Source organism: Coenobita brevimanus, chromosome 93 (assembly GCF_032717465.1).
Source record: "Coenobita brevimanus isolate Jiangsu-jjx chromosome 93, ASM3271746v2, whole genome shotgun sequence".
In the NCBI taxonomy this organism is placed as follows: domain Eukaryota; kingdom Metazoa; phylum Arthropoda; class Malacostraca; order Decapoda; family Coenobitidae; genus Coenobita; species Coenobita brevimanus.
Genome location: NC_137046.1, coordinates 2,326,345 through 2,391,024, shown reverse-complemented (window position 1 = coordinate 2,391,024; position 64,680 = coordinate 2,326,345). Strand labels below are relative to the sequence as shown.

The window sequence follows — 64,680 nt, the reverse complement described above, 5'->3', positions numbered from 1 at the left end:
CTTATGTTAAATCCCTTGCTAAAAATGCTTCTAAAAAACTGGGACTTATGTACAGAGTTAGTGAGTTCTTCACTGACGAGCAGATGGCCACAATATACAAAAGTCATGTGCATTCTCAGATCGAATACTGTTCACCACTGTGGAGTGGATGTGGAGCGGTTGCATTGAGGCAGTTGGACAAAAATTCAAAATAAGGCCATTAGATTAATCAATAATCCTGCCATAACGCAGGACCTTTCCTCCGTTATCAGTACGTAGAGATGTTGCTTCTTTAGCACTATTTTATCTGTATTTTTACCGTAAATGCTCTAACGAACTGGCTTCAATTGTGCTTTCCCTTCACATTTTCTCCCGAAATACTTCCGGGCAGCTGGGAAAGCGCCCATGAACTCACACTTTCTCCCCACAATTTCAGAACCTTCTGTTTATCAAAATTCATTTATCCCCAGAACTACTGCTCTCTTGGAATTCACTTCCTGAGAGGTTGCTTCCCACAAACATTTAATTCTCTCGATTCTAAATCCAATTATTATAAGTATTTTATGTAAATGGAGGATGCCTTTAGGCACATGGACTTATTTTTTTTTCCTTTCTTTTTCCTTCCTCCATTCATTATATATATAAAAAAAAAAAAAAAAATCGGTAAAGTCTGATTTAGTGAAATTCAAATTCTTACACTGTAATTCCCCTGCCTCAGCAGGGATTTGAACCTGGTTCCGGAAGGGCTGCAGGTCACCTCTCTACCGATTGAACCACCGCCTCCCCCAAACTTAACCTTAAACCTTTACCTAATAGAACTCTAATCTGAGCCTACCCAACCCAACCTTAACAGTCTATCCTAAACTCGTGGAAAACCCGAACTAAGCTAACCTAACCTAACAACCTAAAATAGCCAAACCTAACTTTACCTAACTTAATCTGACAATGTAAAAAAGGCCTCTGGAAATCTTATCAGGCTTGTCGTTAGTTTGTATGGGTGAAGCCTAGTTAGAGGGATGAGGGAATTTGTTAGGTTCATAAGTGCTTGGGGTCTATAGCTTCTAGTATAGCCCAGTCAGATCTAGCCTAGACCAGCGCAATGCAACTTCACCTATTCTAACTTTATAGGCTTTATACAGTATGCTTTATGGGACAGATACACATGGAATGATAGTTGTATGGTTAATATGGCAATAGAACAGGTCGCTTTGAGAGTGAGGTTCAGTTGCCGTCAAAACTTCTTTCGCCTCTCCTACTTCTCTCTCCATGGACTTAAAAAATCAGTGTGGTTAATCTGATGCAAATGACGCTGATGGCACTGATCTGGTGGCCATATGGAATCGTCAGTGTTGATTGTTGCTGATTCACTACACTGATTATCAAAGTTCAAGGAGAGAACAGCAGGAGGAGTGTATAGGACTTTGGGAGAAGACATAGTGGATCTTTGTAATGTCCAACTGTACCCAGTGATACACGCACAAGGGCAGACATTCTCGTCGGTTATGGAAGGCTCCCTAGCACCTCTTCTTTAGCGATTTATTTTTGGATTTTGCTGGTTAACATCCTTTTCTTTTGTTTTTCATCCGGAGTATGGCGATATTAGAAGGATTTATTTAGCACAGACGAGGACAGTAAGGTGTGTAATAAGCAAAATAAATAGATTAGGATGAGGTGTTAGAGAGTTTCCCTTACTCCGATGAGAATGCTGGCCAAGGTGGTTATAAGTTTCTGACCTAAGCTGGACACGGAAGACTGTGGGGGAGTGCATATCAGGCTTATCAGTGTACATTGTTAAAGATTAGGCCTCATTAAAGGAAAGGTCTGGGAGGAGGCCACTGCTGTGCTAAGTAACATTGACGATAGAAATATAATAAATGTTAAGGTTTCTCTCACTCTTATATAATTACTGGAAACTGTCTAATTGGCTAGGTTGAGACGGGTGGATGCCGATGATCAACTGTTGCGATACTCTGTTCATTATAACTTGTCCTAATTTTCTCTCTCTCTCTCTCTCTCTCTCTCTCATTTGTCTGTGTATCTCTCTGTTTACTTACCTGTCATTTTCCGTTTGTCTATCTGTTTACATGTCCATCGATCTGTATCTCTCTATCAGTCAGTCTGTTTCTCTTCCCCATTAATTAGTCAGGTTAAGTTCTGGTGTCTGTCTGTACTCATATACCTACCTACCTATTTCTCTCTTTGTCTGTCTGTCTATATGCTTACGTATATCTGGTTACATATTATCTGTCTATCTACCTATCTTACCTATTAGTCTGTATGTCTGTCTCTTTAATCAGTCTCTCCATCCTGTCTATCTGTCCATCCATCCAACCAGCTATCTTCCTCAGTCTCTCCATATATAAAAAAGTAAGGTTTGGATATCAAGCACGCAATACACTTTATTTATAAAAAACTTTATTTACATTAAAAAATTCATAAGCGGGGGGCGTGGGTCAGCAGTCATTTTCTATGTACAGAATAGATGAACACAATGAGGGGGGACTTGATATGTAGAATTCATTACATATGTCCATAAAAAGCATTACATAATCAAGGATGTTACACAATCCTCGTGGTAATGTGCACAGTCACGGACAGAAATACTGATACACTTTTTACTCGAACACTTAGCCACTTGAGGGGCTTTGGGCTGCAAGGAAGTTGAACATGTCGTCATATATAATTTCCGTATTAGTCAAAGCATAAAAGTAAATATCGTGTGAAAATAGTTTTGGCTTAATTAAGTCCTTGGAGTAGCTAATGCCATGCTTCAATTTAGTCGTAAATAAGGAAAAATACTAAACAATATCTCAAGCGCTTTGTGAGGAGGTGGACGGTCTTCCGATATTGTCAGCTTTCCTTATTTACGGCTAGAATCGAAGCATAACATTTGTTCAGCAAATACTTGATGTTTTGCTAAACTTATTTTCTCACACTGCTTTTCCATTTTTAACGCGATTTGTGTTACTATTATGAAAATTATTTGTGTCGATATTATTAACTGACTTGTAGCCCCAAACCCTATCTATCTATTGCCAGACGCCTTAATCCCTTACGGGGTGGCCACAAACAAATCGCCTCCACGTCGCCCTGTCCCCCGACATTTCACTGCCCTGCTCCCAACTCACCCCCCCCAAACTCGCAAGTGATTAATTATGAAATGCTTACAAAGTGTTCTGAAAAGATTACACTCATGGGTTTCAGATTTCATTGTTCACTCGTTAGTTATCCTTTGAAAGTGGAACGATATTTTTGACCGTGACTGTACAAATGTAGTCTTGCGTTGTCTTCTTCATAATTCTGACCATTCCATCAATCAGAACTTCCCATTACAGGTCTTACACAGGTACTGCTGAATCATATACAAATCAAAGGCATGTCTCTTTCTCAGTCATACAAAAGCATATTATACTATACATGTTCTATTCAATCAGTCATACACGTACACATACATTTTATAATTTTGTACATGTGCAGCCTTCCGTAATTATCGCTTCTTCAACCTTCACAGAGACTCCACTGGAAACACAAAACTTGTATGCCTATCCATGTCAAAATTCAACACATGTATGTCTAACCATGTCAGAATACACCAGATATAAACCTATCCATGTCATTTACTGTCAGCCACACGCATATACACTCTGTAAATTGTATAAATCATTTTCCGTCACCGTAATCATCACCATCATCACTCCAACACTCAATACTTACACATACTGGTAGGTCCAACACTCCAACACTCAATACTTACACATACTGGTAGGTCCTATACAGTAGGCGATACAAACGCGTATGAAAATCGTGTTATGCCCGTTTTTTGTCATACATTCATTCATTTAAACAAGCCATAGACCAGGACGATGCAAATGTAATCCTTTCAAACCATCATCATCATCGTCGTCATCATCAACAGACCTGCATCATGGACCTCACAAACGCGTCTATTACATCAATGGAATCATGCCCGTTATTCTGTCATGCATAGTAGTACACACAATACACTTCCCGTGAAGGCTTGTTACCTTGTGGACTCAAAAGGCCGCCAAGCACGTATTTCTTAACTTATATTTATTTTTTCTTCATTATGGCACGTTGTTATTACCTTATACACTATATGGCACGTTCATGTTCTCATGTTATCTTATATTGCTGCTGTCGTCAGTTACTGCATATATATCTGAAGTGCTAGCAGTTATCAGTATCCGTGTAAATGAAGTTTGCAGTGGAATGTCCAAGGAAGAGGTTGAGTGTGTCATCCTCTTCAGCAAAGGCTGAGGCAAGATGTTCGAGTTCCTCCTTGAAAGGCTCATCCCCTAGCAGGCTTTCTAGTTCCACGGCCGTCGTTAGAACGCTGTCACAATCTGACACCGACCCACACACAGAAAAGTCACTGGAGGCCATTGAAAAGACCGGAGAACTGTCACCTACAGGAACTGAAGTGGGTATTGTGGAGGTGGAGCCAGAGAGGGGACTGGGGGGCGCCAACCCCTCGCTCAGGAAGTCAGAGTCGCAGCACGAGGAATCACTAAAATGTCGAATACTTCTTGGGAACTCCAACAACTCGTCAGTCCTCACCAGGGGGATGTCCAGGTCCCGTAGGATGCTTGTAGTGTGAAGCACGTCAGTGGGAGTGCTTTGAGGGAGGGATGTGCAGGGTGTGGTTTGTATCTGACGTGGCGTGAAGGGTATGGCGCCCATCAGGGGCTCGAGTATACTGTGACTTGGGACGGAAGGTGGGCCACATGGGGTGAGGGCCAGGAGGGGCTGGTGGGGCTGTGGGTCTGTGCTTAAGGGCAGAGAATTGGGCTCCAGACGGGGTAGCTTGGCCTCCCGGGGCCCCAGGTAGCTGCTCTCCATCCGTGGCCGCTTCACCGTCATGGACGTCATCAGCGGTTTGTTGTCTGCATATCTGCCAAGTCTGTCTGGTGGAGTCTGTAGAGCCACGTTTCTGAGAGTGATGTACGCCCCATTACTTGTGGCAATGCTGGCCGTCTTGCACACTTTCCTCTTGCTTTTGGACTTGCTGGGTCGTTTGGTTGTCGTCACCAGCTTCCCACCTACTGTGTTTTCCTTTTTCGTATATTTCGCCTTTGTGACGAGAGTAGAGGGACACTTTGTCTGCTTAATGACCTTTTTAGATGCTTTGATATTTACACTACACTTACTGTTTTTATTTGCACTACTGACCTGCTCTTTGTTGGTTCTTATGATATGTCTGACACAATGCTCTGGTTTGGCTATGTGCGCATTCTCCAGGCACCAAAGTTCCTTCACGTCCTCTATATCCATGGCTCCAAAGCTGCAGTCATCGTTCAGTACTCCGGCGAGAGCATTTATATAATTAACAGCCAGCCTCAGCACCGTGATCTTCGTCAGCTTCTCTGCGTCAGCCCCAGAGAGGTCCGGAATGGCTCTCTGCAGCATGATGAAAGCATCGTTAATCTCCTTCATTCTGTTTCTCTCTCGGGCGTTGGCTGTCTTGCGCCGGTATTTGCTCAACGGAGGCGGCTTCTGTTTCTCCTTGGGCTCTCTACAACGTGCTTTGGCTCTGTTTTTTTCCGACTCTATTCTCTTTATGATCGATTTAGTCCTCAAGGCGTACTTGCCCCCGGTCTTAGCATCCATATTCAGTTCTATGTGAATTTTTCCAGTTCAGAACAACACAGTATAGCGTCATACTGTAATCAGGCAACCTATGGGCAACACTATTTGTTTCGTGATCTCTCTAATTAAATGTAAATTAAAAAAAAAAAAAAAAAAAAAAACTTCCCGGGTGTCATCTGGTGCCTTCCTGGTGGTTACACACGAAAACACAGAGAGTGAGAGTGAGAGGAGGAAGAGGGAGCAGCGTGGGCTCTCGACGATGTAATGTTTGCTTTCGGTTGTTTGTCTAAGCTATCGGCTCGACCATCCCTCTCACCTCTTCCTTCTCTTCCTTTTTCAGTTTCTCTTCCTCCTCTTCCTTTTTCACTTTCTCTTCCTCCTCTTCCTTTTTCACTCTCTGTTCCTCCTCTTCTACCCCTCGGGAACAGACTTTCGGCCCTGAGCACTGACAAATCGCTGCCAAGATATATGTTCCTCACGTGTTTATTTGTTAATATTTTTGTAGGGTGTAAGTTTACCAGGTTGTTCTCAGGTCATCACACTTCAGAACACTATTTTTCTTTTTTCATACTTTTCTCTGCATTTCTTTACGCTGTTACAATATTTTTCACGCTTTTTTCGTGGACGACACTTATGCTTAAAGACTCCATAAGTCACGCCAATGTATGTGACAAGAGTGATTTACGTAGAGTCTCCAGGAGTGTCCATTTTGAGATAATTTATGAAAGTATATTGAGTTATAGTTGATGCCTAACCTTCGCCTTACACAAAATAATTTTCCGACACACACAGAGCCAAGAAATATACAGTGAAATTACCTTAACAGTCTGAGGCCTCGATGTGTAGGTATGTGTGGGTTTTGTGCGGTGTAAACTTTTATAGATTTGTATTTAAAGTGGACTTGTAGATAAAACTGTAGACTGTGGACTTGGTTTTGTGGCTGGAGGTGTGTGTATATTTGTCAGATGTCTAGTTAAAATGATTTATGGAATTCTGTTAAAAGTAGAGTTGTGGCAGAAGTGGATTTTTAAAAACGTCTCGGAACACTGGACCTGTTTTGGAAACTAATGGCTGGAGGTTTTGTGTGTGTTGCTACTGTCTGAAAGTAGATATATGGATAAGTGTTTAAAAATGAGCTTTCGGATTGTTATTCCTGTTTTTCTAAGTTTATTAAGGATTAATGTGTGACAGTATGGTTTTTATATTGATCCTTGGATTGCTGATGGAGGTGGATTAAAGTAAGGAATTTGTGTTGGAATGGTTTTTGTTAAAGTGGATTCTTGGGTTTATGTTGGGGGTGGTTCTGTGTTGAAAGTTGTGTGTCAGGTTCTAAAGGAAGTGATGTGATGTTCTTGTGCTGGAAATGGTTTTATTTCACAATGGAGTCGAGGATTTCTGTTGAGGGTGACTTTATCTCTGTGGTTAAGAGAGAGGGGGGGGGGTTGTGTGGGTGGGTGTTTACGAGGTGACTCTCTGTCGTGTTGTGAGGTTAAGTTAGATTAGTTAAGGTTGGGTTAGGCTAGGTTAAGAGTATTGGAGATAATTTTAATTCACAGTTGTGTATATGATTTCTATTGTAGATGGAATTATATCAGTGGTGGTCAAGAGTTGGTGTGTGGGCTTACTAGGTGACTCAGTGTTGTTAGGTTAGGTTAGGTTAAGAGTGTTGGAAGTTAAAAGTAGATGGGTTTATGTTTGGGGTGAAGAGGGGGAGACAGATGGTGTGTGTATGTGTAGGCCTACTAGGTGGCTGGGAGTGGTGGGTGGCTGGGTGTACAGGGTGGCTGGGTGTAGTGTTCCCAGGTGTCCGTGTTTAACTCCTTAGGCTTCTGTTAGGGCCTCTGAGACGTGGGTGTTTAGCATGTGGGAGCAATTACACTGATACTCGTGTTATGGGCCTGGCCAGCCTGTAACAAGACCCCCCTACACTTGAGATACCCCTCGTGAAATATCTTGTAATGACGCTCTTTAGGCATGCATTTATTCCCTCTCGTTAACCCCTGGAGATGGAGCGATTACAAGCCTCCCCGTAACATGTACCTCCCTCCCGTTGGTCTGTAATGAATAGGCTTGCTTATGGACCCCTAAAAGTACATGACATACGGATAATCTAAGCACAGTACTTCTATAAATGGCTCTGTTATAGTTGCTTATAAGTACATTACATAAACTCTACAACAGTTCACCAATATACCTTAAAGTACGTGATGAATGAGTGTTCTTAAGGCCACTTGAAGTTATAGTACACCAGTATAATCACGGTACATGAACTTTCCCTAAAAAGTACAGTGTAGCACCATACATAAACGTAACCTTTAAAAAATCAGTCTTAAAAGGTAGTTCCATAAAGCTTGTTACCATAATAGGACACAGCTGTATATCTACGTGTCCCAACACACTGATGTCAATTAGCTGAGCCTCTTTCTCTTCCTCCGTATCCCCGTGAAATCCGATTATGACGGAACCCCACTGAGCACAATCTTCATGCTCCTTCCTCGGCAACCCTGCTTCTCCCACGGGGTGTTCTTTTTCGCAGGATGTACGAGGTTGGTGGTAACAGGGGTGAGCGGGATAGGATGAAGGACTTATCGGGGCTTATCAGTGCCTGGGTAGCGACTCAGTTGGGATAAAGGAGCCACCCCGCTAGGCCACGACAAAGCCTGTGGTGTGTCGTGTGTATATGAGGGAGAGAGAGAGAGAGAGAGCAAGAGAGAAAGAGGTGAAGTTGAGATGGAGAGTTTGTAGAGAGCCTCTTAATACCGTCTGTTCGTGGTAAGATATAGATCACCAGGTGCAGGGGTTATGGCATGAAGTTATGGGATGTTTCAGAGCAGGTAAACTAGCCCTTTGATGGAGGGGGACGTGGGTGGTGCTGTGAGTGATGATGGAGTTGCAAGATTTGTTATGTCTTCGTAGGTGTCTTGTGCTACAGACGAATTGGGGAGTTGAAGGGCATGGGATGTGGTTGCAGGTTCTTTCCTTTCCTTTCAGTTACACGGGTATGCGATTTCTATAAGGCTTGTATTTTTCACTGTTATTCACTAGAGCTTGTTTGTTAAAGGTTCAGTTGGTGTATGACTCAACGTGAAGGGACGAACAGGAAATCTATAGTAAGTGTTATCAGTGGATTTTTTTTAGTCTGTCTTTTACATTAGCACTCAGTCTAGTTTGCTTGTGATGTGCCTAATACCTATATGACTTAGGATAAAAGCACGTTAATGTCCAGTAGCTGTATAACAAGGGAAGGCACGAAAATGTTTAGCAGCTGTATGAGAAGGCACGTAAGTGTTTAGCATCTGTATGATATGAGAAGGCACGTAAATGTCTAGTAGCTGTATGAGATGGCACGTAATTGTCTGCTTGTGTGACTTAGATTAATAGCACGAAGAGAGAGTCTCAAGCACAATTCATGCCCAAGAATGTTTAGGAAGACTTGGTCCTGTGAGGCTGGTCTGCGCGCAATGGGGGGACGTGGGGGAGGGATGGAGGTGGAGCATTAGTCGGGTGGGGCCAAGGCTACACCACCCAGGAGCCCCGCTGTGAGGGTACTGCCCTCCACGCGCTGATGACACTCCCTCACACAGTCACACGGATCCTTACCACCTCCACCAACAACAGTACACGGGCGCGTTTTTACATTCGTATGGATCTTACGCTGTTTCGTGATTTAGCCAGCACGCATCTTAGTTCTTATTTCCCCTTTGAGTGTTACTTATTTGCCAATTCTGTCTCAGTTATTCTTTATTTTAGAGCTATTTTTATCTTAGCTCTATCGTATATCTCACTTGTATATTTTAGCCAGTTTCTGGTTTTTGTAATGGTGACCACACTTTTCCACTCGTATTTGTCTCTTGCTGTCACTTATCCTCTTGTTACGGAATCCAAATCTCTTTTACACTGATAAACTTTTGGATTTATCTGGCCTGTTAGTAACTGCGGCTGGATTCTACTGTCCTTATGAAAACTGTGATTCCCTTTCTCTTTTCTTCCACTTTTTCAGTCTCGATTCTACTCCACTTGAATATGATATTTTACGCAGTAGCGATTCTCAGCTTGTTACACTTGTTTTTAAAGCTGATAAATTCTGAGGAACTTGATTTGATAGATATAGGCAACTTGATTCTGTTGTCTTTAAAGCTATTTGATTCTGTGAGGGGTAGGGTGACTGTAATTTTCAGTTTGATTCTCTTGCCTTCAGAGCTATATCACTGTGAAGCGTAGAGTGGTTGCAAATTACAGTTGTCGGGGCGGGTAGTTAAGTAGCTGTTTCTAGTTCGATACTCTTCTTTAAAGCTATATAATTTTCCCATTAGTTTTGTTCAGAGTTCTTTAATTCTTGCTGGACGTGAACTTGTTGCAGTAATTAAGGCGATTTTGTCTTTAAAGTTATAGATATTTTTCAGCCGTGTGTTGTCCTTAAAGCTGTGTGTATTCCAGTGATCTTGTCATCCTTAAAGCTGATATGTTTTCCAGCTTGATCCTCTTCTCTCTAAAGGTATTCGATTCTGTTGGACGGGGACTGGTAGCATCCCTTCCGTCACAGATACGGAGTGTGGTGGTCGGGGTGGAGGTGGAGGAAGGGGGAAGGGAGACAGAGGGAGAGAAGGGGGGTGGGAGGAGGGTAGGGGGGGTTGAAGGAGAGAGGAGGGTAGTAGGAGGACTGAGGAAGGGGGAAGGAGGAGAGTAGGGGGCAGTGGTCGTGCCTGAACCTGCCCGTGGGATCTGTTGCAATGGTCTCCCTCTTTAACGACCCGCAGCACAACAACGACGCACCACAAGACCTTGAGAGAGAGAGAGAGAAAGAGAGAGAGAGAGTAGGGGTAGTGGTGGAAGCGGAGCCTGTTTCCTTGTTCACCTGATAAAGCAGTTAATAATAAAAGCGAAGTCGAATATTAAGCACGTTTATAATTCTTTTATCTAGTCATTTATAGCTCAAAAGATAAAGAATTCAGTTATCAAAGCGAGTTGGACGTCAACTCATTTATCACTCACTTATCACTCATTTGTCACTCGTTCTTCACTCGATAAAGCACTCACTCTTCAGGTAAACTGGGATATTAACCGGATCTGGAGTTCGATTGATAAAGCACTTCTTTATCCCCTCATTTATCGCTTACTGAATATATCTCTTAGTTATCAGAATGCAGTATGTATAAACCAAGATTAGACCCACGTTTCCTTGTCCAATTTACCTCATTTAGCCATCAAAATAAGTGGAATTTTAGACTATTATTGGCTTTTGTTTTCAGGGTATGTGTAGAGAAAGAAACTGACAACTCTTGGTTCACTTGATATGGCACTTAGTTATCAAATTAAGTGGATCATTAAACGTACACTTTATTATAGAGGATTTGAGCTGGACCAGACCCACTTATCACAGTCCACTTGATAATGCACTTAGTTATCAAATGAAGTGGAGCATTAAAGACTTATTGCTCACTGGATCAAGTTCTTCGTTATCAGATGATGTGAAGCGAGAGATCAGAGGCGCTTATTTCTTATCTGATAGTGTCCACGAGTTTGATAGCACAGTCTTACCTATATAAAAAATTGAGATCGACAGAATATTTGTTAAAGCTTCTAAGTGGTTGTATTATCCTTTCCAGTTCAGTTGTCGTTCCTGAAGTGGTCGTTGTGACTTAGGGGTCGTATTAGATGCAGCTGAGTTGTTAAGTGAAGAGGTAGGTAGCTGGTCGTGATGGTATGAAGTGCGGTGTGAGGTGAAGCCAAGTCGTTGTGGTCGTAGTATGAAGAGGCTTTGGGTACTGGTGGTCGTGATGAGGTGGGGTGTCGTCTTGGGTACAGCTGGGTCTACGTGGGATGCAGCTGAGTCGTTGTTGTCGTCCTGTCGTGCGAGGAGGTAGGTGCAGCTGGTCGTGGTAGCTTGAGTAGTCGTGAGAGGCAGGTGAAGTCGGTGATGGGTACAGCTGGTCATAGATCGTTGCTTAAGGGGGTCGTGGAAGACGTGCAGCTGAGTCGTCTTGTCGTGGACGGAGGTAGATGCAGCTGCCTTGACTGGAATATAACGGAAGGAGGAGCAGTTAACTTGCCGATGAGTACACCTGGTCGTGGAGACTTTAAATGACTTATAACTGGTCGTAGTAGGTTGTGAGGTCGTAGGAGGTCGTGCAGCTGAGTCGTCTTATCGTTCTGGCTTGGTTGGGGCGTGGCTGATGCGACGAGACGAGACGAGAGAGTGTGAGAGAGGGTGGCTTCTGGCTCAGCTCCAAGATACTGAGACAAACTGGCACCTGAAAGGAGAGCATAGAAGAGCATCAGACACACGGCGAAGGTGAAAAAGAGAGAGAGAGAGAGAGAGTGTGTGTGTGTGTATGTGTGTGTGTGTGTGTAGTAGTAGTTGTAGTATGTGGTGTGGTCGTGTAAAAAGTGAGAGTTGTGATGACGGAGATTTTGATAATGATCTCTTACAGGTAATAGATATACAAACTGTAACAAGTGATAGGTAGAAAGAAAGCTGGACAGACATAAGAAGCGACAGATCACTTATTGCATCTGCTAATTCTAATCAGTAGTGTAATATACTTATGGCAACTGGAGAACAATATGGCAATCAGTAACCTGGTCACGTCATAGCCCTAAGCACGGACCCACGGCACAGACACCAGCATCAAAATAGTGCCCATATTACTAATATGTCCAAATACTCGTAAGAACACTTTCTGTATAGGTTTTCCCTAATATTTCAACTTCCCCTCCACCCCCCCACACACAAAAAATCACGGCATTTTTATTTATTTTTTTTTTATTTTTTTTTTTTTTTCAATTTTTTTCTTCCTTCAGAATATTAGTCGAACTACGAAAAAACCTGATTCCATATTTCCTTTTTTTTTTTTTTTTTTTTTTTTTTTTTTAAGCCAACTTCTTTTCTAATTTACTTTGCAGTTTTCTTCCACTTTTCAGACTGATACAAAAAGTAGGATAAAACTATGGGCAGTCATAAAACATTCAGTTCCAGAAGGTCATATTTATTTTAATCATGCTGGTCTACAGTATCTCCTAACGATTTGTTCAGGTTAAAGGTGGACTTTATGGACTGGTGGGGTCGGGGGTCAGGTACATCCCTCATTAACCCCATCACAAACAGACCGATTCCCCAAACTGAAAACTGTCGTCCTGTAGCAGCCACCCAAGAATGACGTCCTCATTGTGAAGGGACTGAGATTCAAATAATCACTTGGGCAGCTCCAATAATTTCTTTTGTTTTCTAGTTTCCTTTTCCTGTAAATATCCATGAACGTTTTTTTTACCCTTTTTCTCAGCAGCATCAAAATATTGCCCAAGGTACGTACAAAAATAGAGTCCATATATTCACAAGGTCAGTATTTTCCTATATTTTTTTCTAATGAATGTCACTATGAATATATACTTTCCGTCAATACTAGATTTTTTTCTTAATTTTGCCTCACCACCATCAAAATACTGAATATAATACGGAAAAACCTAAGGCCCATTTATTCATACGGTCTGTAATTTCCGACTTATTTCTACCATATACCATTTGCTACAGAAAATTTTCATTATAGTTATTGTTCAGAACATTTTCCTCACCTTTTCCTGACTGCATTTGGTGATTTGTGGCAGGGGAGGAGCCTTATGTTTTGCCTTCCTTTTACTGATATAAAAAATAGGTACATAGTTTGACCCTACCCTATAGTACACAGCCTCATAAGGATCAATAGGACTGTCCCTGTTTTTCATTTCGTATACTTTCACTTTTTCTGACAGTAGACAGCATAGTCATAACTACCCAACACACAATCCCGGTTCAGTACATTTGATTGTGTTCGCCAACCTTTTCTCACTCACAAGCAGATAACGTAGATACGTTACACCCTGGAAAATCCAAACAGAATTCATGAGGTATGTTTCTGGTCTCTTTTGTTTTAACTCCTTCAACCCGAGAATGACATTATTATTACAGTCTGGCCTCATCCACACGATTTATTTTCAGCTTAGGAAAGAACGTACAGAAAAACTTACTGAAGGTCATATCTAACCTATTTTGTTTGCAGAGTCTGACCTAAACTGAATATAATTATTTGGAGACAGCAGAGATGAAAGTACGTTGCCGTAATGAACGGGTGAATATCTTTTCTCACATGTGAGATAGACACCAACTCCTTATCCTGCTACTCACAACTCAGTCTCAAAAGGATCATGTAGGTCTGCTTTTGTCTGCTTTCCATTGTACTATCGGGGTCAGAAGTTCGCCTGTTATTGCACCGAATCAGCTTCACACTTGCAGCATGTCAGTCACTTTCCTCTTCCATGCATCATAACTGTGAGTCATCTATAGACAGAGATATACCAAGCTTCTCTCACCTCAGGAATATTAAATTTTCTCACTTTAGAAATATGAACCAGAAAAAAGAGGTGAGAAATTGAAGTGAAATATTAAGCAAACTTTCCTCCCCAACCGTGTTACCTCGTACTGGGATTCATACAGTCACAGAGATAATACAAACTGCATAAGCACGTGTATTTTTGTAGCTAATATTGGTAACGTACAGGTTTACTCTATTCACACGTAACAGAATTTTTTTTTTTTTTTTCTGTTATTGCTATTACTGGCCGTCATGAGGCCTCAATATTTGGTAAACCGGAAGGATAGTTCTTTTTGTTGATGATATTGATGGCCTACAATCAAAAAAAGTATTTTCACGTTTAAGATAGTTCTTAGTGTCCATTTATTGTTACTAACAGCCTAATATTACGAAATATATGGCATATGCAGAATTGTTTTCATTATCATGCTGATGACTTACTTTTTATCCATGAAACCACATACTCCACATGCTACTTGGTTTTCACACATCAGTAACGTCACTCAGTGTTCAACTGTAACAAATACATGGCACACTTAACAGTTGAAGTGCTCACAGACGATAAAGGTCTTTAAAAGTTCCATTTCCATCACTAGGAATCATTGTCGTCATCAGCATCATTATCCTGTTCCTAGTATCATAGGTTAGGGGGGTGAGAATTATTATACACAGTATTTGGCACGGTGAACGGACAGGCAATGTTGCTGTAGACAGATGACACACATGTCCGTATTGATGGAGTACAGTACGATATAATTATGCACTTGATATATCTTCAAGTCAGGCTCTGTTGATGATAATGGCAAGTGAAGGTATAGACGCTGCACTATCTTAAACACAATCAACTTGTTTCCAATGATGTCATTGTGAGGCATTCTCAGAGGTGAAATGTAGCTGCGGTGGAGTGTGCTACAGCTATGAGAAGGTGTGGTGGTGGTGTGGAGGTGGTTCAGTAGGGTGTGCTGTAGTGTGTTGAAGGTATGGTGGGATGTGGTGGAGTGTGCGTGACTGCATGGTTGAGTGCAGTATACTGTGTGGGAGGTGTGGTGGGATGTGGAAGTTCAGGTGAGGAGCAACATGCCCTTTCCTTCCACCTCCAGCAACAAGTGGAGTGGGTCTTGGAAAGATAAGGGGGGAAGGTCATAGAACACATCCAAGGGGTCGTCCAAAAAAGTGGGGGTGTTGGAGAGCAGGTCGTTCAGGTCAGCGGGGGAGTCTAGGGACGGGAGGCAGGGTGAGGCAGGCTGAGGCAGGAAGGGTGAAGCTGGGTGAGACAGGTTTTGTGAGGTAGGGTGAGGGTCAGCATCGAGAACCTCACTGAGAGCCCTGATATAGTCCACAGCCAGGCGCAGTGTTGTGATCTTGGTCATGATGGACGGGGTGCTGGCTGCCTCCACCTCCACAGCCTCGGGAAGCACCTGTCGCAGAGTATCGAAGGCCTTGTTGATCTCCATCAAGCGGTGTCGCTCCCTGGCATTGGCTGTCTTTCTGCGGTATTTTGACAGCGGCACTGATCGCGATTTTGCCATAGCTACCCCTGGGGTCTTGGCCACCTCCTGCTGCAGCCTCTTCACCATCCTGCGAGGCCGCAACCTATATTTCTCCCCCTCCCGCGTCGCACCTTCGTCTACACTCTCGCACCGCACCATCATGCAGGGTCACTCCATACACCAATATCGAAATCACCACACCACTCCACTAATCACATCTCCAGTTTTTAGTGACTGGAGTTTGTTGCCTAGATCAGTACTTATTGCACCGTCGAAGTCACCAGTTTTAATCTCTTAGATAAGTTTTTATTGCAATGTCCAAGACATTTGGGACTGTTACCCTTGGATAATTTCTTACAGTATTATTATAGGGAGCTGGGAAAGAGTCTCACAGGAAAATATTTGCCTATGCATGCTCGTGTCATTCATACGCATGGAAATTGGGCATGAGAAGAGCCAAGGAGTCGCATGCTGGTGCCTCACCCCTAATAGGCGAGGAATTAGATGAGAGTGGTAGGGTGAGATGAGGAATGCTTGTGTCCCGAATGCCGCTGGCAGGTTAACCCTTCTCTCCTGCCACTTCATCCTCCGATGGAAATATGTTCCCAAATTAGGAAGATTCTCTTCTGCTTCTTCTAACGACAGCTCCTCGGAAAAACCTCACTTCCTGCATGTACCTCAACCCCACACAGGTATTCTAATAGCAGTTGTGAGGTTTGGTCAGGTGGTTTTTGCGGTAGAGGAGATGGGGAACTGTGGCACGTGAACTCCGACGCAAGAGACAGAGCGGTACACACCCTCTTTGGCCAGCCGCCCGAGCAACACTGAGGACCAGTTCACCTGTTGCCCCCTCCAGGCCAGGATCCACCCACACCGGGTCAGCCAGCCAGGCAGTGGTTGTGTGTGTGTGTGTGTGAGAGAGAGAGAGAGAGAGAGAGAGAGAGAGAGAGAGAGAGAGAGAGAGAGAGAGAGAGAGAGACTGAAACCTAGTTACACTCTTGTAGGCGCTTACTAGTTCAGTATGATGAATACATTATATTGTGAAATGTCATCAGACAAAAACAGTATGGATTAGTCTGTAAAATTACTGATATGCATTGTAATGTGTCAGGACAACAGAGGCAGCGAGTTTAGTATGCAACACAACTGCTGTCAAAGAGCTGTGCAAGCGTACATTAATATTTAGGTGAGATGGGACTGTTGCAAAGCAATAACTGGGATGCCACAGCATAATTCATATCTTTTATTGATCAGTGGTTCTGTATAATGAATTTTCGTATGTATGATGATCAGCAAGAGTGCTGTGCAGTTGGAATGTATTATGATATACAGGCAGGCATACTGCATAGAAAGGTCAGTTTGATGTCAGCTGTGAGAGTCAGTAACTCTGAACCAAAATCCCTCAGCAGTTTTCAGAAGGAAGTACAGTAATTGTATCTTGCCAGTCTGTCTTAGGAACGTACGAGATGGTGAAACACAGTAGCCTTTGTACATTATGTACAGTGTTTCTTTTTTTATTAGTAAAGTGAGGTATAGCTCACCTTTAAGGAAAACTAATGTACTGCTTTAACCTTTCTTTTGCAATAGACCAATGTTTTCCATACGACTTAGTAAAATTATTAGATTAAAAGTGAATGGAAGAAGTATCACGCCAGAAGAACTGACTTTCACAGGGATATAAAATGAAATTGCTAGATACATCAAGGCAAGAACATTGGACACTGAGTGAGTGAGTTGAGAAAGTGGCTATGGAGGACTCGCGTGACGTCGCTGTGCAGACTGGGCTTATTTTAGTCTCCTGACTGACTGACCTGGTGTGAGTGGATCCCGGCCCCCTCCAGACCTCCACACGTGCCCTCTCGCCACAGAGTTTCAGAGCTTAAATCGTCGCGTTCTGTTGCAGTTTTGTTCATTCCCGTATCACAATCTACTGCCAGATACCCAGTCCCAGAGTTCATCTTGTCTGGCCGAGTGTACAGTGCCTCCAAGCGTTACTGCCACTATCACCCAGCTCTTCTTCTCTCCCAACACTCTAAACACCCTTTTATATTTTTCTTTTTCGTTGTCTTTTTTTTTTTTCTTTTATCTGCCTACCTTCTGTCCTCCCATCTTCACTCCTTCCAGTAAATCCCACACACACGCTCTGGAACCCTTGTGCGCCTGAGAATACACACACACACACACACACACACACACACACACACACACACACACACACACACACACACACACACACACACACACACACACACACACACACACATCAAATCCATATCATGCAGGTGTATCCCATCCCCTTTGGCATTTCCACGATACAATCTCCTGTAAATCGCAATGGATATCTGGATGTAAATGTATAATGAATAAATTATGACTCTCAGACCAATCTGCGGACAGTCAGAGTAGGCCGGGTTGTGGCTGTGGCTTTGGGTGGGTTGTGGTAGTGTGGTTGGGCGGGGAGGGAGGGGATCAAGTAGGAGGGGCAGGGCGGGGCTAGCATGGGCGGAGATGTACGGGGTAGGGTTGGGTGTGGTTGGGCGGGGCGGGGTTGATGCGCACCAGCTGATGTTAAGGATAAGAGGAGCAGAGGGAAGTCGAGGTTTAAATGATGGATGACAGGAGAAGGTAGAAGAATCATAGTAACTTTCTTATCTGTGGACCCAGCCTAACAATGGACTTCAGAGAAAAGTGGATTTCCAAGGCTCGTTGTCCTGAAGTCGGAACAAACTGCTTAGCCTATTGAATCCTGCAAAAATTGCGCGCGTGCGCACGCACGCGCGCACACACACACACACACACACACACACACACACACACACACACACACACACACGCACGCACGCACGCACGCACGCACACGCACACACACACACACACACACACACACACACACACACACACACACACACCGCTCGCTTGTGCAGTGGTAACGTTCTCGCTTGCCAACTGGTGGACGGGAGTTCGCGCCTCGCTCAGGTTGCGAAAAGTTTCACTGACGAAGTGGGTGGTTACTGTCCCCCTTGAGCAAGGGGACGGGTGTGTGCGTGTGTGAAGGTCACAGCCTTGCCCTTGGATCGGACTACATGAGCTCTCAGCTCCCTTCCGGGAGGGTAAAAGCTGACGATCACGACCATCAAGTGATCCCGACCGACCCGGTGAATTACACACAGCATACAGGTAGATAGGTATGGAAATAAACGAAGATATATACCGTATAGTCATAAATGCTGTGTGCAGTAACTTCTAGCCAAGGTCTAATAAATAATAGCCTCTTTCAATTCTGACAAATGCAGTTTCTTATCATGTGCATGGCCACTGTCGCAAAGTACTTCCCCTTTCATGGCACACTTCTCCGATACGCGCAGGGTGATCGAGAGTGTGTGCCTGTGTTGTGTACTAATGTAGTGCATTGGCCTCGGACGGTTGCCCTTGTACAATTTTTGGACGCCTGGTGATCAAGTGATTTTAGGTACTCCAGCGAGAGACATAGGAAGCATGAGAAGGACAGAGAATGAAGGGAGAGGGAGAGGAAGGGAATGGGGGAAAGAAATGTTGGAAAGACAGAAGAGGGAGAGGGAAGGAAAGATAGGACAGAGGGAGAGATAGAGCATAATGAAGGAAGGAGGAAGGATGACAATATAAAAGGAAGGAAAAGACAGGGACAGACAGCGTACCGTATTTAGTGTGGACGACAGATCAGAGCAGAGTTTGCCCAGTGGGTGGAGGAGACCAGGACTGGGTGGAGACCTTGCAGGTGGATGAGCGTGAGGGTCGTGGTCCGTGGTCGGTGTGGCTTTAGAAATTCCGTAGCACATATTCCTAAGTGATTTATTTTCTACAGTACATTTCAGTTTCCTCTTGTACGAGTTCGATGCAAACCTTGTCGATATTATGGCAGTGTTATAAAAAGAAAATGTTAAGGTGATAAAGAATAAGTCGCTATGGAACAAGTGCAACGAAGCCTCCTATGCCACCTTAAATTAGACTCTGAGTGAGGAGAGGACGGGTAGATGGAGGAAAATGACAATCGGGTGAAGGGATACAGTAAGAAGGATTTAAAGACTGAAAACGTACAGAGCTATACCGTATATTCAGAAGGAAGTTAAACAAAAAGAAAGCTAAAATATAGATCACTTTGTTATGAGATGACTGGACACAGTGGAAAATGTCTACTATGCTACTTAACCAAGATTTTCGCCCTTTTCCAGCTTATTTCCTGCAGCTGAAAAGCAGAAAAATGACAGTGTTACTGCTCTACGTCCTCCCGACTGCACTTCTTCGTGACCAGCCATATATTTTAGTGTTAGTCAATTGCTACAACTCAGCGTTCAAGATGGAGGGATGGTAATTTTCGGTCAGATGAGAGTAAAAAGAGTATAACCTACCATCCAAGCCTTTATTTCCTGCAAGGAGCATAGTGGGTCGGGCCTAGGCTACTTACCAGTTTCTCTTCCTTGAGTGACATTACGGTATATCTGTAGGTAACTCCAGTCTCACCTTAATTGTAAACCTGTGTACTACATGCGTTTGGAGTGACTTTGTTACAAGAAAATTCCCTTTTGACAGTTTTATTTGGCTCAGAAGAGACTTTTCGAAGTGGAGAGGTTAGATGTGGCCTTGGAAGTGGAGAGGTTAGATGTGGCCTTGGAAGTGGAGAGGTTAGATGTGGCCTTGGAAGTGGAGAGGTTAGACGTGGCCTTGGAAGTGGAGAGGTTAGATGTGGCCTTGGAAGTGGAGAGGTTAGATGTGGCCTTGGAAGTGGAGAGGTTAGATGTGGCCTTGGAAGTGGAGAGGTTAGATTTGGCCTTGGAAGTGGAGAGGTTAGGTGTGGCCTTGGAAGTGGAGAGGTTAGATGAAGTGGAGAGGTTAGATATGGCCTTGGAAGTGGAGAGGTTAGATATGGCCTTGGAAGTGGAGAGGTTAGATATGGCCTTGGAAGTGGAGAGGTTAGATATGGCCTTGGAAGTGGAGAGGTTAGATATGGCCTTGGAAGTGGAGAGGTTAGATATGGCCTTGGAAGTGGAGAGGTTAGATATGGCCTTGGAAGTGGAGAGGTTAGATATAGCCTTGGAAGTGGAGAGGTTAGATATGGCCTTGGAAGTGCAGAGGTTAGATTCAAGGGGCATAGAAGGATCTCTAAGGGTAAGGGGGTTGGTTAAGGTTAAGTCTAAACCCTCCAGCTCGAAATGACTCTCCTGTGCTGAGTAAAATCGTCTAAAAGTAGGTGGAATATAATGAAAAATACGCCACACACACACACACACACACACACACACACACACACACACACACACACGAGAGAGAGAGAGAGAGAGAGAGAGAGAGAGAGAGAGAGAGAGAGAGAGAGAGAGAGAGAAGGGAGGGGGGAGGGTTAGGAGGGAAGAAGGTAAGGAAGGTCATGCCCCAGTATTGATACAGACAACAGAGGGTGGTGGCTGCAGTGCTCAGTCATCCTTCTCAGATTTCTTCCCTACAGTCACATCACGTCTTTTCTGTTTTCATTCCTGTTGCCTCCAAACGAGTTCTTTCAGTTTAAGGGTGACTTTTGGAGCTAGAGAGCATTATTTTAAATAACAGAACAGACGAAGGAAAAACAAATGAAGAACAAAATAATCCGTACATCAGATTACAGGTGTCCTCCATTCATTAAAAAATCTGTAACAGTTGGACTTGAACAACCGCAATTTCAAGTTTGCGGGAAATCACTCTCGGGAAGTGAGTTCCAAAGAGATGCAGTTCGGGCAATAAAAGAATTCCGATTGGCAGAAGTTCTGCAATATGGCTGTGTGACAGTCCAGTCATGAGTGCTACCATATGTCCGTGTAGCGCGAGGGAAGGCATGGAGAGGTGGCACAATGGATGTAACATTGTCTGAGTATTTGCCATAAAAGTATCGGTAAAATAACGCAAGGGAGGCAACATTCCTTCTTACCTGTAAGGGAGGTAGTTCATTCTTAATTGTAGGGTTATTAATAATTCTAACAGCATTGTTCCGAATTTTGTCTAGTTGTTTTAGTGCAACCTCACCACATCCATTCCATAAGGGTGAGCAACATTCCAGCTGAGAGCGCGCATGACTTGTAAATTATAGCTAACTGCTCGTCAGTGTAGAAGTTACGGACTTTGTACAATAATCCAAGTTTCTTTGAAGTGGCCTCAGCAAGTGATCAGACATGAGAGGTCCAGCTGAAGGCTCTGTTAAGTGGAACACCGAGAATCACAATATGTTTAGAGACAGGAATATTAGTACACATTGCATCTATCTATTTATCTATTTGTTTATTTGCCTGGCAACGTTATATCTGTTTGCCTATGTGTCTGTTTATTTGTATATGTCTACATTCATCTTTATCTCTACTATGTATCGGCCTTTATTGCCTTCATGACCCTTTCAATATAAAGGGTGTGTCCTAAACAGAATAAAAAGTTTGATGCTGGCTAGAACAGAATTTAAAAGACACCACTTGTTTGAAAGGAGCCAGACACTTGACACACTACGCGTTCACCATGGAGAGGGACGCCTTCTACTGGTGGCACTAATATAACCAGGCTGGTCCACTTCCATCCTATGCAAACGTTTCTTAGCTTCCTCCCTGTCCCCTGAAAGGAGGATGGTGAGCTGCAGGAGGAGGGCAACTTAAGTCTTTGGTCCACCGGGAGTTACTTTCAGGTGAGTCTGAGGCTACAACAATAGCAACAACCTTATCCTGCTGTCCTATTCCATGGCAACTAGTAAGAGGAAAAGGGAGGGAGAGGACAATGTGGCAGGATGATGTGAAAGATATCGTTAATTTTAGAGTATGCTTATTGTGTCCAAATTATGAGGGAACCATGAAATCCAGCGAATAATGTGTCCCTGAACGTTGACTCGGAATAGGGCATGGATGAATGGGAACTTATTTCCAAAGCAGCTGATATTTTCTTCCCATTTTGTTCAGTACATTTGTGACGCCCTGATGTTTTTGTTTAGGTGTGAGCATTCAGGAGGCCGGAAGGCATGTACGGTACAGAACAGAGAAAACTGGAATAAACTGGTTGTTGGTGGATGAGTGACTGTCAGTGATTAGTAACACAGGTGAAGCGTGAAGCGACTAAGATAAACTGTATATCAAGGGAGCCTGGTTGTAGATGATTTAACAAACCGTTGTGTACGATCTCTGAGGCACAGAACAAGAGTGAATGAAGTTTAGTTGTTCAGTTTTCGAGTACAAACTAGCTAAAGCCAATAATAAGGAGCACAATGTAGCCTATCTATATCTATCCATCTACCTCCCTATCTATCAGTCTATCTGTCGATCCATCTACCTCTATCTGTATACATAGATATAAATGCACACACACACACACACACACACACACACACACACACATATATATATATATATATATATATAATGTCACAATGTGTATGTTTGTCCTCACTACGCGACCGAAGGTTTTTGCTTTGGAAAGCTAAATTGTGTACAGTAGTAAAGGTCCACCAGGACCAGGCAAAGTGGTACCCCAGGGGGCAGCCCCAACCGGGAAGGAGAGAGGCTAGAGACGCCCAGTACCATCCCTGGCGGGAAGGATGGAAGAAGTGTGCAGAGTAGGAGTGTGGCCGCAACAACACCATCACCACAACTGTTTACACTCAAAATAAAGTGGCTGGACCACAGTGTGTGTGTTACACCTCAGTGTATGGACTGGCCTGGAGAGGTTGTCGAATTACACATTAGTGCTTCATCACTCACATTCCACCTCGACACTTTTCTTGCAGTTCTAATGATTCCAAAATACAGTCCAGTGTTTGGACGACAACAAGCTGCACCTGGCGTCACGTCTTAAAGGGCTTAGGGCTGAAATCGACACCATCACTACCCATACATAGACCAGGGTTTTCTTTTTTCCCTAGTGTTGATTTTTCTTTAACTTCTTGTGTTTTCTGACTCGCGCTTACCCCCATTATATTTGCGTTGCCAGGTGGTTTAGTGATTAAAAGACACCTGTCAGTGACCAAATACTCGAAGCATCATGAAATTTACGAGACGGAAGGCCATGTTACTGACACGATGGAATTGACAATGTGGTTACAGTCCTCGTTATAGTCCATACTAAAAAAAAAAGAAAGAAAAAAAGGAACATATCTCCCACTGTCAGCCATTCACTTAAACTGCGTGTCGGCTGTAATTCATTCATTCATTCACCCTTCCTCTCATCTCTCCACCCTCCTCTCCACTCCTCCAACATATCCTCTCTCCACTCACATACTTCCAAACCCTTCTCTTCATACCTTTAATTCCCACACTCTTATTCTACATAGCCTCTCTCTCTCTCTCTCTCTCTCTCTCTCTCTCTCTCTCCTATGCACGGGTATCACGATGGTGTTGTCTTTTAAGATGCCACGGTTATTCAGTCAGACCAAGTTGCTATGTTTCTTGTTTATTCCCTACATTTATAACAAACTCATATAAACTGTTTAACAGCGAGGTAAAAGACTGTGATTACTTTTATATTTAAAGCCTTTCGTCATTTCTTTTGAAATTCCGATTCACCGTGAGAACTGCAGACTTCAGAATGGGATAATACACTTCATGCACAAAGCAACCAGATGAATAGAAATCAGTTTAATTTGGAGTGAAAAATTATGTAGGTCCGTATGGTGTAGGGGCAGGTGAGGAAAGAGACGAAAACGATTATCTATCTATCTATTGCCAGAAGCCTTAATCCCATACGGGGTGGCCACAAACAAATCGCCTCCACGATTAAAGAACTGATAAGCCAAAGCATGCGCAGCCGATAAATGATGCAGAAAGAGATAACATATGAAAAAAAGATAAACATTGAACTCCAAAGATAGATTATAAGCGGTTTCTTCTTGTATAACACCATTCTATCTATCTATCTATTGCCAGACGCCTCAATCCCGTTCGGGGTGGCCACAAACAAAACGCCTCCACGTTGCCCTGTCCCCCGCCATTTCACTGCCCTGCTCCCAACTCACACCCCCCTCTCTCATATACCTCTCCACCCCATCCCTCCATCTCATCCTCGGCCTCCCCCTCCCTCTTCCCCCCTCCACCTCACTCACATACACTCTCTTCGTCAGTCTTTCACCCTCCATCCTCTCCACATGGCCAAACCACCTCAGTGTGTTCCTCCTAACGCTTCCTATCACATCCACATCCACACCACAACGCTCCTTTATATCCTTATTCGTCAGCCTGTCTCTCCATGTGACTCCACAGGCTCCTCTTAAATAACTCATTTCCACTGCTCTCTCTCTTGACTTGTGTCTTTCCAACAACGTCCAAGCTTCACTTCCATACGTTAGAGTTGGTATCACAATACTGTCATGTAGTAACTTTTTCACTTCCATGCTCACTTCCCTGTTTCTTATCACAGCTTTCAAAGAACCAGCAACCTTTCTTCCCTGCTGTACCCTTTCAAGCACTTCACCTTCCAAACCTCCATCCTTACTCATCACACTACCCAAGTACTTAAACGTACTCACATTTTCCAATTCCTCACCATCCAACCTCGCTGTACATTCACTGACTTCACCTCTCTCAAAGACCATCACTTTACTCTTCCCTACATTCACCTTTAGATTCCGTTTCTTACACACTCTCCCAAACTCATCCACCAAGCCTTGCAGCTCCCCTTTCGTCTTCACTCAACAACACAGTATCATCTGCAAACAACAGTACAGGGAGTTTCCAAACACTCTCCTCTCTCACCAGGGCCACTCCAACATCCACTACCTTGTACCTCTTTTATTACCCCATCCATGTACAGATTGAACAACCATGGAGACATGACACATCTCTGTTTCAACCTAGCCTTCAAAGAGAAAAATTCACTTAGTTCACCATCCACACGCACTGCAGCCTTAGCACCATCATACATACTCTTCACAGCATTCAACAACTTCCCATCTACTCCAAATATTCTTAATACTTTCCACAATCCTTGTCTATCCACCCTGTCATATGCTTTCTCCAAATCCATGAAAGCCGCATACAACTTCTTTCCCTTCTCTAGAAACTTTTCCACTAAAGATCTAAGAATGAATATTCGATCTACACAACCTCTTCCCTTCCTAAAGTCTCCCTGTTCTTTTCCAACTAATTCCTCTGTTCTTTCTCTAACTCTGTCAGTAAGTATCCTACCATACACTTTTCCTATTATACTAAGAAGACAAATGCCCCTATGATTACCACACACTTCTTTTTCCCCTATTCCTTTGTACAAGGGAATAATTATACCTGACTTCCAATCCTCCGGGACTCTACCTTCCTCCCAGGCCAATCTACACATCTTCCACACCACTTGATTTGTTCTTTTGTCTTTCGTCACATCTATTTCGTCTTGATTTGGAACCTGGTAACTTGAAACATCGGAAAACAAAGACGGGAAGATATGTAAGGAAGGGAGACTTTGAGCTCATTTACGATGACACTATATCACGTTCAGGGATGCTATTTTGCCTATTAGATGCTGGCTTCTAAATCTCCTTCAAAGACTGATACTGTTGCAGGCGTGACGGATGTTGCCTACGCCCATTCTTGCAGATATTTTTCCTAACACATTTAGCCATCTTTGCACAATAAGCACCCTCCACAACGTTCCATACCTAAGTGGCCTTGAAATGTGCTTAATAATAATGTCTTGATAACGTACCGTGCATAGAATAAAAACCACGTAAGAAAATAAAGTTGTGTCTCATTTTCCCAGGCCACCGTCGGGCTCCACAGCAAGGCTGCCAACTGCTCCGGGAAGTAAGTGCGTCGGTAAATATTTATTATACATGGATATTATAAACGTATCTTCAGTAATGTATAAATGGAACTATGTATTTATAATTTTTGGATTACTGGAGGGCCAGTGGGTGGTGGTTGCGGCGCTCTTGATGTCATTAGTAAAAGCGTGGTTGTGAATTGTGATTAAGCACAGACAGGCCCGGCAACACTAAGCAGGCAAGCACCAGCCTCAGTTATGAGATTCTGTTTGGTTGGGTAGGGTTATGCTATAGTACTGTATACCACAGTTACCACATTTGGAGCGTTGAATTGCGTGTTTTGTTGACTCGGCGCTCGCTACAGTGAAAACACAAACTCCCAGTGAAACTCTTGACATGAAAAGTGTAGTGATACACTGTGTTGGTGAAGAAAAAACATCGACTTAAAAGTATAATGAATGAAAGGCCTGTCCTGGTTTTGGACTGAAACATGTCTGATCCCTTATGACATTATATCGTGCTAATGGTAATGGGAGTGTAACGAAGCTACAGTATAGTAGTGATAGGTTGTGACGTCCTGCTGAACTCATAGTATAGTGTGACGTAACCAGTGATGGAGTGACGTCATTCCAGACTCATGGTACTGGTGTAACGCAGCCAGTGATGATATGACGCCTTACCGAACTCATGGTAGTACTTGTGTGACGTAGTGATGGAGTGTGACGTAACCAGTGATGGCATATGACGTCACACCGTACTCATGGTAAGGCTTCTGTGACGAAACCAGTGATGGAATGTGACGTCATACCGTTCTCATGGTATTATGTGTGACGAAACCAGTGACGTGGGCAGGCTGTTGCTTGTGCAAATTAGTTTATATTTTTATTTATAGGTGAAAATGAGAGCAGAGAACTTACAGTAGTTTTTTTTTTTTTTTTTTCCCACAGTAAACTATAAACACATCATCTTACTGATAGTTTCAAAAATTTGCTGAAATGCCTAATTTTGAAGGTATCAGTTATAAAACCTCATCAGATTTACACGCACACACACACACACACACACACACACACACACACACACACACACACACACACACACACACCGCATCAGTTGGCCACTTGCTGTATTACGCTTTGAGGTCGATTAGCCCCTAGGTCAGTCATCCACCAGTTGTTTGTCCGTATTAACCTAAGCTCATCAAACCCACCCTAGCTTGACCAAACCTAACCTAATATAGCCTAACTGTTTGGAATAACCCGGGAATGAATGAGTTTTCGACCTGTTCCACCTGTAAGATGCCGGTGGCAGGAAACAAACATTTCGTTCCGAGTCTCACGTAAGGTATGTTTTTTCTTGGGAATTTGGGTGTGTGAAAGTAACTATACATTTATGGTACTTAATCCATCTAATACATTGTTCACTTGTTCGTTATTCAGTTAATAGTTTACAACACAGCTAACCACTAAAGTCTGATTTTTATTTTTTTTTTTTACCAAAGCCTTTCTTGATTTTGTCTTGGTGAGTTCTTAAGGCTGGATGCAGTGGTAGTGTGCCCTTTGCGGCGGTTAGACTTAGTGTTTTACATCATCCCTTCCCCCTCCCTCGTCTTGTTTACTTCCGTTTTCGTCCACCATATTCTCTACCCAACTCTCTCTCTCTCTCTCTCTCTCTCTCTCTCTCTCTCTTGACGTTACCATGCGTCGATATCCTCCTCCTCCTCCACCTCCTCCATTTTTTTTCTTTTGTTTTTCTTCGTGGTCGTCGTCGTTGTTTCTTCTTGTGTGTGTGTGTGTGTGTGTGTGAGAGAGAGAGAGAGAGAGAGAGAGAGAGAGAGAGAGAGAGAGAGAGAGAAAGAGAGAGAGAGAGAGAGAGAGAGAGAGAGAGAGAGAGAGAGACCTAATGGGAAATATTCAATCATTTGCTAATATAAATAAAAACTTACTCGTATATACGCCCACTTTACTCTTAAATCAGCGGCGTTACATTGGTGGTGTATTAAGTTAGCAGCCATTATGTTCCCTAGTGGTGAGCGCTGCCTGTGTCCACCGTCTGATGTACTGAGAAGGCAATAACACCTGTTGCGAGCTTATAGTCTTGGAGGAATTGCGTGTGTAGGTCCGTGTGTATACTTGTAGCCTTTGTAGTGTGTGTGTGTGGGGGGGGGGTTAGGCTAATACGTGCGTTTGTGCAACTCATATGTAGACGCTACTAATTACATCTGTTTATCTGTGTTAAAAAATATTATCTAATTTTTTTTACCCCCATCACTTAATCATTCATATTTTCTTTGCTTATACGCAGCAGAAAATAATTCTGATGAATATTTAGTTAGGAATGCACTATCATTTAATCTCGAGCCTCTCATCCTCAGCTTACTCTCGCCTGACCTAATATAAGCTAGCATTTCCTAACTTAACCTAGCTTAACTTAGCGTAATCCAAGCAGCACAGTCTATCCTAAACTATCATGATTTAATTAAACTTCTTCTAACCTAACCTAATCATCTGTACAATACTAATACAAATTTTCTCTAAACTTAACCTATGTTAATCCACTCTATCCTAATCCAGCCCAGCACAGCGGCGATTAACCAAACCTAGCATAACTGAGTCTAATATAAGCCAGTCTGACCTAGCTTAAACAACCCAGCCCATCCTCAGTTTTCCAGTTAAATCACATCTAGCTTAACCTTTGACCTTGAGTAGAAAATGATGATTAAGATTGTTGATAGTGATTGTTTCTCTCTCTCTCTCTCTCTCTCTCTCTCTCTCACACACACACACACACACACACACACACACACACACACACACGCTCGCTGGTGCAGTGGTAACGCTCTCTCTTGCCAACTGGTGGACGGGAGTTCGCGCCTCGCTCAGGTTGCGAAAAGTTTCACTGACGAAGTGGGTGGTTACTGTCCCCCTTGAGCAAGGGGACGGGTGTGTGCGTGTGTGAAGGTCACAGCCTTGCCCTTAGATCGGACTATATGAGCTCTCAGCTCCCTTCCGGGAGGGTAAAAGCTGACGATCACGACCATCAGGTGATCCTGACCGACCCGGTGAATTACACACACACACACACACACACACACACACACACACACACACACACACACACATTATTATTATTAGTAGTAGCAGTAGTAATTATTATTATTATTATTATTATTATTATAATTTTTATTATCATCATCATCATCATCAATCATCCATCATCCATCAATCATCATCCATCAGTCACCATCCATCATCATTATCCGGACCTCCTTTCCCACCCTAGGGCAGGGTGAGGGGTACCAATGTCCAGACAGCCCAAATTTGCCCAGTCCAATATGCCACGCTTCCATTCACTCATCATTCAAGCCCCCGGAATCCTGACTATCGGATACGCCAAAAACATTCACCTCTTTCTGTAGCTTCACATAAACGTATCCGATAGAGTCAATCCGGACGCTGCCACTTTAAAATGGGGTGCCAAATCCCAGATCCTCCACTCCTCCTCACAACATTCACCCAGCCAGCTCGATCTCATGTCAGTTCCCTAGCCTCACCGACTTCCAAACCTCTTTTCCTCACACGCTCATCCACCATTTCTCTCCACCATCTCCTTGGCCTACCTCGCCTTTTCTCTCCTTCAGAGTTGCTCAGATATACCTTTTTCACCACTCTACAGTGTTGTTATCCATTCTCTCCATATGGCCATATCATCTCAGTACACTCTCTTCGATTCTGGTGTCCACCAACTTCCTCACTCCACATCTTTCACAAATCACATTATTTCGTATCCTGTCCACCCTGTGTACACCACATACATCTGGGATGAATAAAAAGGCCTTTATGTAGGCCTAGAGACTTTATCAAAATGGAGGCAAACCTGTAATTTTTATATGATAAGGCCGTGGTGTGTGCAAAACATATAAAACATTAAATTCCTTATAGTCTATTCAGTATTAGATGCAAATATATTTGTGATTTTTTTTTTCACCCTATGGAATTGGGTTAAAAGGAATCACGCTGGGGGTGAAGAAAAACATAGCATTTTATCCTTTAAATGGCCCTCAGCACATTCATTGAGGACATCAATAGATTCAGAATGATCAAATAAACCTGCAGAATACTGGTTATGTTCATATCCTTATATTTAAAGTATCAGCAGTATGAAATGTAAGAACATATATGAATATGTGTTCAGACACAGCAACATAAATGCCTTTTTTTTTTTCTATCAGAGACATAACATGCACCAATGACTCAAAATTTACATTTTAAGTACACTCTAACATACCATACTGTATATAAAGCAATAATATATCCCTAGAGTTACAACTTGGAGCAACGTAATATATGGTAAATGAAAGTTATTGAGTTGAATTGTTCATGATGTTACACATTAAGCTTTTAGACCATACTTACAAATTTCCTTATGCCTACAATGGGCCACAGCTTCCTCCATAAGATAAAGTGCCTGTTTTCCACGGGTTTTGGTTTCTAGAATTGGTTGGGCTGTCCCACACAAGATAGTAGACCCACTATCATTCTTGACTGGCCAGTTCCACCTTAGGCTTGCTGGGTCACTTGATGGAGCACACCTTTTTAGGAATGTCACTTCAACCTCATCTACATCAACATTCTCATCCTTACTGAATACATATTCCACTCTACCCCAATAAATACATATGTTTCTTTTCACTCCAAACAAGAGCCATCTACCTGGGGTAAAAAAAAAAAAAAAAAAAAAAAAAAAAAAAAAAAAAAAGCTTCATAAGGCTCTAGCCACAGTATGTTTTGGGCATCCTACTGACCTGAAAGAACAATCAGTTAGCAATTATAAACATAAGGTTAAATGTCATCCAGTGAAATATAATTTGTGGCAGGAAAATAAATAAGTGCGAAAATGTTTTCTGGACGAAATTTTCATACTTCTGTCCTTCCGTACGACTGCTTTGAAATTCAGTAACAGAAGAATAAAGTTTTCAGAGTACATTTAGAGGATTGAGTGGCCTACCAAAAACAATTTTCAGAAAAATTTCTGTGCACTGTAAAATTGTATAAGGGACCTGATGCTTTTACCCCTAACATTTTTTTTTTTTTTTCACCCCAGATTACTATGTTGTTGTTGCTTGCTGTGTTAATATTAATTTTCATTGCGTATAATAATTTAACAAAATATATGTTGCCTTATTTTTTTTACCGTTGATTTTGTGCTTATTACCTACATTTTTCACTAAATAAAAAAACTAAAATATATCCATATGATTGAGCCAGGTATATTTAGAATTATGTCCCTGCTTGTGTGAATTTATAGCCTAAGTCAGCCAGTACTGAAGATAAGGGTGTACGGTAGTATATTATACTGTCTCTTATCACGGCGCTTATCAGTGCATTTTAACGTTTTCTTTTAGTTGCGTCGCATTAAAGGTGGTTACGGCGTAGGTACTGTACAGTCAACCTGGAAGAAGTGTGAAAGTCTCTCTGTCTGTCTGTCTGTCTCTCTCTATCAACCATCCTAATTTTATGGCTTAATATTCATGTGGTGTGGGATTCTCGAACACATTAATGATCGATTTCCTGTAGTAACCATAAAAAAAAAAAAAAAAAAAAAAAAGAGAGGTCTTAGTTATGAGAGGGAAACTTAGCTTTTGGCTATAACTATTTTTCTGCAGGAAGATAAAGAAGGACGGAGTATAGAAAATTTCCGTGTGTAGTTCCTCCTGCAAAGACAAATCTAAGTTATGACAGGGAATGGATTGTAAATATGTTTAAGCTTCCCATCCCTGGACACAATTAGTTATTATTTTTGCTAACTACTCCTCTTTCTCCTACTTGACTATCCCTTCAGTTCAGTCGCCTTTTTTCTGCATTTTGCCTGTGTAATTTCCCATTTGTCTTCTACATTCCCTACGATAACACCTCATTTCAGTCACCCCACATCCATACTTTTGCTCTTCCTCCCACGCGTAATTCTTGATGTTGTCGTGAGCATTCAGAAAGAGAAAAAGGGAATAAAGAGTACGAAATTGGGAAGGCTGAATGAATATCGATAAGTGAGCTGGAAAATGCTTAAGCCTTGATAATCCCTCAGGAACCGGTTAAAGTGTTGCAGACGGACCTTATCCACTCCTGAGTAAGTCATTTATTTGTCAGATTCCGAGTCCTGTATCATTATCCCTTGATTAATGCCTAGAACATGTGGAGATTTTAGATACTGGGGTATTTTTAGCATGTGTATCCAAAATATATATATATATATATCTCGTTGAAGGTAAAGATAAAGTGAGGTGTAAGTGTTGTTTAAGGAGTGTTACCTATTTGGCTACACCTCAGCCAGGCTGGGGGGTCACCTGTGTCTCACCCTAGCCCCCTCACACTATCTCATCCCTGTCCCCCACCTCACCTCACCTCACCCCTGTTAGTTAAGTTTTGAATATGAAGTCAGGTGTGAGACAGAGTGGGAGGGAAGGATAGTTTCTCTCTCTCTATCACACACACACACACACACACACACACACACACACACACACACACACACACACACACACACACACACACACACACACACACACACACACACACACACACACACACACACACACACACACACACACACGTTGATTTTGATAGATAGATAGATAGATAGATAAATAGATATATAGATAGGTAGGTACACAGATAGATAGGTAGATAGGCTGACATAGGAAGAGAGAAGATTTTAAATTCTAGCATTTCCCTTACTTCCATTCCATACTCGACCTCATACCTTGTAAGGCCTCAGCCTACACAGACCCCCTAGATATGGAAGTTGTGATCATACGTCTTAGAGAGAGAGAGAGAGAGAGAGAGAGAGAGAGGGATTAGATAAATAGCTCATGGTTAGTTTAGACTGTCAGGTCTGAATCTGTTCTTTTCGTTATGTTAGATTATTTTAGGGTGCGAGGTTAGGCAGTGCACACAGCTGGAGTAGGTATAAAAGTGAGTTACATTAGGACAACCATGACGAGGTTAGGTAAGTACTGGACCCTCTACGTCTTGCCTCATAGCCCACGGTGTAGCCAGAAAAAGTGTGGCTGGAGGAGCAGACAATAATATATAACCACAGAGCAAACGGTCAGCGTCTAAATGCAGCCCAGTCACTTTTTATATTTTAAATCCACGTTAACATGGTGTCATCATTCATCATTTTTTTTTTTTGGCTGCTGCTTCTACTGCATAGATTTGTGTGTGTGTGTGTGTGTGTGTGTGTGTGTGTGTGTGTGTGTGTGTGTGTGTGTAGGAGAAGCCTATAGTACTGAAAGGATACAAAACAGTGTCAATTAATCCATGTAGTACCGTGACGTTTTATGCTTTGCTAATGTCATAAGAGTTCCTTCTTGTTACTGCCTGATGGTGTTGTTCCTGCTTCTGCCAGACAGTTTAATTCAGCTTAAAGTAAACTTCTGTTTTACATAGTGAAATGATTGTGTGTTGCGCCACCACATATTTGACCTTATTACTCAGTGTTTTTTTTTCTTACGTAAGGAAGAAGGAACCAAAGGCCAAGAGCCCGCAAACCGTTCCTTCCAAGAAAAAAAAAAAAACAAGACAAAAGAGAGCCAAATTCAAGATCCGCTCATTTCGAGATGCTTGGACACACTGCGTATGAAAGACTGAAGATCATAGGAAGTAGGAAGTACAGACAGAGGGAGACAGTTCCAGAGTTGCCCTGCTGCATAAATGAAGGACTGGGAGTAACGGTTAACTCTTGCATTACAGAGTTGGACAGAAAAGGGATGAGAGTTTGTTGCTAGACGGGTGTTACGCACCCGTCTTAGAGGTGGAGGGATGCAAGCAGACAGTTCAGAGGAGCAGTGACCATTCAAGCAGCGATAGAAAAGAGATAAAGATGCAGCAGTGCGACGAAGAGACAGAGGTGGAATGGAGACAGTAAGACGAGGAGAGCTGATGAGACGAAAAGCCTTTGACTTCACCCTATTGAGAAGAGCCGTATTTGGGGAGCCTCCCCACACATGAGAGTTGTACTCTACACAGGGGCGAATAAAACCCGTGTATAAAGTCAACAACTGTCCAGGGGTAAAGAAGGTACGGAGTCGGCTTAGCACACCTAATCTCTTGGAAGCGGATTTTAACAGAGATGTAATAATTATGATCTTTCCATGATAAGTCCCGAGAGAATGAAACCCCAGGTACGTTTAAGGATGATGCAGGACTAAGCTGGATATTATTAAACATTAGTGGGTACTCCTGTGGAAGATTTTGTCGGGTTGATAGGGATGATACGCGTAAGAACTGAGTCTTTGATGCATTAAAAACAACAAGATTATTTTTACCCCAGTCAGAGATACGAATCAAGTCAGACATCAGGTGTGCCATAGCCTCATCCTTTGTTTGTTGAAGTAACTGCTGAGATGGACGTTGCGAGAACCGAAAGATGGACGTTGTGAGAACCGTAATGTGCAGATCTTGTAGAATATCACCCCTGCGACACTGTGGTTTTGGTTAAAAAAAAAAAAAAAACTATAGATGTTATACTTAATTTGGGTTCAAAATCTTCAAGGCGCCCAAGAGATTACACAAGAAGACTCAAAAAATGCCTTTGCCTCTGAGTCACAAAGGTAGCCTAAAAGCGGAGGCAGGGCAGCTCACATTATCTCTTGTCAGGTAATTACTTAGAGATGGAGGGGGCACAAGGGGTGGTGGAGTGAGAGACGTAAATAGAGAGGCCTGAAGGACATTGGATTCACCCAGCGGTATGGGGGCCAGGCTGGCGTGTCGGTGCCTGCTTGTGCAATACGTATTTATATATAGTTTTTGCGTCAGGCTTGGTTCTGGCTGGCTGCCGAGAGGATGGGTGGGTGGGTGTGGAAGGGAGGCTGGGATGTTTGTGAGGGAGGGTGTGGGACGGGTAAGCAGTGTGTGAATGGGTCAGCGTGTGTGTGAATGTAGAAGCGAAGTGTGTTTGAATGGACGAGAGTTAATGGAATGAGTTGCTAGACAGTGTGGGTATGTGATGTGATTGAGAAGAGAATGAATGAATGTGGATGAGAGTGGGCGAGGAAGTTGAGTGTTGAAATACAAATGGAGAAATAGTGTATCTGTGTGAGGGAGATGAGAATGCGTATGTAGTGTAAAATAGTGGGTGTGGCAGGGGCTGGACTGCTGCATATACCCACTTGTCATGACACCGCTCCAGGACATCACCGTCGGAAGTTGGTATTATGTTTTTTATATTGTGTTAGATGCAGGTTCGAGTGTGACCTTGGTAGGGCTGCTGATGGGGCTGCTGGAGGTAAAGTTAGGTTTTACATGAGTCAAAAGACGCCTACTATATTAGAACGACGTGTATTTGCATTGTTGTTGCTGTTAGTCCTGGGGAAAGCTATGACAATACTTCAACACGTTTACACCTGCCACTGTGCGAACATATAATTACAGTGCCAGAAATTAGGCAAGAATATAAGATGCCTTCCCAGTATCTTCATCTCCCACCGCCAGAATCATGCTTCAACACCCTGACTGTGAACTGGCACCACTTGGGGCCCTGAAGGTGGGCAGGGGCAGTGAGACCGGATGTTACGCAGTTACACTAATGAAATAATGAGGCAGCCGGCTGAACGAGTGAGCATGGCTATATAATCAACCTTAGACAGAACAACAGGCCTGGTAGAGGTAATGAGGGAGGCACAAGAACAACTGAACACATCTTTCAAAACAAGTCTTGCTCTTCGTGGCATCTGGAGTATTGATAATTATGACCAGACATTACAATCGATAAGAATAACAAGCGAGCGCGTCTTCCTACGTACGTAGTGTGTATTGGTACTTAGAGGAAACGGTGAACGAACAACCGACGTACCTATAAGTGAAGGAGAGTGCATGAATGACGGCTGTTTAGAGCATGAATTGTAGAGATGTAGAGAGACGTTACGAAACACACACACACACACACACACACACACACACACACACACACACACACACACACACACACACACACACACACACACACACACACGTCACGCGCGTCACGATGAACCGGAACCATTGATTTTTATTCAGTATTCATATTGTCTTTGCTCCGGCCTTCATGCACATTTTTCTTTGTACTCATGTAATAAGTTTTTTTTTTTCCTTTTCTATCCATCACCTGATCATCCCTCTGCGCTTTTTATCTTTTTTCTTTCTCATCTGGTCGTTTGGAGAGAAATTCATAGATACCAGTAAGTCTTATGTTGCAAGGACCACAGGCCTCTTGAAATATAAACGTTTCCTCCCCTCTGAAGTATATCCCGAAAAGGAGGATAGTGGATTGCAGGAGAAAAGCTACTTTAGCCTGCATTCACCTGGGTTACGAGAAAAAGTAATTTAGTCTGCATTCACCTGGGTTGCGAAAAAAGCTAATTTAGCCTGCATTCACCTGGGTTACAAGAAAAGCTAATTCAGCCTGCATTCACCTGGGTTAGCCTGCACGAGAACCTACGGCAACAATATTAACAGCAATAATTATGGAATAAGTGTTTTACTGTCAGATGACGGCAGGAGCCGGGAGTGGGGGGGCATGGATATGTGGACCAAGGCAAAGGGGGAACGTGACCTGAAAAAGGTTGAAAACCGCTGCTCTTGGGAAACTGTCTCCCCATCATGGAAGGCCAGCTGTTGACTTGTAGGTTGAAAGTTAATATACCTTGTCCTCCAGGAACCCATCCATCCACTAACCCATCCAATGCAGTGTGTGTCAGCAGCAGTAAGATAACTTAGCAAGTCTCCACACACAGAGAGAAGCACAGCAGCTTTAAAATAAGATAACGAACAGAAGGATCAACTCCACTCAGCTGATGCATTACTACCACATTTACAGTTATGGTAATAGCAAATAATATGACCCTAAATTAACCTCCTGCCCTCATTAATGCATAAAAAGTGCCCTTGTATTGATGAACGTGAGATCATGAAATATCAGGTGTTATTTGTACATCGCTGCTCAGGTGGACTGGAAAGTATCATGCCAACCACCCCTTTGCTCTCACGCATACCCTGCCTATCATGCCCTGACCTAAAAATGCACTAGTTATGTTTTGACTCTTAGACGCTTACGGTAGTAATGATGCCTCTACGTTGGCTTTTTGTGGTACTGTTGTCTCGATTCTTTCCTGTGAAGACAAGTACTGATGTGTGAACCACCTTGTCAGATCTGTGGCATATGACAATTTGATGCACTTTGGCATAATGTGATTTCATATATTATTTTACTAAGCAATATCCCTGTAGCTCTTTCGATGCTATCATGTGAAGTTTCGAACATAAAGGACGTTATGAACGAGATGTACCGTGCAGTATATTGAACTGACATGAGATAATACTGTTTTGAGCTTTATTCTTCTGTTTAGCAGCAGTTAGACGTAGGCAAAAGGCGTGTACTCGTACGTTTTATATCTGGGTGTGAAATGAGGTTAAGTATGTTTTTTACTAATATGGTGTAATTTACTATTGATATAACTGGTGAATGTCGCATTTCGTACGGTACGTGATAATGTGATGTTTTCCATTGCAAGTAAGGCGGTGGTGTGGTAGTGTGGTTAGGTGAGTAACAAAAAGTGGATATTGATCTAGCTTTCTGTTTACGTCAGGCTGTGGCACCAGAGAAGAACGTGGCAGCTGAGTGGTGTGGTGTGATGTGGTGTGGCTAAATGTGGCTGGGTTAGTGGTACTGAGCCACGCCTGTCTGTTTATGGTCAAGCTGGGTCAGCAGAGAGGGACGGCACAGTGGCTCTTGCTTTAATTTCTCATTGGCAAAAACCTCCAGACTGTGTCTAATTTGGGACTAATTGTTGTTAACCTCTGCACCCTGTCAAGGTTCATTAAACCATATCAATAATGATTATATGTTGAAAAATGATCACTTCTTCCCCACTCACGACCCTGTATTGTGGTAATCCGGCGTGGAGAAGGGGGGTAACTGTGAGATGAAAATACTTCAGTGGCGCTGGTGGAGGGAACGCCACGCAGATTTCAGAGCTGTACAGTATTTATTCATAACAATTGTGAAACTACCAAAGAAAGAAATTGTAGCATCAGAGATACTTTTATGGTATGAATGTTCCTCTTCAAGGGAATGAATAGACATAGGAATATCATACACTCACTGGAAAGCCTAGAAGGGCCTTGCGACACACTGGCTAATAAGGCAGTGGTGTAGTGTTCGTTTGAAGGACGGTGGGGGCGATGAGGAGAATTCAGTGACGTATGAAGGGGAAATGCCTTCAAACCACAACACAGGGAGAAGAATGATGTAACCCTATGTTTTGTGAGGATATCGGGGAATGTGTAGGAGGTAGAGAGGCAGGATGATCTGGCAGGGAGAGGAGGGAAGGTGTACCGGTGGGTGATGATGGGTATGTGTGTGAGGAGGTTGAGTGGAAAAGACAAAGGCAAAGAGCTATGTAGAGAGAGTTGCATAGAGTTGTGTTAATATGGAGACCTCACAGACGTTACGGTAATAACGAGATAATTAGATCTTAGTAGTGACAGTGACAGGAGAACTTCTTTCTCTGTCGAAAAACTGTAAGAACGCTTTTGTACAAAAACAGAGTAAGTGAGAGAACAAGAAATTATAGAGCAATCTGAGTGGAGATTTTGTACCGTGGTTGATTTGATGGGAGCGGGAAGTGAAGGTTAGAAATGAATGGAGAGGTACATAACCAGTACAGATATGAGCTGACCTGTATTAAATAGGATGGTCATGAAATGTGTAGATTTGAAGACAAAGTGGAAAGGCAGAAGGGAAGAAATACAACTGGATACTACTAGCCAACCGCAGAGTGAGTGAGAATGGATTGAAACTGATGCAGATAAAAACCAAAGCATTAGCCCACGAATGTGTATCGCCCTCCGTCACTAGAAAACTAGATCAGTAATCAAATGGCAATCGGAGGCATATCATCGCAGCTTCACCAAAATCGAAAAGTCTCAGGGTTCCACTGTTTACTCCTACTCATTTAAATTTCATGCTGGCATTCAGAAGCCTGAAGTCGGGGGTATTTATGTTGAAGGTCATCATATACAGGTATAGCAGGCCTTTGAAAAATTTCTAGTAGTGACTCTTTAAATAGCCGTACTCTTCCTTGAGGGTACGATAGGGAATGGTGAATAATAACAAAAGAAACAGGTTGAGGGTATTTTTCTTTGCAAACTCCTCTGCCAATCGGAGGCATATCCTCGCAACTTTGCCATAGTTATTAGCAAACAAGCCAGATATCCCTGGATACTACCCACAAAGTTTGGCTACAAGTTGCCCACTTGATTGTGGGATGTTTTGGTAACATCCAGACACACAGACACACACAAATGCAGGCGATTACATTATTGCCTCGCTAGGCGGGCAATAAATCAGAAACAATGAAGCAGGAGGTAGTGAGAGAGGGTAACAAGTCAGGATTATTGAGTGTGGTGCAAAGTGACTGAACATGGTCAAGAGAGAATCAGGTTTGTTGGATGTGAGGGAGAATATACGTTTAGGCAATAAGAAGAGTATGAGCCATGATGGAGTTTATAAGGAAAGAATGAGAAGGGATGTGAAAAAGGTTGCGAATTTGCGTAAGATGGAAAGTAGACCTTTAAGAGGATGTTAGAAGAGGGGATTAGAGATGAAATGAGAGAGTGTATTGTATAAGAGAGGATACGAATGTAGGCAAGAGAGAAGATTGAGGAAGATAAATGAGAGAAGAATAAGAAAGGCATAGAATGGGCATTAGGGAAGATGATAGTGGTGGGTGAGGGTGTATATGAGCCGGTACGAAGGATATAGAAAGACTATTATACGACATGAGACACTGAAAGAACTGAATAATTGTAATAGCTTATGTGACTTCCCAATGCACCGAGTAGTAGAACAAATGTTTAGATTTAATGTTTCCTCAACTCTATTTATGTACGACTATTAGTATTAAGAATAAGTTTTCTTGAGAATGATATTACCATCCATCGTTACCATTACCATTAAGGAACTTAAAGGTTCTCTTGACCTCCCATTGCACCTAATGTCTTACCAGTTGTATATCTAAAGACTTGAGGTATGAAGGCTGATAATAATGATGTAACCCTATCGTACACGACCTCCTTCAGTCACAAACTAGCTTACTGCCCCAGCCAAATCATCATATACCATCAGTCCAGCAACCACCACCACCACCACCACCACCACTACTGCTGCTGCTGCTGCCGCCACCGCCAACCTAACATTGCACTAACAGTATCTTCCTAATTATCGATCACCACCAGGATTTCTCCTTACGGCCATCAGCCACCCCCACCATTTTCACCCAGCCTTTACCACCATCATCGCCACAACTTCATAATAACCACAAAAACTAGTCTCCACCACCATGTCACCACGGCCTTTAACCACACTCCCTGCACCCCGCATCCCTACATACACACCGGCCTCCCTGCATGTTATAAGAAAACCTGAATATTAATTATGCCGCCTACTTCGCTCCATGCCTGCCTGTCTTCCTGCCTCACTGGGTGCCTTATATGTATCGTGACCTTGCTGGGAATGTCACGTTGTCGTCAGAGCAAGGTGGTGCATGGCAGAGACAATCATTCTTTACTGTGAGAATTACCTCATATTTTTCCATACAGAATGTTTGTCTTTCTCACTTCACTGCCGAATTTAGTTAGAGTTTGGGGTTGCCGGAGAGATTTTTTTTTTTGGGGGGGAGGGGGCTAGTTCAAAATTACGTGACGAACTTTATTGTACTTTACGATCTTTTCCTCTTCACCACACATAACACTGTGTAACACCCATCTCGCCACCATGACCGTGTGCTGGAGTTGCCTGACGTCTTCATTTGCCACCTACGATTATAGCGGTCAGTCCGGGTAGAGTTATATGTGCGTGTGTGTGTGCGGGGAGAGTGTCAAAGTGCAGTCTATGTTGGTGTGCGTGTGACTTGCTTGTCTGTCTTATTGAATCGTTTGTGTGTTAGTTTGCCTGTGGTCCGTGCGTGTTAGTGGTTTACATGAATGTGTGTGTGTGTGTGTGTGTGTGTGTGTGTGTACATAACCAGATCGCATCCTTCTCTAAATTCACATCACCACATCTCATCCAGTACATGCACACATTTATCTTGATAATTTTGTAACTGTTAGTAAATCATTCTTTGTACCATTGGGCTTCTTTCTGCCAATTTTACATCTCTCTGTTGAATAGGTTATCTGCAATTTGCATTTTGTATCTGAAAGTCTGGCCGTACATGTCCAGCCTCGAAAACATAACTGACGAATCTGAAAAGGCGCAAGTGTATAAACAATGATAATGTCAGAGCAGATCCTTGCTGTACAGCCTGTGATAGCCTTATGCAGCCACTGCCATATATAGTGTGGGCTCTAGTGAGATTATTGTGTAAGATTTTTTTTTTTTTCACTATCGGCGTTAATCAGCTTGGCCATCACCCGAGCTTTGTGTGTATGTGTGTAATTCACCGGGTCGGTCAGGATCACTTGATGGTCGTGATCTTCAGCTTTTACCCTCTCGGAAAGGAGCTGAGAGCTCATATAGTCCGATCTAAGGGCAAGGCTGTGACCTTCACACACGCACACACCCGTCCCCTTGCTCAAGGGGGACAGTAACCACCCACTTCGTCAGTGAAACTTTTCGCAACCCGAGCGAGGCGCGAACTCCCGTCCACCAGTTGGCAAGCGAGAACGTTACCACTGCAACCAGTGTGTGTGTGTGTGTGTGTGTGTGTGTGTGTGTGTGTGTGTGTGTGTGTGTGTGTGTGTGTGCTGATATTGAACTATGGTGTGTGAATGCTGTTGGTTTTGAATAACAATGTTTAAATCGTATCCAAGTCTAAATTTTCACTACCATCAGATTGCCATCAGTCCAACCAAATTATTTTAATCGTTGAGGTGGAGTGTCATACCTCGGTGGGTTACATGGAGGTAGCCTAGATGATGAAGGGAAAAAGTGACAGGTGAGAGATGGTAATAATATCAATGTTCGTAGTACTATTATGTGTGTGTGTGTGTTTTTTTTTTTTTTTTGTATATTTGTAGAGATTTTACTCGATTTTTTTTCTTTGTACTTGCATCTTGTCTCGCTGTAACAGGTGTGTGAGAAGTGCGTCGGTAACCAGGTACCAGTGAGTTATGCAGTGATGAAATAATAGTTTGTCTTCCATAACTGTTCGTTCATTTTTTCTGTATGGAATAATATGTAGAACTAAGTGCTGGTGAAATAGTTAAATGCCTGTGTCTGCCACCCGATTATGAGCAGATGGAAATGAAGACGAAGATGATGATGATGATGATGATGATATGTGAGTGAGAATATGGAGCGATTGGACCCTAGTGAAGTATTAAAACAACACTGGCCAGTGACAGTGGTTATATCGGTGACTGTGTATGTGTGTCTCTGATTGCGTAATTATCAGTGCCTGTATCTATATCTGTATCAGCGTATCAGCGTCAGTGCCCTCCGTACCTTTATACGTGACACACACACACACACACACACACACACACACACACACACACACACACACACACACACACACACACACACACACACACACAGCCTTATATACGTGGTGCCGTGGATGGGAGGAGGGAGTGATGTCAGGAATAGGATGGACGAAATGGTGAAAAAGGATAAGATAGATAAAAACAGGAGGGGTGACCGTGAGGAAGGAGTAAGAAAAACAAGAAAAAAAAAAGGGATGGAGGAGAGAGAGAGAATTAAACTAACAAATAAGGGTAAGGAGAGTCTGCGAAACGAAAGATAGAAGGTAGGATACCGGAACTGGCATAAAAGGATAGGAGTGGGCCAAGAATGGTTAAGGTACATACTGAGAAGAGGCAAAAGAGCAAGGGGCAAGAAAAAAATAAAGAGCGAGGGAAGAGGGAGTGTTGTGTTACCTGATGACTTATGAAAGGGGTGTGGAGGATAGCAAAAGAAGTAGGAGGAGGGAGGCAGAAAATAAGAACCAGCAGTGGCATTTAGAATTAAAAAAATAAAATTAAGGGAGTTGTAGGAAAATTAGAGAGAAAGAACAAGGGAAGTGTTAGTGGTTGGAAGAAAATGCGATGAGGAGGGGAGCAGAGACTAAGAAATAGGTGAGGGAGGGAAGGTGTGTGGGTGGGGGTGGGTGGTTAGAGTTGACGGGGGTGGGTGGGTGGTTTGGCTATGTTTGTAGTTGGGTAAGGTGGCTAGGTAGGTTTATGTGGGAGGGATTAGCGGATGGGCAGGGTGGGTGTTTGGGTGAGTGGGTGGGTGGGTAGGTGGGTGGATTTTATGGAGTGATGTGTGACTTCCCAGAGGACCAGGCAAGAGACGGGTTTATACTGTTGTTTCTGTTAAAGTTCACTGTCCGTGCGTTTACTCGAGCTTCTTAAAAAGGCGTTTACTGAAGCTGCTTAAAAAGGCTGGCAAGATCCGCAAGTCTGAAGCTGAGTAGCGAGAACTTTAACCTTTTCTAGAGGTCTTTTGTTATGGGTCTGGCTGGCTTGGCAAATTCGTGGTTCTCAAAATGGGATGGATTTTGGTCAGATTAAGAAAAGAACTGATCTTTAATAATGCTAAGGTTAAGTCTGGAAGCGTGACCGACTGCGAGAGGTATCACTGTCTCTCGTGATTTCCTCTGTTAATTTCCCCCAATTTTTTGGTTGCTAAACCTGGTCTGCACTGTCCCTCTCTCTCATTGCTTCTTTTGTTTAGACAGCGGCGTACCCAGGAAATTATTGACAGTGTGTGTGTGTGTGTGTGTGTGTGTGTGTGTGTGTGTGTGTGTGTATACTGCGCATAGGTAATGGTCTAGTTTGTTCTGTAATGTAATGTAGATGGAGCTACGGTCCTGTACACAGTTTGGGATATGATGCAGTCTGTGGTCCGTTCAGTGAAATAAGTCTAGGTCTGTATAGCTAATTGTTTATGGTCTCGGCTGATTTGTCTAGTGTAGTTTTATTTATTTGGTAGTGACTTGTGTTTGTTCTGGTTGGCCTCTTTATAGTAGTATGGTGTATGTAGATTTGTAATGTTTTGAAGGTGTTTGACTGATGTGGTATCGACTATGATGTAGACTGTAATTTTATATTTTCTGTTAATTTTTCTCCGTTCTTTTGTCTGTGCCGAGGTGTGTTATTCTGGTTTGTGGTTTGGTCTGGTCACTGGTTTGTTGTTTGTTAAGCGACTTGGTCTGTGTTGTGTTTGTATTTGTGACTTGGTCCGTCATTTAGTCTGGTGGGCATTATGCAATGGATATTCAGAAATGTGGCTTGTGATGTATTGTTTGGTGATTTGTCTGGTGTGATTCGTATGTGATTTAGTTTTGGTTTGATTGTCTTAAATGATTTATGTAGTTTTGCTGATACCAGGTGATGTCACATCTTGTACGTTGTCAGGGCGCAAAATGCGTCCTTGGTTTAATCTTTGGTATGATCTGGTCTGTGGCGTGATGTATATTTTGGTTAGATTATATATGTAGATAATGTTATGATGGCATGTGTAATTTGATCCTTGAATTTGTATATGCTGTGTATGCATGGTGTTGCTGTAATATTATGTTTAATGTGTGATGGGGACTGGGTGTATTGGTGTTGCATGTAGTCCGGGGTGAGCTGTGGCGAGGCACCTTGGCTGATTGGACGCTGTCTCGCGCTTGATATCCAGTAGGTTAGGATTCGAAGTTATGACTGGGAAATGATTTGAAGATGATGGCTTCATGTGTAGTGCCATCTGTCATTCCAACCTGTGCTGAGCTTTAAACCAACTTTGTGGTGAAATTGTGTCCTGCAGATGAACCGGTAATGGAGTTACCTTTAACTCGATACGGAATCACTTCCTCTTTACCCAGATGTAGAATCACCTCCTTACCCAGATGTACTGTACATGTTAACACGTTATTTATATCGATGCAGAATACATTAGCTATCACAGACAAGTCCTGCGCCGTCCTTGTCTTCTCTTTATATGAATAATTAGTGTAGTTTAAGAACACTGGGTGTAATGGTCGCCAGGGTGGTGGTGGTGAGATAGAATGTTAACGACACCGAGGACGTAGCTATTGTGACTGTCTGTTTCATTGTATCCTATATACATATGCTTCTGTGTATATAGTATTACGTACAGTATGTATGTATCTACGTATGTATGTATGTATATGTATTTATGTATGTAAGTATATGTATGTGTGTGTGTGTGTGTGTGTGTGTGTGTGTGTGAAAATATCTCATGCATTATCCTATGTATATCAAAATTGGTAATTACATTATGCGAGTGTTTGGAAATAAATCTTCAGTTGTGAAGTAAGTCGGTCAGAGATGAAGGTCACGGGCCAAGGTCGAACTTCAGAGCGTGATATTATCACGAGTTATCCGACGTGGATCAAACGTGTCACATAAGGTTATCTAGGAGTGGGAAGAAGGTCTTTGACTTTGATGCAGAGCGATCAAAGGTCTAGGTCACAGGCGAGGATCAGATTACTTGCGGGACGTGGATGCCTTCTTTGTTGCAGTAAATACACATAAAACAATTAGCATAAGGATGAAATTGACTCAGTAACTTGTGCGTTGTTTATCTGTCTTTGTTGTTATGTGCTTTGAAGGTGATAAGGTCGATGAATGCATGTGTTTGTTGTTGGTGAGGCGGCAACCTTCAGTCTCTGTTGGTGTTAAGGTAGAGAAGTGATGGGACGTGGGAAGAACAGGGGTCGGGGAGGTAGCTGTCTTTAAATCTGCCCTTGCTCACCCCCTCACCCTCAACCACACCCTCACCTACAGTACACCTCCTCCCTCACCCTTTCCCTCTTCCATTTCCTTTCACTCTCCCTCACCCACTCCCTCTTGCTCTCGCTCTCCATCTCCCTCTCCCTCACCCTAACTCCTGCCCGGCGCCATAGGAGTGATGGATTACCGGCACACTGACGCACGAGCATCAGAACCACACATAAGGATAGTCAGGATAGGCAGAAAGAAGGATATAGAGGAAGGGGAGGTGGAAAGGAAAGATAGATTGATGGAGGGAGGGAGGAGAGAAAAGATGATAGATAAGATTGAGGGAGAGAGAGAGAGAAGGAATGGTGGAGAGTGCGATAAAGGAGGAGTGCACAGTAAGTCAGAGGTAGAAAAGGAAGGAAAGAAGAAGGGTCAAGGGAGGGATAAAGGCAGGGAAGAAAGAGTGGCGTGTAGAGCAGAGGAAGAGAGGGTAGGAAGGAGAATGAGATGGTAGGAGGGATAAAGTGGAGTAGTATAGAAGAAGTAAAGTATGAGGAGGAAGGAAAATGGAAAGAAGTAGAGAGAGAAGAGGGGAAAGAAGGAGGGAAGGAAATGAAGGAGAGAGTGAGGGCAGCATTAGAACCCTCCCCTGCCACAGCCCTCAGCACCATGATGGATGAAGAGAGAAACCTGTTTTGTACACAGGAAAAATCATCCAATATAATACCAATATGCCGGGAATCGAACCCGTGACTCTTAGGTGAGAGCCAGGCAGCATACCTGAGAGTCCCGGGTTCGATTCCTGGACCATGATGGATGCCGCGGTGGAAGGCTGAGGCAACACTTATTATCGCCTCATGACTGCTGTTCTCTCGGTGCTCACGCGCCTGATATCAAGTCCTTCTTTGGTCGATATCCCGTGTAATTGACTGAGTGATGGATGGATGACGGGCTGGTGGAGGCTGGAGTATAGTTATCTCGCACCTGCCGTTAGTTATTATTACATGTGTAGCAGAGGTTGGTTGTTGTTTTTGTTGTTGGTGTTGCATCTGGCCGTAGTAGTAGTAGTAGGATGATGATGATGATGATGATGATGATGATGATGATGATGAGGAGGAGGAGGAGGAGGAAGAGGTTCATCTAATCATCTGTAATGTGAACCACGTGAACTGCAGGCCAAAGTTGCATTTCCCCGGCAGTCCACCATTCTCCTTTTGGGGGATAGGTAGGGAGATGATGGATACTTGTGTAGCTGGGCAGTGAATCCCTCCCGGTTATATCGGTGTCACCACGGGAAGGTGTCCATCACCAGCACCCATTTGAACGTAAAGGTAATCCATCCATCATCCACTCCTACGTCGCCCCATGAGGAGCGTGAGAACCCGGGGCCAGGCAAGTTGGTCCTGACATTTAAGATGACAGTGACCAGCCTCACTCATCCCTGAGTGGCATTTCGTGAGCAATAAACCCCAACCACCCCTTGGATATAAACCTACACAGGCTCAATCCGATTGGAGCGCCTTAATTACCCACTAAACCACCAGGCGCCATAATTTGGTTATATGGTTACCACCCAGTCTAGTAAATGGTTTCCTGGTGTACAGAAAACCATTTGGCTTGTCACTCAGTGTAGAGTCACCCGTAGGCAGAAGACAGAGGAAAGAATGAAGGAAAGAAAGACAGAAGAGGAAGGAAAGAAAATAGGAAAGGGCAGACACCCAAAGCAGCACTACATCGAGTGAGTGGATGGTGAGCGCCCCCACCTGCCACCAACGTAATAGACTGCAAAATTCCTGTTATTTCACTCCATCGCTACCATAGAAATATGTTTGGTGTGGGTTGTGCTGAAGAATATTCCGTGTGGTGAGAAGGAGGTGCATGAGATAAGCTTGTGTGTTGTGGTGTGAATGACGGTATAACAGTGAGGGTAGAAGGGAATGAGGAGGAACTGTATTCTGTTTTACTTTTTTGTTGTGTTTTAAGATGAAAGCTTCGCCAGCATGTTGAATAGCTGTTGCTGTAATGTTGTTGTTGCTGAATTTATTGTTATTGCTACCTTTGTTGTCATTGGTGTTCTAGCGTATTATAGTACTGAAGAGGTTAATTCGTCTGCCCCTTCTCGAACCACTTTACAGAAAGGACGGATGGATGGTGCATGGTACAGTAAAATTTCTATATGTTTTCACCCAGTCCCTGTCCTCATGGTGCTGTTGCGTCTGATATTTTTTTTTCTTGTGTGTGTGTGTGTGTGTGTGTGTGTGTGTAAGGTAACCACAAATGTCTGTCTGGTACTTGAGTGACCAAATAATCAACCGGAAGATCAGAGGCCACACAATAATAAACTGGTATATTATCTCACACAGGCGCCAAGCAACATAGGCTTAGGAGTCACACTGTCACAAATCCTCTTAAATGCCACTCCTACATGATTCCTGGCAATAAAATAAAATAAGATAAAATTAACGAATCTATAAATATATTCCTCTTTCTCCTCCTCCTCCTGCTACTACTACTACATCAGCTACTACCACTGCTAATGATAATAATAATAATAATAATAATAATAATAATAATAATAATAATGGTGAAAATTATAATAATGATAATAATAATAGTAATAATAATAATAATAATAATAATAATAATAATAAAAATAATAATAATAATAATAATCTATCTATCTATCTATTGCCAGACGCCTTAATCCCGTACGGGGTGGCCACAAACAAATCGCCTGCACGTCGCCCTGTCCCCAGCCATTTCACTGCCCTGCTCGCAACTCACATCCCCCTCTCTCATATACGTCTCCACTCCATCCCTCCATCTCATCCTCGGCCTCCCCTCCCTCTCCCCCCTCCACCTCACTCACATACCTCTCCTCGTCAGTCTCTCACCCTGCATCCTCTCCACATGGCCAAACCACCTCAGTGTGTTCCTCCTAACGTTTTTATCACATCCATGTCCACACCACAACGCTCCTTTATATCCTCATTTGTCAGCCTGTCTGTCCATGTGACTCCGCAGGCTCCTCTTAAATAACTCATTTCCACTGCATTCACTCTTGACTTGTGTTCTTCCAACAAGGTCCAAGCTTCACTTCCATACGTTAGAGTTGGTATCACAATACTGTCATGTAGTAACTTTTTCACTTCATGCTCACTTCCCTGTTTCTCAGCACTGCTTTCAAGAAACCAGCAACCTTTCTTCCTTGTTGTACCCTTTCGAGCACTTCACCCTCCAAACTTCCATCCTTACTCATCACACTCCCCAATACTTAAACGTACTCACATTTTCCATTTCCTCACCATCCAACCTCACTGCGTATTCACTGACTTCACCTTTCTCAAAGACCATTACTTTACTCTTCCCTACATTCACCTTTAGATTCCGTTTCTTACACACTCTCCCAGACTCATCCACCAATAATAATAATAATGATAATAATAATAATAATAATAATAATAATAAAAATAATAACAACAGTAAACAATAATAATTATGATAATAATAATAATAATAATAATTCGGTAATGTTCCAGTTAGAAGGCGTGCATGTGCTTCGTTTTGTGGTCTTTTGTGCGTGTTTTATTTTCTCACACCCTTCCCTCTGTATTTAGACTGCAGGAGCCTTTTGCCTAGTTATTACGTGACACATATACCCCTGCTGGGTCGAGTATAATGCCATGTTTTCTCGTATAGAGACGCCACTCGTGGACGTTCAGTACTTCAATCATCAGCAGCAGGAAAGTGTTCCGGTTAAGGTGAAAGTTTTTTTTTTTAAATTACTTGCTGATTTGAGAACATATGGTGTGTGTGTGTGTGTGTGTGTGTGTGTGTGTGTGTGTGAATTTTTATTGTACTGGGAGGAAGGGCCAGTAGCATGAGTACTGTATCAAACAACACTTATATAGAAGGAGTGGACAGGAAGTCATCAAGGACTGCATGAAATTTGAGGTGCCTGGATACACTGCCTTTATCTCTTCGTAAATCTCTATAAGGACTAATATTATCGATTAACTTCCATATCAGAGAGCCGGGGATGATAGGGATGGGGGTAGGGGTGGGAGGAGATCTGGTACTACACAGAGCCGTGGATATAAACATAGGCAACAAGGAAGGTGTGTTGTGATGGCAGAGGCTGCAAGGAAAAGAGAGAGAGAGAGAGAGAGAGTGAGAAAGAATGTGTGTGTGTGTGTGTGTGTGTGTGTGTGTGTGTGTGTGTGTGTGTGTGTGTGTGTGTGTGTGTACATACGACTTTAGGAGGACGACAGAGGATAATGTAGGTGAGAGACGCGGTGTGGGTGTGTTCGGTTCAACAGCAAATAATAGAATTAATTTGCAGTTTCAGGTATTATATGGATGACGTAGCACAAGCCGCAAAGACTGCTTCCTCTGTCGTAACCTCCACAAAAGTACAACATGTACCAGTTTTGTGGCCGACATTGACTTCTTGATGGCCTAACCGGTACTTGCTGCGTTAAGTTAGATTAGCAAGTCCTTATAAAGTCAGGGGCGACCACCATCACCACCACAGCCACAACACACACCTTGTTTACATCATCATCCCTCACAGTCATTGCTGTAAATACAAGAATAAATTGTCAGCATCGGGTTTGTAGGAATGTGGATCAGGGTCAAGGAATGTGTGAAAGTTAATTTTGTTGTTTGTAAGACAATTGGCTTTTACCTTTAAGAGTTAAAGTTTCAGTTGTTGTCCTTTATTGCAGTCTTATTTGACATCCAGGATAAGAGATTGGTAGTCACGATGCATGACTTTTTTTTTCTCTCTTTTATTAGATTTGGAGGTCCTGTGTGTGTGTGTGTGTGTGTGTGTGTGTGTGTGTGTGTGTGTGTGTGTGTGTGTGTGCGTACGTTTTCTAGGATGCAAGTCCACTGTCATCCTGCATAACAAAGACAACAACTGCCGGTCTAAACGCCGCTTATTACTTCCACCTTATATAGCATTGCGTGTTGTCATGACGCCTCTCGCCAGACTTGTTACCATGTTCTAGGTGGCACGGAAGGATTCGCAGCGTCTGTCTCTTACCGATTATTTAACCTACTGTTTCTTAACATTCTCTCGTATGTTATTTATATCTCATTAATATCGACATAGTTTGCATCAATAACAAGCTAGAAGTTACTGGGGCTGTAATGTACAAAATAAATTGCAAGAGAAGAAGTGTTAGGAAATCTCCAAGAAGTTGTAAAGAGGAATAACCTGGACAGAAGTGAATAGACACATTAGATATAAGCAGGAAGAGGGTGGGTTTTGACATTACCTACCCATGATTTTGTCGTCATTCCACGCGACCCACGACTGGTAGATATAATAGGATTCTTTTTATTTTTCTCTGTTTAGTGTACTTAGTTACTCCTATTGAAATTCAGGCAGTGTGACAGTGTATTGAGTTCGTGATCAACCAGTGTATCAATTTTGTGTTCAGAATATGTATTAAGATAGTTATACCTGTTTGTTTACCTTTATTAAGGATAAGGCTTAAACTACTTCATATAAATGTTAATACAAGAGATATAACCTCCATAAATGTGAATAGACAGACAGATAGATGTAAACAGGATGAGAGTGTGTTTTGGACTATACTGGTGATTTCAGACCCTGTGTTCCGCATCTCCCCTGCTCTCGTCAATATACGTCATCCGCAGGTGATGAGAGTGATGACCTTGCTTTGCTTGTCTTCCACTTAAGTCAGAAAATCCCCCATTATGCTTTTCTCTTAGCAACAGCCAAGTGAGAGTCAGTCTATGAGAGAGAGAGAGAGAGAGAGAGAGAGAGAGAGAGAGAGGGGGGGGGAAGGTGTTATTCATAATTAAAGACAGAGGAACGTGAAATTGTCATCTATCAATCACCCGTCACTGAGAAACATAGTAACTTGAGCAATATCTACAGCTAATCTATGTATCAAAGAATGTTACATTCAAGTCTAACACAGAGGAAGTATTGTGTGCTTTTAACTACGGTGGTTTTACATTAGCTTGCCTCCAGTTTTTGTCCTTTTGCATCTTTATTCTGGTAGGTCAACGGAAGAAAATGACTAACACTAGATTTCACTGTTAATCTATTGTTTATTGTTACAGGTCGGCATTTAGGATGAGAAGATGGCAATTTTAGGCCAAGTAAAATAAAATGGGTATTGTTGGCCCATGGGCAGTAACAGTCTGGTTCAGGAGGGTAACAACCAGTGATGGTGTATTGTGTCTGATGGGATGTAGGTTGATGTATACGAACTTCTGTCGCATTATTCCTCCTGACGGTTACCCTTCCTCCATAAGCCTTTCCCTCCTATGCTGAGTATAATTGTATGGCAGTAAGCACAAAGAAACAAGACGTCATCAAGCTGAATATATTAATGTGATATATTGTTTAGACGAGACTTATATAGGCTTATTGACAATGTGTATATGCTTGGTATAATCACTGCAACAACCTTACTATGTGTCATCTTTCCTCGCCAACTTCTTATACAGTACCTCTTTTATCAGTGGTGCCTGAGTGTTGTTGGGTGTGGGTTGTGGCCATACTAGCATGTTGGAGGGCGGGCGTGTAGAGTAAATGATAGTAGGCATGTATTTTATGGTAGTCAGCATAGCAGATTTAACTTCCTTGCGCTTTTTTTTTTTTTATAATGATAAGGAGCTTGTTAGGTTGCATGTACACAAAACAGCATGGGCACTGATAATTGTATTACGTTAATGACGTAAAGAAAAGTAACTTACTTATGAATATAGAAAGCTTACTATCAATGCTGAGTTCCTTTATATGCGTAATGAGGCGGGGTAAGTGATCTTGCATGCTTGCATGTGTAAAAACCATTTGTTATTTATCACAGATACAAGTTCATGAACACGATATTTACTTGATATATGCATGTATTGAATATATATATTCTTCGGACGGACTGCATAGAGAGACTCCTTGCTGTTTACATAACAACACAGTACGGCCCTTACATGTCACTAAAACAACCAGCACCTACACAGTAGCGAATTAGTATTTTGTCAGGGACGGCACGAAAAGGCGATGAAACTGTCAGCCTTATGAAGCTTCCTTTTTATCTCATCTACAAACAAGGCAGTTTTTAATTGTCTGTGTGGCCGTGGAAGCTTCAGCATTTAAGGCATCTCTCTCACCAAAGCGGAACTTAAGCCACAGGTGTTGCTGAGTTCGCACAGGTCGGCATTGAAGGGAGCTGGTGGTGGGAAGGATTCTGTTCAGTAGTGGTTTAAAACAGGACAAATAACAGCAAATAGTAATGGTAAATTCAGCAGTTCATCTTCCAGCAAAAACAAAAATGTTGAAATTAATATATACTTTTGACCTTGATATTTTCAGCAGTTGGATTGAGCTTGGAACAGATTTTCTCAAAGACAAAACAGAAAGCTACGATATATAGTGTGATAAAAGTCTTGTTTTTATTTTCTCTCTCTCTCTCTCTCTCTCGTTTTAGGAATATCATTTATGTTAGGTCCTTTGGTTTCAAAAGTAACATTTCTAGCAAAAAATAAGTAAATAAATTTCCGTTACGTCCCGTCATTACCCATATTTCCTTCCATTCATTTCTTCCTAGATGCTTTCTTTCAATCTATTTTCCTTTCTTAAATCTGCCTGTCACCAGTTTTCTCCTTTTTATGACTCCTTCCATCATATTTTCCTTTCTTCATAGTTTCATCCCTTTTTCGTATTCACCTTCTTTTCTTTCCCTATCATCGTTTAACTTTTGCTTTTCAGTCCTCTTCCTCTCTTTATTTCAGCTCATTTTAAAATCTTCCTCGTCTCCTCTCTCTTTCCACCAATCCTACCAATTTCATACCAACTCTCTCTACGACCACCTCTGTCTTTCATCCTTGCCCCTCTTCTTTGTCCTGCCTCTCACAGATAACTTCCTACCCACCCAGCTCAGTTACTGCTTCACACCGGTCCCTCCAAACTATCCACCCACCCACCACATATCTACCAACTTACATCACACGCTTCTACCCTCTTCCCCCACCCTATCTACCAAACATCTGGATATTAATCTAAACTTCCTCTCCTCTTATTCCACCAACCACTCTCACCTCCCAAACTACTACATCATTGCAACCTTACTCTATCTTCCTCTGCTCCTATCATCCTCCATCATCCGCTTTCTTCTCCTACCTCCCCGTCTCTCCACCTCTCCCTCAAAAGTCCCGGTCATTCTGGGACAAGCGGTGAGAGGAGACCTTGTATGGTCAAAACGCCGGCTTGTGTCATAAGGTGCTGGTGTCCACATATACGGTCAAAACGCCGGTTTGTGTCATAAGGTGCTGGTGTCCACATATACGGTCAAAACGCCGGTTTGTGTCATAAGGTGCTGGTGTCCACATATACGGTCAAAACGCCGGTTTGTGTCATAAGGTGCTGGTGTCCACATATACGGTCAAAACGCCGGTTTGTGTCATAAGGTGCTGGTGTCCACATTCCTTAACTCGCTGGCACCACGTTCCCTCCCACATCTCACATCACACACTAACCACCTCCGCATGTTTGACAGCCATTAAAACCTTTAGCTCAGAGAGATTCTCATTTTATATTTTACGTTATTCTCGCTGCTGAAAAATGATTGTACATATTTTACAATTTCCCTTACTGAAGGGGTTAAGGCCATACTGGTCTAACACTTCCAGGTCGAAAAGCTTCCTAAGTTGAATAAAATCGTCTGGAAAAAAGAGTCTTTGGGCTGATGAAGTTAATTTCTCTCTCTCTCTCTCTCTCTCTCTCTCTTATATTCTGTCCTGATATTGACCTCACGGTTATATCTAGGGTAAAGGGTTAATGTTTCGAGGTCGTGGGTGGAGTGGATGGGTGTGGGTGGTTAACTGAATGAGAGAATGAGCTGGCTGGAATGTGGGTGGATACAGATGATGTTAGGGTGGAGGTGTGGTGGTGTAGAGCTCGTAGGTGGAGATGGGTTGCTGTGAGTAGTGATTGAGGTTGTAGACTGAGTTGGTTGGTTGTTGAGGTTGTGGATTGGGGTTGGTGGTTGTTGAGGTTGTAGACTGAGTTGGTTGGTTGTTGAGGTTGTGGATTGGGGTTGGTGGTTGTTGAGGTTGTAGACTGAGTTGGTTGGTTGTTGAGGTTGTGGATTGGGGTTGGTGGTTGTTGAGGTTGTAGACTGAGTTGGTTGGTTGTTGAGGTTGTGGATTGGGGTTGGTGGTTGTTGAGGTTGTGGATTGGGGTTGGTGGTTGTTGAGGTTGTGGATTGGGGTTGGTGGTTGTTGAGGTTGTGGATTGGGGTTGGTGGTTGTTGAGGTTGTGGATTGGGGTTGGTGGTTGTTGAGGTTGTAGACTGAGTTGGTTGGTTGTGGAGGTTGTGGATTGGGGTTGGTGGTGGTTGAGGTTGTATATTGGGGTGGGTGGTTGTTGAGTTTGTGGATTGAGGGGGTGGTAGTAGGTTGTTCATGGAAATCACAGTTGTGTATGGTTGAGACAGGATGCCAGTACAATATTGAAGTACCTGCGACTCTTGAGTGATTTTGGTGGAGTTTAAGTAGCTGTTTGAGTGTTTACAAGTGGTTGTACTATAGGAAAACTTCGAAGAATCATGGGTGATTTGGGTAGATTCTTAAGTACTCTTTGAGTGGTTGTAAGTGCTTGCAGGTAGAGGTAGGCGTTTATGGACGATTTCAGATTTAAATGAGTGTGAAATTGAAGCAAGGTAAAGGTGACAGCGTGTGGGTGGAGGGTGAATGCGGCAGAAGAGATAGTGAGTGGGAGGGAGTGGGTCGGTAGGGGTGGTGGTGGTAAGGTTAGCTAAGAGCAAATGTGGACAGAGGCCTGGCGAAGTCAGGAGTAGGGGGAGGGGTAGAGGAGGGAATGTGGGAGGGAAGAGGAGGGAGAGAGAGTGTGGAAGAGAAGAGGAGTGGGACACAGTGTGAGAGGGAAGAAGAGTAGGAACCAGAAGTAAGAAATAGAAATCATGTGAAATGTAATAGAAAGCTGAGAAAAAGAACAGACAGAAATGGAAGAGGAGAAGAGGTAACAAATGATATACTGAGCTGGAGTACACAAGGAATAACCGGAGAGAGGATAGAAAGGAGAATGGAATACGATCAGTAACGTATACACATACGGTACAAGGAAGAGGAAGTTGGGAAGCAATATATTGAATGATTTGCGGCAGCTCTCGTGTGGGGATATCGTGTTACTGAATATTTATGTGTTGTCCTCACGGTCCAGCCACCTTGTTTACACGCAGCGTGGTTAATATATTTCATCGTTTGTTTCTCAACACCTGGAATCCCTTCATTCAATAGCCAGTGTTTTTGACACTTGGCAGGCGTTTTTCTCCTCAACACTTTACACCTTTTGTCGCTTCAGAGCTTTTATTAATTATCAGACCCCTGAGGGAAGAATAGTGTTGTAGTATGTACGATGAGTTTAAGTTAGAGAAGTGATGTACTAAAGGGGCTACAAGGAAAAGGCTAAGTGTTTTTTTCTAATATCTAGAACGTGGTTAAGTAAAAGAGGTAAAACACTGAAAAGAGTGGAAAGAAAAAGGATGCGGGTATGTTGTAAAACCCATACTTTGTCTTATTTTGAAGGTATGGTTTTCGTTTTCACTGTATGTAGTCTTAGTTATGATTGAGAAAGCTGACGGAAGATCAGTGACATTGTTAATAGTAAGTTTGTGCCTAAATTTCTTCTTCCTTTCGCATTGTATCTGGCTTTGATTTGTGCCTTCTGTCTGTTTGTGAGTTCGCATCTTTATCAGAGTCTGTCTGCGTAAGTCGTCCTATCTGTTCATTTTTCTCTTTCTATCTTAGTTTGTATGTGTAACTGTAAACATTTATCCGTCTGTGTTATATTCCCCCGCCTTCCACCACTGACTTCCAATCTTTTTAGTACATCAGCGAGCCTCTATCCTTGGCAGTTGGTGCGATATTATTGTGATATTTTACGTTCTGCCTTCCACCCACCGCCACCAATATTTACCAAACCTTTTTTAACGTCAGGGAGCCTTTATCACTGGTAATTGGTGAGAGGTTAAGATGATGGGGTAATTACTGACTCATCTGGTACATCCGGTCATCCATCTTTTTACTCACGCCACACCCATGTACTTATACTCACCCTCCGACTGACTCATTTGTACCCCGCAAGTCATTCTTACACACACACACACACACACACACACACACACAAGAACCAGTACCTGCCTTCCCACTGACTCACCTGTAGATTACTCAACCACTCATGCTTGCTCTCACACCCACACATTCACCTGACCTCCCAGCATACACTCGCCTCTTCCCCCTCCACACACACACTCCCCACATTCACATTCATACACGCAGCCCTCACCGCCACGCATACACAATCGTCTCTCCCCCGATGCCCACTCACCCTTCTCCTTCCACACACTAAAGCATAATTATCTATTCATAATTGTACACCAGTACCATCATTGCACAGATTAATGTCTGTATAAATATCTGTGAACCGGTATGTACTGCCAAGAACTATCAGAAATACCTCACATGCCTTTCGTGTTTTAAAACAAGTGGCCTCATCAGTTACCCTGTATTTTCAGATCACTACATTTAAGACAGCCTTCAGCAAAACATTATCTTATCAGTTATCGCCTATCATTATCTCCATCAATGTTCAGCCATTATTTTTTTACCTCTAGTTTGTTTTATATATCACAAACAATGAAGTACATAAGAGTAAATAGGAAGTACAGCCTGTAACGAGGATATCTCTTTAAAAATACCAAGTGCACCAAGATCGAAAACGAACTCAACTGAGATTAACCAACGTTTGTGGGAAAAAGAAAATATATCAGTCATCAGATTGTTATTACGCATTATTAGCACTCCAGTAGTCTCTCTCTCTCTCTCTCTCTCTCTCTCTGACAAATTCTTGTTGGTTCTAGTGCAAAACACTTCTTCACTTCTTTTGAATGTAGTCATTGTTGGAAAGGTGAAGATCATCACTATTTTCGTTGATGGCTGTGGGTTTCTCGTTGGAGGCAGGAAGTGACAGACAGGCTAGTAATGTGTTCCTGCTCCTCCCTTACTTATATGGTCCTCTACCCTCGTTGCTTCACCAGTGTTATTACCACTACCACTGCCACCAGTGCCACCACAACTACCACCAGCACCAATATCACTGTCATTGCCACCGCCACTTATTATTATTATTTTTTTTTTTAATGTGTCCGACTCTGGGCAAAGGCTTCAGAGCCTATATCTCGGGGGCAGTAAGCCTATCCCAAGGCCCAATAGTCCTCCTACACCTCCACATGTCACCACTTCGGCACTAACACCCACCGTCCATATTGAGTACATGCTAGGGCTGTCTCATGCAGGACTGGCGTATTGGTATTAGCGGGGGTATTTTTACGACATGTTGGCGGGTCTTCTGGTATATCAGGAAAGTCTGCTGTTATGAAATTCAAATCCTTAAACTGTTCCCTGACCCAGCCGGGATTCGAACCTGGGTCCATCAGGACTGCAGGCCGCCTCTCTACCGATTCAGCCACCACTACTGCTACTACTACTACTACTGCTACTACTACTTCTACTACTACTACTACTACTGCTACTATTTTTTCTAACACCACCACCACCACCGCCATTATGATTGCCACTAATATTACTACTACTACTACATTTTCGAGTACTACCACTACACTTACAATTACATATACTACTAGCACTACCAATATCAGTATAGTGCGCATTGTGAGCGCATGACGAGCGAGCGAGCTTTTGTACATACGCCTGTCGTCATAATTTCGTCTTGGTGTAAACTTTCAACGTTTCTGGTGAGGTAGTTGAACAATAAAAGAAGAATAATTGAGCTAAAATATTTACTTTCTCACAACTACAACCACCATCAGTACCAGTATCATTGCTACCATCATTACTGCCACAACTCCTACTACCATTGCCATCATCCCCTCACTACTAGCATCATTATCACATCTTGCCCTTATCAAACAGTCAGCACCACCATCACCATTACCACCATCTCCATCTTCGCCTCAACCACATCTAGCTTCACCATTGCTTGTACTACTTCATTATTCCCGCTTTCTCGTCCTCAAGACCTATTCTCTTACGCAAACAACCACCACCACCCACCACAATCACTGGTAGCATAAAAGTGCTTTTGTAACTACTGTAACATTACCCATACACTCTAGTATTCACACATTTGTATTCATACCTTTTTCTTTTTTTTGTCTTGCATATTTTTTCCATGGCTACCCCCATTCCCTTGCGTCGTCACCATTTTCTTCATTAACTTAGTTTTCCCTCTTCCTTCTTTATGCTTCATTTTCCTTTCCTTGGCCTCTATTAATAGTTTCAGTTCCTTCGTCATTATGTTCTCTTTTACCTTCATTCTTCAGTTGATTCATTCTCTTCACTCATAATTTACAAGCCATCAGACGGGGCAGTGTAATTTCGGTCCATCTCTACTCATTAATGTTTTTCTTCAACTTCCCATTCTCCCACCCTTCGTCTTAATTTGCGCCTCTTCCTTCACCCCGTCATTATTCAAGATCCACTTCTTCCTAACATGTAGTCTTAACCTTTGACACTAACTCCCAGTCAGCATCTTTCAGGGAACCAGACGGAACCCCTTACCGCAACCTACCCACCCCCTCCCCTCCTCTCCACCCACACAACCCATATACACCCAGATACTTCCTCTTCCTCATCCTCTCCTATTAAGTCTTCTCTCAACCCAACCCTTTCACACCTTGCGCCTCATTTTACTTATCCATATTCATTCATTCCACTTTTTCCATACATCATTCCACCATCAGATTTCCACCGTCCACTCATCCGTGGATATATGTATATAAAAGAGCCGCGTTGTTTGTTCGTCCTTCAGTCACGCCCAAACCAAGGGCCAGAGACCCCCAGACCCATATATATTCTGAATCAGGGTGACCCAAGGATGGTTTTAGGGAAGCCAAAATTCAGATCTGGATCATTTGAGGTCACCGGTAGGGTGTTCGCCTTTTTGGCCCGAGCAACGCCGGGTACCCCTGCAGCCCAGTTTTGGCGTGGAGACTCACATAATCTCAAGTTCGGACATAGGCCGTGTGAGGTTGACCTCCGAGGTCATTTGAGGTCACCGGTAGTACACGCTTGAACGACAGGGCCCAGCAGCCCAATTTTTGGCATGGAGACTCACATGACCTTCAGTTCGGACATAGGTTATGTTAGGTTGACCTCCAAGGTCATGAGGTCACCAGTCGGAGGTCATTTGAGGTCACCAGTAATAGTAAACAAGTAGCCTACTCACAAATACTGTGCGTTAGTCTGCGAAAGCTGAAATAGAAAGTTTAGGGACCTCTTATAATCCCTCTTCAGAGGCATAGGAAGTACATGGTCTTTCTGGAGTACAAAGAAAGACTGAACTAGAACAAATTGGATTAGATCATTAGAGTGTTCGCCTTTTTGGCCCGGCAACGCCGGGTGCCCCTGCTAGTAGATAGATAAATTTCTTTCGGTCTGTGCAGTAAAGTTATAATTCTGAAGAATTCAGAGCCGTACCTTATGAGCTTTATCATCATCATCATCATCATCATCATTATCATCATCATCATCATCATCATCATCATCATTATCATCACCATCATCATCATCACCATCATCATCATCATCATCATCATCATCATCATCATCATCAGCAGCAGCAGCAGCAGCAGCAATGTATGTTAGTCCACAGCGCGCAAAAGCTCTCCGTGCTTTTTTCACGGTAACCAAGATTTGTTCTTTTGTCTTGCATCATTCCAGTCCGCCAAATTTGATTGGCTTTATTATTTCTTGTACTTCTCTGGCTGCTTCTTCCTCTCAGTCTGTGTCCTCCATAAAGGTATCGTTACTTCCCTCTAAGACAGCCCCTCCCCTCATTCCTTCGTTGTTTGGGAACACACCACACCTCACATTACACCTGTACTCGACACCACACACACCACACCATTCTCTACCCTCAGATCACACCGCAGCAGACACTATGCCCCTACCAAACACCATATCTTCACATCACACCACACCACACACACCATCCTCACATCGCACCTTACTACACACCACACCACACCACACCACACTGCACTACACTACACTACACTACACTGCACTACACTACACTACACTACACTACGCTACACTACACTACACTACATCACGCTACTCCTCACGCTAAAGCTCATTTAACGCTGTACCAGCCTACGCACTATAGTCTTACTTCACAAAACATCACACCTACCCTGCATATTACACCTCCACACCACACTGCACCACACACTAAACCTTCACGCTGCACTACACTATACCACACACCACACACTCACATTAGTCACATCACACAGCACACCATGCCACATCACGCACTACACCCCCACGTCACATCTCACTACACCACCCCTTCTGTTCACCCTCGCCTCCACTATCACTTTCCTCTACCCTCTTCATTCATCCTCATTACCCCATCCGCAAACCACATCACACTTTACATCATTTTTCCCCACTATCTTTTCCTCTTCTCTTCCAATTCTCTCTCTCTCTCTCTCTCTCTCTCTCTCTCTCTCACACACACACACACACACACACACACACACACACACACACCTATCTCTGTTTCTCTTTCTACCTCTCTTCCTTCCCCGCACCACCTTTTCCCATCTCTCATCTCTTTCTTGATAACTGTCCTCTTCCCCTCTTCTTTCCATCTTCCCCCTTCCCTCACCTGCCTCCCCTCCCCATCTTCCATCACCAAACCGGTTAGTTGGTGAGGTGACGGGCTGCTGTTTGGTTCTGGCGAATTATTTCTTTATCTCCCTTTAAAGTTTTGCACTGCAGGTTCAGATCTAGTCTCTTGGATTAACATAGTTTTTTTCGAAGCTCCGTTATGGATCTCCTGTCCAGCATCATCCGTAGTTAACCATTTGACTCTTCGTCCGTCCGTCAGCGTCTTAATGTCACTCGGTGTTGTCAAAAATCAGTGCTATAAAATGTCCTTCGTAGTATTATAACACTAAGTATTAGTAGCTGCTGCAACGGCGGGGTCACTTGAAGGTAAAGACAGTGGAGTGCAGGCCGAAGCTTCTCATTCCGCCGTCCAACATCCTCCTTTTGGGGGATAGGAAGAGGACATGTATAACCGGTCACCTCTACTGTACGGTCATATCGCTGCCACCAAGTCATAGCGTCCCTCTCGAGCATCTCCGTTGTTGTAAAAGGTATAACCAGGATAATTTTTAACTCACAGATAAAATTGCCCTTACTTTTACAACGTGATCTGGTATTATCAAGAATAAAGTATGCATGTGCGTTCATAGTTGTGAATAGGCTATTTCTCCAATTTTAAGAGAGAGAGAGAGAGAGAGAGAGAGAGAGAGAGAGAGAGAGAGAGAGAGGTGAAAGATAAGGAGACTGAGGGGATGAGAGAAAGTCGGTTACGTGTGAGGTAGGGAGAGAGACAAAGGAGTTGATATGCAAAGAAAGATGACTAGAAAGTGTTAAGGTCAGAGGTGAGGGAGGTGACACTGATGAACAATGAGGTTTGGGGGAGAGTCAGGTGTGGGAGGCCAGATATGAGGGGACGATGAGGGAGGGGAGGGAAGTGACACTGATAAATAATAAGATATGGGGGGAGAGTCAGGTGATGTAGGCCAGACATGAGGAGATCGGTTGATGGAGGGATGAGGGAAGGATGATGTGTGTGTCAGGAGATATGTGAGGGAGCTGCTGGTAATAGGTGAGGGAGTCCCGAATAAGGGTATTTTGAAAGAGGTCCATAGGAGGTGTAAACTCAGTAACAAGAAAGGATGAAAAACAAGAGTTAAAGATGAGGTACAAGCGAGGAGATGAGGGTGGAGGCGGAGAAGGTAGTGTAAGAATGGGTGGAGTGTCAAGGGTGGAGGTGGAAGGATATATTCTAGTTTGACTGGTGATGGTGGTGGTGGTGTTGGCAGAGGTCGTGAACTTTGGTAACACAGAAAATTGTAATAGACGTTATGTGGTGTGAGTTACAGTTCTCTTGAGTTGCTTGTACTTGGCGTTGTTTTTTTTTTTTCCGTGACTGGAAAGATTGTGCGAGTTTTTTTTTTTCCTTCGCTTTTTTATGTTTCGGTGTTGTAGGGTAAATAAATCATTGTCCCATATAATTTTTATCATATGTTAAAATTCCGATTCTCAGAAGTACTGTTTACAGAAATTATTGATTCTGCGCTTATAGTGAGAGTTAATTTACTGTCTGAATGGACAAGGAATGCAGATGGTAGAATTATAGCAGTAGTTTATTTATTTATTTTTATTTAATTATTTGCTGAAAATAGATTATTGTTTAAAAAAATTGTAGCATCTGATCTGTCGTTCAGGTATTGAAATTACCTTGACTTCCTGTAGAACTTGCGTCAAATGAAGAAATGTGAGGGATGAAGATTGAAGTGTGTGTGTGTGTGTTTGTGTGTGTGTGTGTGTGTGTGTGTGTGTGTGTGTGTGTGTGTGTGTGTGTGTGTGTGTGTGTGTGAGAGAGAGAGAGAGAGAGAGAGAGAGAGAGAGAGAGAGAGGGAATATGACCCATAGGAACTGCTGAATATAATGTGTATCACCCCCCCACTTTCTTGAAGGATGGCGTCCAGGCTGTTTGGGGTGTGTGTATTGAGGGATGTTTACATGCATAAGTACATATATTCACACACAAATACGCACTGCAAGAATACCATACTCCTTTTACTTTAACTTGACCGATTTTCATCCTTTTGCAGTTTATTTCACACCGCTCAGTGACAGAAGACAACACTGTGGCTCTACATCCTTTCCACAGCACTTCTTCGTGACTGACATCATATTGTAGTGTTAATCTATTGTTATAACTCAGCATTTAAGGTGCAGAGAGGGCATTGTTCGGCCAAGTTAGAGTAAAAATGATACAGTCGACTGCGTACCTGCGTCATGTCTGATTGGCCGTAGATATGAAAGGAAGGAGGAAGGGTCTCACTTGGGTACTTAACCAGTAAATATTTGTCTTTTATTTCCTCTTAGAATACTGCATGGGTGGGTACGGCTATCATAGGTTTTCTTTGCCTTGGTGTGAGTAACGGCAGACATACAGAAAATACGTTTAGCTAAAGATAAAGTTTTATAGGTTAATAATTATAATAAGTAGGTGACTAGCTAAAAAACTAAACTACAGATATTCATGCACACACACACACACACACACACACACACACACACACACACACACACACACACACACACACACACACACACACCACAGACAAATTTTGCACAGAGACCTGGAAGTAACAGAATACAAAACAGAAAACTAAATTCTTACAGTGTACAGTAACACACACTTGTGCTGGTATACTTTCTCTCCCCAGCCAACCAGTCTACATATGCATCTTTATACATGGCAACGGCCCAGAGGAACCATCACAGGCAGATGTGTAGTGCCTTCGTCTCCAGGAACAGTGGGAGAAATAACATCACATGTATATACAAACACTACTGCTAAATATATTTCCAATACCATTCTTTCATGTTTTTCACTGTTTACTTAAGTCCTATACCCCCCCACCCTGAAGATATTATATTATTTCCTTATTATTGATATTATTTTTTGCTGCTGTTAGGGGATTATAATTAGTTTAAGAGAGCGCCTTAACTCTGAAGTAATTAATGAAGACTATGGCCCCTATTCTCGGCGGTTAAGGAAGCTCCGCAACACCTTTTCGTAAGCGATTTATTTTGTTTATTACACGTTACTGTCCTGTGGTAAATAAACCCTTCGAATATCACCATACTTCGCA

General features: G+C 42.9%; 2 protein-coding genes across 2 annotated transcripts; both read right to left on the bottom strand.

Moving 5' to 3' along the window:
• Positions 1–4,167: 4,167 nt before the first annotated feature.
• On the bottom strand, positions 4,168–13,793 carry LOC145412568 (uncharacterized). Its single transcript, XM_080282474.1, has 4 exons — positions 13,745–13,793; positions 11,649–11,837; positions 11,353–11,601; positions 4,168–5,615 (listed from the first exon to the last, which is right to left on the bottom strand). Exons 1-4 carry the CDS (start codon positions 13,791–13,793, stop codon positions 4,168–4,170), a joined length of 1,935 nt encoding a protein of 644 aa, XP_080138600.1.
• Positions 13,794–14,992: 1,199 nt separating this feature from the next.
• Positions 14,993–15,580, bottom strand: LOC145412567 (uncharacterized). Its single transcript, XM_080282473.1, has one exon. The coding sequence runs from the start codon at positions 15,578–15,580 to the stop codon at positions 14,993–14,995; it is 588 nt and encodes a 195-aa protein (XP_080138599.1).
• Positions 15,581–64,680: the final 49,100 nt, after the last annotated feature.

Coding starts and splice junctions, on each gene's coding strand:
- LOC145412567 (XM_080282473.1), bottom strand. CDS start 15,580: ATGGTGCGGTGCGAGAGTGTAGACGAAGGTGCGACGCGGGAGGGGGAG.
- LOC145412568 (XM_080282474.1), bottom strand. CDS start 13,793: ATGGAAAGCAGACAAAAGCAGACCTACATGATCCTTTTGAGACTGAGT. Junction 11,838..13,744: donor GATCCTTTTGAGACTGAGTT/GTGAGTAGCAGG, acceptor CTCTCCTTTCAG/GTGCCAGTTTGTCTCAGTAT. Junction 11,602..11,648: donor TTTAAAGTCTCCACGACCAG/GTGTACTCATCG, acceptor GTTATATTCCAG/TCAAGGCAGCTGCATCTACC.